The following is a 72,089-nucleotide window of genomic DNA, read 5'->3' on the forward strand; positions in this document are numbered from 1 at the left end:
CCTGTCAGCACGGTTATCAGCAACAAGACAAGACTTAACAAGTGTGGAACAAAATGGAGAAACTGCTATGTTTGCAATCACAGCTATGCCAATTACGAACAGCTCCTCTATTTTGACCACTGATGTATTTTTTATTGCAAACCAGTAAGAATAGATCTCTTGACTTAATGCAGTGACAATTAATTGTCCAAAAATGAGAAGTCAACTCCAGATACATTAAAGATATGTGGTTTTTAAAAATGTTTTTGCAATAATATGGTGATTAACAGAATAAAAGCAAGCATAGGGGAAAATATAAGGTAATGTGAGGGTTGGGGGGTGAGGGGCCAGTGATGAAGGCGACTTCACTTGTGGTGAATGGACTACATACTACACAGATGCTGGATTATAGAATTGTACACTTGGAAGCTACAATTTTATTAACCAATGTCACCCCAACAAACTTACAAAACAATAAAAAAATTAAACAATAGAATAAAATACAGGGTTTCTGATCAGAATGGAATTCTTAAGGAAAATGGAAACAGCAGAAAATACACTGATGAAATTTACATGGGATATAACCATGGTTATGTATGAAAATAAACACTATAACAAAGTTAAAAGAAAAGCAATAGTCTTGGATATGATATTCATATAACCTAGGAAATATAAGGACTCAAAATGTTATGAAAAATGCCTATAAATCACAAAGAAAAAGACAATCAACCCAATAGGCAAATGAGTCAAGGATGTGGGTATGCAATCCACACAACTCACAGATGTGGAAATGACAATTAAACAACTGTGAGATACTAGTTCACACATTCTATGTCACTTGGTCTCTGATAAATTCAAGGGTCCAAAGGCATTTTTTTCAAGGATGTAAAGAAATGACAAATCTCATACAGTGCTGGTAGGTTTTGTTCTTCATAGAAGAATACTTAAAACAATGCAAAACTGAGGAAATCTGGAAAGATTATTATGTCAGTTGCACTATTTGGTTTGTTATTATGCTACTTTAATTAAGTAAAAATGTTGAGAAAGGAACTGAAATGAAATGTAAGAAAGAGTAGCTCTTGATTTTGCCATAATGGAGTAATAGGAACCAGCCTTGATTTACTTTCTCATTCAACTCTCTCATTTAAACAACTAAAATACAAGACAAAATGGGTATATCTGTGTAAGTTTGTATAAAATGCACAGTATACTTTGTAGTGATAGATAGGAAATGACTGATTGCCTAGGGATGGAAAACAGCTGTAGCACAGCATAAAGTCTCGAGAAAACTCACAAGAATGAAAATATTGGTTATCTTGATGGTGGCGATAGTTGCACAGCATCAATGTGTATACTATAAATTATTACAATTCTGTTCATTATAGCTCAGTTATGTTATTTTTAAAAACCAACAGGTAAGCTGTTTGACTTTACCCTTTCTATATATCCAATCCTTAATGCTGCAAAACAAGGAAATACAAATACTATGTACCTTTTAGGTACATTATGAGTTAAAATTTAGGCAGTATACATTACTCACTTAGAAACATATCTGAGATATAGTAAGTGCTCAAATTTTTCTTCTACTATTACTTCATGCAAGGTATTGGTATAAATATTATCTCATGTAATCTCAATTTATCTACTGATACGCTCATTGACAGAAGATCAAAACATGAAAGTACAGACCCATGTGACTATAAACTGATGTCCTATTGTGTACTAAGTTTAAATTTAATGTAATTATTTTAAATTTATGAAAAAATTTTATTTTTGAGGGAGCCAGGAAGACAGGAAGAAAGACAGGGGGGAAAAACATCTATGTGTGAAAAAAAACTGCAACCCAAGGAAGGTACCTTGACCAGGAATGGAACTGGCTACCCTTTGCTTTGCAGAATGATACCCAACCCACTGAGCCACACCAGGAAGATTCTTTTGTTAAATTTAATAACAAAAGAGATATTTGCCCCTGGCTGGTGTGGCTCAGTAAATTCAGTGCCAGCCTGTGAATGAAAGGGTCCCAGGTTTGATTCCCAGTCTAAGGAACATGTCTGGGTTATGAGCCAGGTCCCCCACTAGGGGGCACTCGAGAGGCAACAACACACTGATGTTTCCTTCCTTCTTTCTCCCTCCCCTTCTCTAAAAAATAAAGTCCTTTTCAAAACTTTTTAAAAATAGATTTGATTCTTTATGCTATGTTAATGGTACTTTATTTTAAAAAATTGTTTGGCTCTCATATACACATAAATCTTACTCTTGACTCCTGTATCCAGCAACTTAGCAAAACTTCCGCCTTATATCTAATTGTTTGTCGATTCATTTGACTTTTCAATTACGTAATAAAGATGACTTGCAAAAATGACAGCTTTATTTCTTCTATCCTTTTCTCATTCCTGATCTCAGGATGGAACACTATAATTTCTTCTGACTACCACACTGGCACTCTCCTGCTGTGCGGAACATCCTTAATTGCCAAAATCTGCAAGCCCCACATTTCCAGTTTCCACACGCAGCCCCTGGTCACAAAACACACTGGACAGATATTCTTACCTCGAAACCCAGCGAAGTCCTGACACTGCAGGGCTGGGAATTGAAAGCGCTCCCCTCTATCTCAAGCCCTCCAAGTCTGTTTAGGGTGTTTTCCTCTCTAAAATGATTTCCTAAATCCAAATAGTCCTTGTCACCAAATGCCTGCTTACTGGTGAAATTAGGTTTTACGCACATGTATTTACTCCCGCACATCACTAACATACAATATCTCACATGACATAATATTTGGATTTCAAAAGAAGTTTTAAGTCAAGTCCTGTGACAATTTACCTAATCCCCAATTACTGTTTTACAAGTCAATATTCACAAACAAGGTAATCTACCACCAAATATTTTCCTTCTTTTTTTTACAATAAATTTCTTACTGTCTTATCATACTCACTGGCAATTCCTTTCTATCTGAACTTAGTGAAAAGGTACTTCCTCTCTTCTAACAAAGAAAAGATGTAACCTTTATCTGCCCATGTCCAGTACAGTACATGTACAGTACAGGTTTCAAGAGTTCAGGTTCTGCAATTATTGAGATCTCAGTTTGGAATACAGTTATACCAGCTATTACTTGACAAACCTACTTCATCTTTCAGTGACTCGGTTTCCTTACTGCAAAAGGAATTACTGAGAAGCTTGAACAAATTAATAAAAATTAAGTGATGACCATAAAGTACCCCAAAGAGCCTCAGCAATTTTGAGCAAGAACAAAGGAGGATCACAATACCTGATATCAAACTATACTACAGGGCCACTGTAATCAAAACAGCCTGGTACTGGTATAAGTAACATAGATCAGTGGAACAGAATAGAGAGCCCAGAAGTAAACCCAAGTCTCTAGGGTCAATTAGCATTTAACAAAGGGGACAGGAGCATAAAATAGAGTGAAAAGACCTTCCTCAAGAAAAGGTGTTGGGAGATCTGGACAGCTACATACAAAACACACACACACACACACACACACACACACACACACACACACACAAAACAAAACCACACAAAAACCAGAAAACGAAACTCAACCACCCACTTACCACATACACAAAAATAAAGATGAATGAAAAACTTAATTATAAGTTATGATACCATAAAAATACTAAAGGAGAACATAGGCAAGAAAATTTCTGATATTCTGTGCAGCAATATTTTCACAGATTATGTCCCGTAAAGCAAGGGACATAAAGGAAAGAATAAACAAGTGGGACTTCATCAAGTTAAAAAGCGTTGCACAGGTAAGGAAAACATCAGCAAAATGAAAAGGGAACCAACCATATTGGAAAATACATTCCCCAATGATACCTCGAACAAAGGTTTGATCTCCAAAATATATAAAGAACTCACATGACTCCACTCCAGAAAGACAAACAACCCAATTAAAAAATGGGGAAAAGCCCTGGCTGGCGTAGCTCAGTGGATTGAGTGCGGGCTGCGAACCAAAGCATCGCAGGTTCGATTCCCAGCCAGGGCACATGCCTGGGTTGCAGGCCACAGCCCCCAGCAACCGCACATTGATGTCTCTCTCTCTCTTTCTACTTCCCTTCCCTCTCTAAAAATAAATAAATAAATCCTAAAAAAAAGATTATTTAAAAAAATGGGGAAAGGACCTAAACAGATACTTCTCCATGGAGGAAATACAGAGTGCCCAAAGAAATATGAAAGGATGGTCAGCATCACTAGCCATCAGAGAGATGCAAATTAAAACCACAATGAGATACCACTTCACACCACTCAGAATGGCAATAAATGAACAAGTGCTGGTGAAATTGTGGAGAAAACAGGAACCCTAGTAGACTATTAGTGGGATTGCAGACTGGTACAGCCACTGTGGAAAACAGGATGGAATTTCCTCAGAAAACTAAAAATCGAACTGCCTTTTGACCTAGCAGTTCCACTGCTGGGATCATACCCTAAGAACCCCGAAACACCAATCCAAAAGTACCTATGCACCCCAATGTTCACAGCAGCACCATTTACAATAGCCAAGTGCTGGAAGCAACCTAAATGCCCATCAGTAAATGAGTGGATCAAAAAACTCTGGTACACTTACACAATGGAATACTATGCAGCAGAAAGAAAGAAAGAACTCCTAGCCTTTTGTGACAGCATGGATGCAACTGGAGAGTACAATGTTAACTAAAATAAGCAAGGTGGTGAAAGACAAAAATACTACCCTATTATCTCATGTATAAGTAGAACCTAATCTATGGGAGGGAACAAGCAAAATAGAACCAGAGACATGGAAATACAGAACAAACTGACAATAGGGTTGTGGGGAGAGGAACACAGGGAAAGAAATATAAGGGTCAAATGATGGTACGTGTATGAAGGACCCATGAACAAAGACAATGGGGGGGGTGTAAGACAGCATTAAATAATGGGGACAACTATAATTGAACAAAATTTTTAAAAAGAAAAAAAATATATAATAAATTATTACCTGAGCATTTAAAAACAATTTTATTGTTTTAATTAAGTGATCAGCCCTGGATGGTATAGCTCACTAGACTGAGTGCAGGCTGTGAACCAAAGGGTCACCGGTTCAATTCCCAGTCAGGACATATGTGTGGGTTGTGGGCCAGGCTCTGGTCAGGGCCACATGAAAGGCAACCACACACTGATGTTTCTCTCCCTCCCTTCCACTCTCTCTAAAAACAAATGAATAAATAAAATCTTTAAAAAAAATAAAAAGTGATCAAAACAGTGTGTGGTACATGGTAAGTACTTAAATATTCTTCATTATTATCACTAAAATTAAAATTGCATAAAGATGTAGACATGGACAACACGGTGTGATTGCTGGGGAAGCAGGGTTTATGTGGACTAAATGGTATTGGCAAAAATGTAATAAAAGTATGTATTTGTAAGAAATTTCATAAAGTGATCTCTTAGAACATTTTTGGATAGGACATACAAGTAGAAAGACTAACTAGAAGGTAGGCAGTTTAGAACAAATGTCATTATTCATATTCTTTCAGTGTGTTTTAAGATTTTATTTATTTATTTTTAGAGAGGGAAGGGAGGGAGGGGGAGAGAGAGAGAGAGAGAGAGAGAGAGAGAGAGAGAAACATCAATGTGCAGTTGCTGGGGGTCATGGGCTGCAACCCAGGCATGTACCCTGACTGGGAATCGAACCTGCGACACTTTGGTTCGCAGCCCGCACTCAATCCACTGAGCTATGCCAGCCAGGGCTCTTTCAGTGGTTTCAAATCAGGGCAACCCAAGACTGAATTCTGACTTATGAAACAATGACCTGTATGCCCTTGAGCAAGTTACTGCAAAAACCTAAAGCCTAAGGTTTCTCAAATACCAGGAACAATGCTACTAAACTGTATTCTAGTCATGTTGTGATGCTTAAAAATAATTAACATGATTTCCACAAAACCTTGAATAGTAGACACTCAAATATCAGATCACATTGTTAGGTCTAATATTTTACAATACATATTCAATACTTGTTTTATGTTTTTTGAAAAATAGGGAACTGTAAAGAACACATAATGAATGTTTGATAAATACTCTGCTTCAGAACGAAGCTCTTAGACTGGTGGTTTTCATACACATATTTATTTGTATTGCTGCATTTTAATAAATACCAACCCTGGCTTGCCTATTCCAAAAATAAGTTTTTAACAAGTGAAACTAGACAAATGTAAACTTGAGTCCTCATTACTTAAAATAAATGGAGAAATATTCACATGTGCAACATGTCTTTTTTCTTATTCTTTTCCTTTTGGTAACATTGATATGTAAGACCTATTCTAAAAGGACAACCCAAAAAAGTGTTTTCTCTGGAAACTACTAATCCTTTCACAACAGTGGATATTACAATAATCATGTTGCACTGAACTATCATCTAAATTTTTTAGCAATACTACCGAGATAATGAGAACTTAACTGGAAATTATCAATTTTTAAAATGTGCATTTTGAAAAATTTGTCTACAACCCACAGTGGATGAATGATATCATTAACACACCCTCATTACTTCACAGTGACCTCTAATACTACTTAGTTTGAATTTGCCTTTCGGGATTGTAATTGTCCTTAAAAAGTTGTGGTTTCCCATTATTTGCATATCATAACACACTGCATTATACACATTCAAAATGTCATTAAGAGAAGGATTTCAAGAGTGACATTAGAATGAGACTTGACCTTCACATGTTATACCATGTGTGTGTTTTCATTGGAATGGTACACTGTTCCCAGGAAAGGATGTGTCTGTGTTGGCCATGTATGAATGTATGTGTGTGTCCCCAGTAACATACTGTATGGAAAAAGATTTTATCTTTCAATGCTGACAAAACAAAATTCTATCTTTATAACCATACTCGTAATTATCAGATTGGCATGTGAAACTCTACTGCTTATCCATTCTAACCAATATATCAGCTCAGAGTTGTTTGCCCAAGGATGGGGATGAGGTTGCATAGACAAATCCAGAGGTTATGGCATGAACCGTGTCATGGAAAATATGTCGGTAAAATATTCAGTTCCTGGTCCCATACTGATGTTTCACCCACTGCAAGGTTAAATGCAACGCATAAATTTTTAACTAACAAAGATGTGTAAACAGAAGATTAGGTTTTCACTGATCCTAATTCTAACATGCATAAGTATTCAGAAATGTCATTATATGTTTTAGGATTTTTGTATGAGTATGTCTTTCCTATACTTTCATTTCCAGTATGGGTATTATACAATTATAGTCGTTAACGATCAGCTATCCCAAAGTGACATTACTTCAGTGATTATGTATATATTTTAAGCTCTGATACCAATACCAGGTTTACACAGTGGAGTAAGATGTGCACATTATTTAAAGAGTGTCACTGTTTTTGTGCCCTTTTACCCAACAATATACATCCTTTTCAGCAAATGCAAGTAGCGTGGCAAGTCCTTGTCACATCTGTTTCTATTTAAGATACGGGAGATGCTCATGAATATTTCATGGGATCAGTCTTAGGAATTTCTAATTGCCAACATAATTTCTTAAAAGGTAGAATATAGAACTAATACATTATATAGCAGGCATTTTTTAGAGGTTGCTATAGCACATATCTTCCATTTCCATTTTATAACCTTAAGCTATTGATTGAAATAAACATGGTTGCCATTCATCAAAACAATGCTTGGCCCTGGCTGGCGTAGCTCAGTGGATTGAGTGCAGGCTGCGAACCAAAGTGTCACAGGTTCGATTCCCAGTCAGGGTACATGCCTGGGTTGCAGGCCATGACCCCCAGCAACCCCACACTGATGTTTCTCTCTCTCTTTTTCTCCCTCCCTTCCCTCTCTAAAAATAAATAAAATCTTAAAAAAAAAAACAGTGTTTGAATATCCACTATGTACCAGGTATTTTTCTAAGAGGTGAGGATTGAAACAAGAAATGGATACAGTCACAGGTTTTGGAGTTTTAACTATCAGAGTTGAAATTTCATTGCTTTAAAATATTTTATATATAATCAAACATTTCTAAGTCATGAGATGTTATGTCAATTATACTTTGTCTCCACTGGGAATGGAATACCCCCTAAATGAGGTTAGGACAAATTATCTACAAGGAAATGAAATTATAGATGTGTAACATTTCTTTCCATTCTTAAGGTTTTGAAATGTTGGATAGATTTAAAACTGTTTCTTCATCTGACTCCTGCTCTGTGCCAGTGCCTATCTTGATCTTATCCCTCACCCTCACTAGTACTGCTACAAGCTTCGGCGTGTTTCACTCATTCTTGAGACTTACAATTTGGCCAGATGTTTCCTGGCTTGTCTTGAAGACTCTGGGCTAGAGTTCAATCCAGACTTCAAACTTAGTAATGTCCTCCAGGGAATACACTAACAACCCAATATAAAAAGGTTCTACAGTTCAACCTTAAAAAGCAAAAAAGAGCAAGCAAGGACACAGAATGATGCCAATAAGTACCATAGTTTTGGACTGTAAGACGCAATCCCCTCCTCCACCCAAATTTGGGAGGAATAATGGTTGTTAAAGCTGCTGTTGAGTTCTGTTTACATTTACACTGGTGAAATATTATGTTATTTATGTTATTTTTTATTAAATACTTAACCACATTTTTTTACTTCAAAATTTGTTTTCGTATTTTTCTCCTTTAAAACCTTGGGGTGTCTTATGATCCGAAAAATATGGTGCCTACCCTTTGTTGTAAAATTTACTTTACTGTTTAATTCTGGCTTTTGTGCAATAAGAAAAATCTTGCATTTGCATTAGTGTTTTGTTAGTGAAATTTCAATTAAAGTTATTAAGATCCTTTAAGTACCTAATGCATTTACATTATTGGGTCAGGTAGATCTTTAAATGTTAGAAACAATTATACAGTCCAATGGCGAATAAATATCAAGTGGAAACAAAAGCTGTAATAAAGATAAAATTTGAAGTTCTTATTAAACAATCATATATATTTATATGTATAAATCTATTTACACCTCTGGGAATAAATGTAATAACACCACAGAATTTATTATAACTGTCAAAAATCTTGATCACAACAATTTTCTCCCTTTAAAGAAAATAGCATTCATTTCAGGTTTCATATAATAGGAATAAGTAAGTGCAATGATACATTGCCCTTAAAAGTGGGAGTCTAAACTGTCCACAGGGAACAGAAGCCGTCCTGAATACTACAACATCCCGCATAGTAGCCATGCCCATTCCTCAAACTGAGGTAGGCTTTTTTAAGAGCAGGAATAGTTTTGCAATGACTCTGTAGTCTGCCGCAGAAAAGAAGGGATTTTTTTTATTATTATTCCACCAGTTAGACAGAGACAACAGAAACCGACAAACACAAGATATCTATGTTGGTGGGGATGAAACTGGTATGACCATTGTTACAAGGCAATTTTCAGTGTTCAAATCATTTAAAATTTGCATGCAGTTTGACCTTACAAACTCAATGTCCAGGATTATAGCTACAGAAATTTTATAAAAAATAGTATATTGATGGAGAAAATGAACAGAAGATAACAAAAAGAATGCAATCAAGAGAAAATGAAACAGAATCTAAAAAAGGAATCATAACAATTACCAAAGTTACAATATTTAAGTCCTGACCTCTCAATAATTACTTTCAATGGATTCAATTCTCAAAAGATATATAAAAGCTATTGTTATCCAAACAATATAGCACTGTCATATCTTACAGAACTCCAAGGTTATAAGGAACTAGACAAAAGAGACCCTATTATCTTGTTTGCAAGAAGAACATCATGCTTGACCCCTATAAACCCTAAGCCTCCACATCTAGATCACAGCCAATGTATGTTTTCATGGGCATTTTCTTTTCCCCGGCATGACCTACTATGACCTATATGACCTATTAATGCCTCTCCTACCTAACAGCACTGTTTAAGATACAAAGATTTTTTTCACTGTAAGCAATTCCGGAACTTTCCATTGCAATGCCATGAACAATCAGATGTTTAGTAAGCATTTCCTGATGCTGTTGAGAAAAGTTAACTTGGAATATTGTATTCTAAAGCAGATAGGTACTCGAAGAGACAAACATATAATGATCAAATTGCCTGTGGCAGGAAAATAACTGAGGTCACCGAATCTTCGCCAGACCTTGGTAGAGTCCCAAGGAACAGGCTTCCTACAGGAGAAGTGTGGCCTTGGCCTAGATTTCTGTGGAGCACACGATGGTTAAGCAAGTGATACTGATAACCATGCTGCTTGCTGCTAATAATCCACCTAAAACTATTATGTGTTTGTATTATTTCAAGATACAGTCATTAGTCCCCAACTAATAAAGACACTTAAAGTAATCATTTCTAAGTTCCAAATGTTCCTCTGTATGTGGAAAATCGATGATATGTTTCCAAAATAGCATCGGTTGAGAAAAATACATCATTGTTGAATTTCCTCATACTTACAGAAGGAGTGTAGAATGTCCTTTTCCCTTATACCCTTCCATCCTCTATTGCTGGTAACAAGTTCTAAGAGGAAGCCTGTCTCGTGATGCTATAAACCTCTCGTTACAGGCAAGGTCTATAAGCTGCTATGTTTATCAGCCTAATGTAAACTATGTGAAATCCAAGAATACGTGGTTTTTCCATTTAATCTCTTTAAAGTACACCATTTCATTAATACAAAAAATAAACCAAATTTGTAGACATGGTATAAATTATTTAGGTATTTATACTGTTCCATAAATTACACTGTTCCACTAATTACACTGTTCCACTAATTACATTTCCAGTGACATGCAACCTGCTTAAAGCAAACACATTGCACAAGCACTGGACTCAATTGTGTATCATTTGACACTTCGGAAATAAATTCCTTCTTAAGTTGAAAGTGATAAATTTGGTTAACAGTAATTATACCTACACCATATAATGAAAATGGTGTAACAGTTAGACTCTTAAAAATGAGTTCTATTTGAAATTTAGCATTATACCAACTTGGAGAGAGCATAAAGTATAAACGTATTTTTAATCACTTTCTAAAATTCTAGTTAAACAGAGAACACGGTTATGAAGCTAAAATATACCAATAATGTGATGGCAAGCTCAGATGACTAAATAAGGTATACAGAATAGAGATAAAAGTCCTCTTAAAACTATGAAAATACCTCATTCTGACCCCAATCACCAGGATATTGCGTAGAGAAGAAAAACTGTGTAATGCATGGTCCTTTCAAATAGCAGGTAATTCCAAAATAATTCACACTTATATTCTGGCAAGTCACCACTTTTTAAGTAAAATAGTGAACAATACAAAGAAACTTTAGGATGAATGTCAATTTAATTCAATTTACAAAACATTTATTATTTCTCTTAGCAGGAGCTAAGAAGGTTTCTGCCCTTGAAAATAGCCTTCATAAAGCAAAGTCAGGTGTGTAAACACATCTTTTGACAAAAGGCACAGCCTGCTACACTCCTCACATGAACAGGGATCAGGAATGAATTAACATGGGGATCGACAGAGAGAAAACTCCTCAGCTCAGACTTCAAGAATGACTTTGCCACATAGAGAAGCATGAAAATGACATTTTATGAGGATGACAACATGATCAGAGACACAGAAGAATAAATCCCAGCAAAATTTCCTATGGACTGAAACCTGGCTGGTGTGGGTCAGTGGACTGAGTGCTGGCCTGTGAACCCAAGGGTTGCCGGTTCGATTCCCAATCAGAACACATGCCTGGGTTGCAGGTCAGGTCCCAGAAGGGGGTGCATGAGAGGCAACCACACACTAATGTTTCTCTCCCTCTCTCTCTCCCTCCCTTCTCCTAACAATAAAATCTAAAAGAAAATCAAGGTTGTAAACAGAGGGCACATAGTTTGAAGCAGAGAAAGACCAGGCAGATCAACTGAACTACAGAAACAGTAATTGGTACCTACTCTGTTTATACTTTTCTGAAGCCAGGGGACTTGCTGACAACTGCAGAGCAAGTATTTGTGTGAGAAGGACAAGTAGGGAGACTTACATACAGAGTTTTCATGGCTTTTATGGAAAGCAAGAAGGTACTAGTTTTAAAATAGGGGCACAAGGGTTACTTCAGGGGAAGAGCTGTCATGCTAGCAAGTTGGGCCTTAAGCTGACTGATGGAGCATGTAACCAGAGAGAGGTACAATGTGTGTGCAGTGAGGACCAAGGCTCCACAGAGACACAGCTGCCCTTCCAACAAGTCTCTGCACAAGGGCCTGAGCAAGGAGGAATGCTGCCACAGAAAAGCACATGAACCGCAATGTACATGGAGACCACAAAAATCGCCATCATCAGGCCTCAGTGGTTCAACAGAATGGGTGCATGGCCTCCGCAGACAAACACTCAACAGTGGTTGCCCCCGAGTCCAGTCAAGGGCAGAACAGTGACGATTGCAATGGGAGAAAGAACAAATGGAGTGAGTATGGGAGAATAGCTGCCCTCCACACACACAGCCAAAAAAATCCAGTCTCATTATACATACTGTTTCTGAATGGTCTTTCCTACTACGTGGCATGAACACATGTCAGTGGCGATACATATACAACCACCAAGTCATTTTTGATAGCTGCATAAAATGAAAGGGATTGCCAGTATCATTATGTAAACAAACCCTATTTGGAGAAAATTTTGCTTCATTACACATATTTTTAACCAGCTGTGTCCTACACCATATATAGAGAACTGTATACACTAGATTTTTTACAATACATATTTAGCAGCAACATTCTTGGGTCACAGGGTAGTAGACAACTGAGAGATTCTTAACCTGTATGTACTGCTAAATTGCAGTACAGCTTTACACTCCTGTCAAAGGAGTAAGACAGTGTCAACTTCCTGGAACCTTCGCCATGACTACATGTATCAGTTGTACACCGCTACCACAAAAATTACCACAAACATAATGGCTTAAAACAGTACACATGTATTATCACAGTCCCTGTTTTTCAGGAGTCTCAGCAGTGGCAGGGCCTTGTTCCATGCTTTAGAGGCTCACTACCTGCAATCATGTCAGCTGGGCTCCAGTCTCATCAGGGACCGCAAATGGGGTCAATTCCATCTGAAAGCTCGGTATTTGCAGCAGAATTCATTTCCACATGGCTAGACAGAGAGCTTCCCTTTTTGTCAGCTAGAAGCCTCCCTCAACTCACACAGGCCCCAACACTTTCCTTCCAAGTCTCCCTCTGCATAACCAGTTCAAAAACTGGCACTGCCCTTTGTCCAAGTCAATACTACTAGTGGTAAGATGCGGCCAGCTCACAAGGGAGTCTTAGGTAACATTATGTGACATTTGAGCGACATCCCATCGCTGTTACCAGATTCCATTGGTTAGAAGCAAGTAACAAGGACCACTCAAACCTCAATGGAGGGTTTTCTACAATGGGATGGAGGTAGGAGGCATTGGAGGTCACCTTCACATTTGTACACTACACTATATAGTCTCACTTGTTTCACTTTATAATTTTTCACATATTAATCATAGCTTTAATTTGCATTTAATTTGTACTCACTGTGTGTTCATAATGAAAATAATTAAAATAATTTGAACAAAGAAGTGGTCAACAATATTAAATGCTATCCCCCCCCAAAAAGGAACTGTTCTGCAGGAAATTACTTATAAATTACCTAGAGTTCTTTCTGTACTGAATAAAAAATGACCAGGCTTCAAAATAATATCCAGAAAAGTACTAGTACATGACAATGGTCTCTGCAGCGAAAATGCCTGAGTGTAAATACTGGCTTTACTGTTTACAACCTGAAAAACTTTTGGTCAACATGTTAACCTTTTACCTCTTACTAATACAAAATTTCAATGTGATTAAGTGCTTAAACTTACTGAGCACTTTCTATTCAGGGCACTTTCACATAAATTAACTCATTGAGTTCTCCCAGTAACTGTATTAAACAGATGCTTTGAAATAGAGAATCCTAGAATACCGTGCAGATTGAATGAGTTCATTTTAAGGCCATAGAACAGTGCCTGGTACATAATAAGCACTCAATAAATGTTAGTTATCATTACAATACACAGTGCTGTGTTCATGTTCAGTACTCTGGGTAATACACAGATTATAATGTAATATTTAAAGCATAGCAAAATTAGGATGACAGATAACTCATTAGGTAATATATGGTTTAAGTGACTTGCATTATACCTATTTCCAGAAAATCTGGGAACTTCTAGAAGAGGCAAGCCACAAATCAAATTTTTTAAAGATTTTATTTATTTGTTTTTAGAGGGGGAAGGGAAGGAGGGAGGGGGAGGAAGGGAGAGACAGACAGACAGACAGGCAGGCAGGCAGGCAGGCAGGCACACATCACTGTGTAGTTGCTGGTTGCCGTGGCCTGCAACCTAGGCAGGTGTCCTGACTGGGAATTGAACCTGTGATGGTTTGGTTCACAGCCCGAGCTCAATCCACTGACCTATGCCAGCCAGGGCTCACGAATCAATTTTAATGGATAGATAGGTATAGGTTTCTCAAGGGCAGTACTGCAGCCTTTCTTTTATGTTAGATAGAAAGCCAGATGGGAAGAGAGGGAGGGAGGGAGGGAAGGAAGGAAGGAGAGTAGAGAAAAGAAAATAGGAAATGAAAGAAAAGACAAGGAATGGGTAGAATTTAGTATATTTCCCCATGTATAATGTGCACCCATGTTTTTGACCCAAATTTGCAAGGAAAAAATCTTGTTTTACCTTTAATGTAATTGTTTATTTATTTATATCAACATAGTTTTATGGTATTACAAAGGAACTTCAGCATTTTTTTAAACATTTTATGGTACAAAAAATTTTATGTAATAAATTATTACGAAACACAAAACCAGCTACAAGTTATTTCAGGTAGCACCCATGTATAATGAGCCCCCTTATTTTTCCCTGAAACATTTTGGCAAGAAAGTGCACATTATGCATGGCAAAATACAGTAGTTCTAAACAAAAACGTGAATGGGAAATTACAAGTGAATGAAACAATTTTTTCTAAGGCTAAAGGGGAAAAAATAGCCAAGAGAATTAACTATAATAACTGCTAAGTGTTCAGGATAGGACTGAGAGGAGGCTGGACAGGAAAGTTGAAACAAGAATATGGCTGGCTTTGAGGCACTGCATTAACCTGTGAGTATCTATTCGTCTAGAAATATTTCTTAGTCTTATTTACTCAGTGAATACAATGATGATTTCTCATAATGAAGACTTTTTTATTTCAAGATCAAATTCAATGCTACAATTTCCTTCCACATTAGGAAGAAAACAACTGAATGCCCTCAAGCCTTCACTGCCTCTTATTCACCACTAATCTATTCCTCAAGACTCACCACATACAAGATGCCTCCCCAGCCCTGACCAGGTTCAGTCGGTTGGGGTCAGGGCTCATGAAAGGCAACCAATGGATGTGTGTCTGCCCGTCTTTCTCACTCCCTTCCCCTGTCTAAAAATAAAGAAAATATTAAAAAAGAAGAAAAAAATTCCTCCCCTAACATTTACAAAGCTGTAGAATATATAACATCATTTACAACATGAACACATAATATTTTGCATTGTTTAAGAAATTACTTGTGCACACATTGTGATTTCCAATATGAAGACAGGCTCCTGGGTGAGTCAGGATCATGATTTAGAGCAGAAAATGAAGTATTGTTTATTGAGCATCTAATGCATTCTTAGTATTATGCTAAATGTGTTCTATTATTGGTTTATTTAATCCTCACTGCTACCATACACTTTGTCAGCCTAACTCTGTAATTCAGGTTTATAGCTACGCTGAATATATACTGTTTTTGTTAATTTATGTAATATGATCAGCACAAAAATTGGAGCATACAAACCTGTAGCCCTTTCAACTGCACCAACACAAATAGCAACACTCCAAAGTCAGTCAAGTTCAGTGAGCTGAAGTGAGATACGTGTTGACAGGCCGGAGGTTGGGATGTGAGGAAGGACACTAACCTGCAAATCAGCAGGCATGAAGCTCCAGTGCTTGTTCTAAGCCTTATCGTGATAGACATATATGCTACACAACGGCAATAATAATTACTATATTTAATTAATATTTCCAACTGAATTTGAACCATTATTATAAACTTACTTTTTTCAAGATTTTATTTATTTTCAGAGAGCAGCACAGAGGGACAAACAGAGGGAGAGAAACATCAGTGTGTGCTTGCCTTTCGTGCGACCCCTACTGGGGCCCTGGCCAGCAACTCAGGCATGTGCCCTGACTGGGAATCAAACTAGCAGCCTTTTGGCGCTCAAACCACTGAGTATCACCAGCCAAGCCTAAACTTAATTTTTATACACCATGAAACTTGTCCTCTGTTAAGCTAAAAAGCTTTGCTGAGGCTGTCTTTTCCCTTACTTGTGAATTTTGTCTCCTCTCCAACCCTCTTGCAAGGGGACTCAAATTATAGAAAGAAGTGTTTTATCAGTACTTTTTATGTGTAATAAGTGTACTCATCCTCTGCTTATCAAAGGTACTCAAATAATATGAACAGTAACTAGTTTCAAAGACTCAAGAGTGTCTTCTAACTCTCTGCGCCCCAGCCTATAAATATCAACACAATTCTATCTCCTATCTACAGAGAGATTGCCAGCTGAAAGTTAGATTGTGACTATAAAAGTGTTTGAAGAAATTGAGAATTCTCCACATGTGTGAGGATTACCCAACTGGAATACCTGCTAAATGGAAGAAGACCTTATTCCTTGTGGGAGCCCTTACTTTGTTTTCCTTAAGATGTATGTTTACCTAAAAAAATGTTACCTTCCCTGCTCGTTGTACTGCCGCTATCAGAGGAAATTTTCTCTACTCTCCTTTATCAGAGTTTTTCTGCTTCTCTTATCCTTGATAATAATTAGCTGTAGTGAAGCAAGATTACTTTTGGTGTTATTCATATTCATTCAAATGGGTAGCCACAGAAAGTATGGAAAAGCAAAGGGAGTGTGGGAGCTGAAAAAATACAAAGTACTGTTTACATGGCAGCCTAGCAGGGAGCAGAAACTCAAGCAGTCAAGGGAAAACCTTGAAGAATAATTCTACCACAACAGACCCTCTTGGCACTGAGTACCCCTGAGGATTCTCAGCAGCAACCAAAGCTGGTTCAACACGACAGTAAAACATGCAGGAAACTCAAGTTTATTTAGCAACAGGGAGCATTAATTCCAGAAGTAAATGTACAGTGGTGCTGCCATAACTTTGGAAAGTTGTTTGAACAGCTTTCTAAATTCAAAAGCTATAATTAGGTATACACGCACCATGTACTTGCCTGGAATTTTAAAAAATAATGATTCATCATGTTTCTTCATACACAAATATTCCTGTATATTTTGATGGATTCTCTATATGAAAGCACCAAGTTGTCAGAATGCCAACTATCTTTCTTAGTAGCTAATCAATGTTATCAGAGACATTGCTAAAAATAGCAATGAAGTAAACATAAGCCTGTGGATTGGAAATAAAACTGGGCATCCATCATTTGTATTCCTTCCTCAGAAATAGCAGTGCATTTCACTTAGAGAGTATTATGATGAGAGATGAACTCTTTGTATTGCTTCTCAAATAAATGGCAGAGTTTCATTCCACAGATTAAATGCTTTGAGTGCACTGAAAAATGTTTACGATTCAAAGTTCAATATGATGACGCCCATTTTAAAGATACCAAACCTGAGATTCAGGCAAACAACCTTCTGTTATGCAACTACTGTCAAGATCAGACCTTTCACTGAAGGCTGTCTTCAATTCCAATGCTCATGACCCTTTTTTCAATACATTCTGTATCCCAAAGACAATAATAAAAGTAACTGAAAGCACAGATAATGGGTTTCATGGGAATCCTTAAAGAATTTGACAGGTTCTTTGACAATAAAAAGCTCAGAGAATAATGTATATGTCTATATATTCCCAGTAACTAAAATGGAGGAAAGTTTTAAAGTAGTAGGAGAAAAAATAAAACACATATGATACAATAATAACATACCACCCTGGCAGGTGAGGCTCATTGGATTGCATGATAATCAGCCTGCATGCAACCTTAGGGTTACAGGTTTGATTCCCCGGTCAGGGCACATGCCTGGGTTGCAGGCCAGGTCCCCAGCTGGGAGCATGGGAGAGGCAACTTATCAATGTTTCTTTTGCACATGGATGTTTCTTTCCCTCACTTTCTCCCTCCCTTCCCCCTCTCTAAAACAGAAAGGAAACCTTAAAAACAAATAGACAAACAAACCATATCTACTGTCTGAGTGCATAAGCCCCCAAGAGACGGACCACTTGAAGTATCTCTTCCTGGAGCTCTCCAAACAAAATATGGACACATTCCCCTTGATCCTGCCCAAAGAGGCATAGCTGGGACAGATCTCTCTATTGTCCTTTCAGCTTTATGAGCCCATGAGTCTATTACTTAATATTTTATAAATTAACAGTCCATAGTGGTTTCAGATTTCTCCATCTGTGCCTGACAGTAGGGTAAGGAGAATGCAGCAGAAAAATCACTTGCCTCTTACATGCAGTTACTATTAATATAGTATAATGAAATAGATATGTTGATCCTATTTTGATTTGGGAGCTCTAGAAATGAAATAAGGTATGCTCAAGCAGTGTTCACCAAACTATTTTTCTCCTAAATGCCAGTTAGTTAAAAGAGAGCCCATTTAGACACACTAATTCATATAAACCTTCTTCTCCCATGCGTCACATCCAAAGTCATCAAGGATGAATAGTGTAATAGTTTAATGAACCAAAATTTCCCTCAAGTCATAGGTCACAAGTAATAAAAGATATAAAACTATTTTATTACCTATAAATTTTTCTTCAATAATACAATTTTAATAGTATTTTCCCTTAGTCAACTGTATCAAATTGTATTAGTGTGTAGCTGACGCATTTCACTCCTTATTCAGTTGTGTTTTGTCTTTCAAAGTTCAGACCTCAATCTTCAAACTAGGCTGCTCACCTGCTCTAATATTTCTCTTTCCTAAAGCCCGTAAAACTAATGAACTCTCAGATGACATCGGAATTGAAACTCAGTGAATGGGAGGGGTAAATGCATCATCTATACAAGAATGAAATAGAAAGCACATAAAAACCTCAAAACTAAACTAATGGCAAATCTTAAATATCATTTATGGTTCATAATATAAATGTATTTGGAAAGACCATCAGAAGGAGGTGGAAAAAAACATTGTCTAAGGACGTTGAGGAAGTAAGGTGACTTGAGCTAATGTATGTGAGGCTGCCTCCGTGCCCATGACAGTAGCTAGTGTCCGGGGAAAGAACTATAGGATTCAGGGAAACCTAACCCATCGGTAGAAAAAAGAAAAGGTGCCGGACTACCTGCCATGAACTGACTTGATTCCCACTAAGCGACATTCAAATAGGATCACTGTAAATGAAAGACTGACAAAATTTAAATAATCACAGAATACATAAACACAAACCCTAAGAATGAGCAGATAGGCGATACACTGAGACCTAAGCATGGCTGGGATTGCTTGGGAAGAGAATGAAGTCAGAAGAGAAAGGATTTATGCTTTTAAGAAATTCACTATTAGCCCTGGCTGGCATAGCTCAGTGGGTTGAGCCCGGGCTGCAAACCAAAGTGTCACAGGTTCGATTCCCAGTCAGGCCACATACCTGGGTTGCAGGCCACGGCCCCCAGCAACCACATATCACATATTGTATTGATGTGCCTGCCTGCCCCCCCCTCTGTCTCTGTCTGTCTCTCTCCCCTCTAAAAATAAATAAATAAATAAATTGGGTTTTTAAAAAAATGTTTTAATAAAAAAAAAAAGAAAGAAATTCACTATTACTCAGCTGGTATGGCTCAGTGGATTGAGTACATGCTTGGGAACCAAAGGGTCACAGGTTCGATTCCCAGTCAGAGCACATGCCTGGGTTGCAGGCCAGGTCCCCAGTAGGGGGCATGCGAGATGTAACCACTCATGGATGTTTCTCTTCCTCCTCCTCCCTCCCCTCCACTCTGTGTAAAAATAAATGAGTGAAATCTTTTTTAAAAATTCACTATTGAAGGATTACACAAATACTGCTATATAAAATAAACAGATTGCTCTCCACTGAAGAGGATTAAGAGGATATTTCTGAAAAATATTCTAGGAAATGAGATCATATTTTAGTCACCACCTGACAGCTTTCAAATAAAAGCCAACAAAGCCTAGAGGAAAATAAAATGGCTTCTAGTCCCATAAGTAATATTAAAATTAATAAAGAACAATTGCTGCAGGAACTGAACCCACCATCCATCAACCTGCATGAAGCTTCTCAAGGGGTATTCCTGTGGAAGACACCTAACAATCATCACAAAAGTAATTTTGGCTTGGGCATTGGGACATAAACCCAAAGGGCACTGATTCCGTCCCTGGTCAGGACGCGTGCCTCGGTTGCAGGTTCTGTCCCAGGGATGTTCCTCTCTCACATGGATGTTTCTCTCCCTCTGTCTCTCCCTCCCCTTCTCTCTAAAAATAAGTAAATAAATTCTTCTAAAACAAGTGATATGTAGGAAAATAAAATAACATCTGAAATGTACATTAGGAGGCAGTTTTCTCGAATGAAGGAAGACTGCACCTTTATCAAATGGAACGAACAACGTTAGAGAACCTGAAAACCTGCACCTGACATACTGAGAAACACCTACACCTAACCACAGAAAATCCATTTTTGATTTTTACTTTTTAAAATCTTCCAATCCTGTAGTAAGATATAGGCACAAATCAACAAATAATGCCAGCTCCAAATTTATTAACTTACAATCTAATAATGCATTATTTATTTACCTGCATACACATGAACCACTCTCCTCCCATCAATAAAAACATATCAAATATATAATATTAACATCCTTAATATATTACCAAAAACTTGAATGCATCAAATATTAAAGGTATAAAAATTGTTCAGTTCTGTCAGGAGCCAAAGCAACCATGTCAACACTTATCCCCTCCGTACTACATGAGAAAACAGTGTCCTTCCAACAGGATCTCCCTGTACTACCCACCTCCACTGTGATCCACTTCCTTAAAGATCCCTCTGTATCCTTCCAGATGCAAGTCCTTCCTCTTATCTTACCTCAGTTAAGGAACTTTGAATTGCATCTTATTGCTTGGGGGCTCCCCTCTCCACTATTGTTTACAATGGTGCTCTGTAGTAGTTCCTTCCTAACATTTACAGATATAAATTCTTTCACTTTAAAAATGTATCAATCAAAAAAAGGAAAAAAACTTTCCAGCCCAATTTTCTTCTCGTAGCCATCTCACTCAATTTCCAAATTTCTTGAAATTGTTGTCTGCATTGGCTGCCTCTATTTCCCTACTTGTAATCCACTTTCTTCCCTACCTTACCACTGACACCTCTTACCAAGATTAGTGACTTTCTTTTTTATTTAATCTTCAGGGTATTTTTTTCCCATTACCATGTAGTCCCCTTATACTCCCACAATCACCACACTGTTGTCCATATCCATGAATCTGTTTTTCCTTTCACTCAATCCCTCCCCCCCGCAATGGCCCCCCCAACTACCACCAGTCATCCTGCTCTCCTTGAGTCTGTCCCCATCTTTCTTGTTTAGTTATTAGTAAAACCCATTGAGCACTTCTCAGCCTTGTCTTACTTGACCACTAAGCTGCATTCAGTCTGACTGTGGCTTCCCTGGACAACAGGAGTGTCAAACTTACTTACACCAGGGTCCACATCAGCCTTATGGATGCCTTCAAAGAGCCAAATGTAATTTTAGGGACTGTATAAATGTAACTACTCCTTAACTCTTAAGGGCTAGCTTGTTGCTCCCGCCGGGTGGATGGAAATGTGTTGGGTAGAAACAACGGGGTGCAGGACCAGATTCGGGCCTCAGGCCTTGTGTTTGCCACCTTTGTTCTACAACTACTTTTCCCCCTTGTTATCCACAGTAACACACACGCTCCTGATGTTCATCCAATTTCTCTGCTTTCGAAACTGTTGATGACTTCTAAATTAACCCCTCTAACCCAGCTAATAGACACCTTTATATGCATATCCTGTAGGAATTTCAAAAACTATCAGTAGTTTATATGCACTAGCCCTTTGCGCATTATTCTGTACATATAAGTTTCTTCATCTACTATTTATCCAAATGCAACTCAGTGTATACATTAATAAGTACCCTGAAATATCACAATTAGACAGAACAATGTCATTTATATGACATGCTTTTAAAAGTAACTACTAAATATATATGCAGGCATATATAACATGTATGTAGAGTTTAAAGAATAGTGAGGAAAGAAAAAAACTGGGAAAACACACATGTGCCCTAAAGACAAATACATTATAGTACAATCCCAAAATAGAATGGTATAGGGCAGTCAAAACTGAAGTATAACTACATCTAGCAAGATGGAGAACCTTGGCAAAACTATGTCAAATTTTAGCAACACAGTACTGAAGCAGAAAACTGTGAATCCCAGAGTAAAAATTACTCGTTTATGAAGTAGAAATAACCATACCTGTATAATACACTAATGAACAACCCATGTGCAGAATCCAGGTCAGATTGCGTTGTGGGGTTGTAAGGCAAAGGCCACTTACCACACAATTCCCTAAGGTTTACTGCCACCACCTCCCCCTCACTGGAGGCCCACAAAGTCCCATCCTCCTGACTCCCAGTGGGCCCTCCCTGCTGACATCAGGCCAGGGACAGGATGTGGCCCAGACTGAGAGTTGTGGGGCTGCAGGAGGAACATCCTCCCTTCACCTAATCAAATCTTGGCCTTTGGGCCTGACAAACTGTGCCAGAGTCCCAGAGACCCAGCCCACAATTAAGGTGTGATAGCACCCAGCAGGTATCAGCTACATATAGTTTACACTCTGGGACATGTGCTAAGTGACCTCAGAACCAATTACTGGCACTGAGTTTGAACCTGTGTCAATCCTGTGAGCACCCCTACCTGGTGACTCACTGAGACCCTACCTCATGCAGCTTGAGTACTGCCAGAGGCTCTTTCAGTGACTGAGCCTAACATGGAAGCAGAGGTGGGTCACTGGGTGTCTTGGGACTGTTCCTAAACTGCATGAGGGCCAGGTGCCCCTAATCAGCCTTGGTGCTCGAAGCTTAGTCCTTCCTGCACACACCCTGGCCTAGGGGGGCAGCCACAAACTGTGGAGCACCCTGTTGCTCCAAACAGGTCACCTAGCACCAGTCACATGCACAGACTGAAATTTGACTGCACCATAGTCTCACCCAAGACGGTGCAGAACCAACACTGTCAGTGGCCAGTTTCAGACGATATGAGAGAGGGATTCACTTAGTGGCATATCCAGGGAGAGATCTGAGCAGGCATCAGAAACTGCTGAGCAGAATTTCGCGTCCTGTGGTGTGGTCAGCAGCTGCACAGCAGCGCATACACTGCAGTTGTGATCAATCCTTACAGCCAGCCACCCTGAGAGTTCACCCCACACACGAACAGGCCAAGAGCAATCAAAACTCACATCACATACACAAGGGACATTCCTAATGCACCCAAGGATACTGCCCCACTAGGTCCCATAGGGCACCTAGTACAAAAGGCCACTGTACTAAGAATGGGGGGTTCATACCAAATACATAAAAACGAACAGGGGCAGCCAAACTGTGGAGACCAAGACCCATGCCCCAAATGAAACAGGTGAAATGTACAGCACAAGAGCTAAAACAAATGGAGATGCAGAGTTCAAAAAAATGGTTATAAGGATGCTTAAGGAAGTAGTGAGAATTACATCAGCATGAAAAAGGACTTAGAAACCATAACAAAGAACCAGTTACAAATGAAGAGTAAAGTATCTCCAAAGAAAAACAGCCAGTATACAGAAATGCAAATTAACACTATGAAATATCACCTCACACCTGTAAGAATGGCTATCATCAATAAATCTACAAATAAGTGTTGGTGAGGACGTGGAGAAAAGGGAGCCCTAGTACACTGTTGGTGGGAATGCAGACTGGTGCAGCCCCACTTCGGAAACCAGTGTAGAGTTGCCTCAAAAAATTAACGGCAAAACTGCCTTATGACTCAGCAATTGTACTTATGAGAATATCTGAAAAGATGAAACACTAATTGAAAGAATATATGCACCCCTATGTTCACTGCAATGTTATTTACAATCGCCAACATTCCCCAATCTTGTCTGATCTCGTAAGCTAAGCAGGCTTGGGCCTGGTTAGTGCATGGATAGGAGACAGCTACCAACATTCCAAATCAGCCCAAGTGTCCATCAGTATGGATGAACGGGATTAAAAGCTGTGGTAATTTCCACAATGGAATATTACTCAACTGTAAAAAAGGAAATCTTAACAGTTGGGACAACATAAATGGGCATGTGGACTTTTAAGGTTAACTGAATAAGCCATTCAAAGAAAGACAAGGACCATGCAATGTCTCCTATATGTGAAATCTAATGAATGAAATAAACAAAAAAGTATAGAAACAGACTCATAGCTACAGAGAACAGACATGCCTATCACAGGGGAGGAGATTGGGAGGTTATATGAAAAAAGTGCAGGGATTAACACCGGGAAAAAAGGTATGGTGATTATCAGAGGGAAAAGGGGTAGGAGGAGGTAGAAATGGGTGATGGGGGGAGGAGGTGATGGAAGGAGACTTCATTTAGGGTGATGATCACTCAATACAGTGTACAGATGCATAGATATGCATGAGATGCATACAGAGACAGACAGATGGACACACTGATTTAAAAGCAAGTAAGTGAATGACTAATAGAAGGTTCAGAATAGTTATTCTCTCAGGTAGGCCCGGGCATGGGGATAGTATGGGGTAGGGGTACATATGCACATGTCAACATTCTTCTCCTTGCATTAAGTAATGAGTTCACAAGCATTTATTATGCCACTAGTAAATGGATAGGCATATACAGAGATATATGGGCCAATTAGAGCTTTTCATGGACCACTTAATACAATTTATTCGACGCTGCATACCTGAGATGTAAAAATGGTAAGATGAATACATGAAGAATACTTTTAGATTTTATTTATTTCTAGAGAGAAGGAAGGAAGGGAGAATGAGAGGGAGACAAATATCACCATGTCGTTGCCTCTTGCGCAACCCCTGCTGGGGACCTGGCCTGCAACCCAGGCATGTGTCCTGGCTGGGAATCCAAAAGGAGACCCTTTGGTTCACAGGTCAGCACTCAACCCAGTGAGCCACAACAGCCAGGGCTATCACTTTCCTTTATGGTGGTTGTTGTCACACATTCTTACACATTCTTATTTAAATGTAACCAAATTTACATTTGAGTTTCACCTCTTGCTTTTTAAGAATTTTTCCATGGCCCTGGCTGGTGTGGCTCAGTTGGCTGCAGTGAAGACAGGCAACAGAAATGTTGCTGGCTAGATTCCAGGTGAGGGCACATACCTAGGTTTGAGCTCCATTTCGGGTCTGGCTGTGTCCGGGAGGCAACTGATGGATGCTTCTCTCTCACATCAATAGTTCTCAATTTCTCTCCCTTTTCTCTCTAAAATCAGTAAACTTTTTTTATTTTTAAAGAGTTTTTCCATGACCAGAGAGCAAGAGTAAGAAAACTGTACCCCATTGAGCAAATCTGGGATGTTGTATTTTTATGGCCTGCTGAGAACACTTTTTGTAGTTTTAACAGGTTACAAAAATAAACAAAGACTTAACATGCAACAGAGATAGCATGTGACATGCAAAGCCTAAAGTGTTTAGTCGTTACTATATTTTGTCACATATAATGTGCTCCCTTGTAGAATGCACACCCACGTTTTTGTCCCAAACTCTCAGGGGAAAAAAAAAATCATTTTAATTCAATTCAATTTTTATTTATTTATATGTAGATACACATTGCTTCAATGAAACCAATGATCATATTCCAGGGTACTATTTTGTATATGGATATCATTATTGCTTTCTAGGCTTACACTTTTAATGCATAAGCATAAATAAAAGAATTAAGCCTGGCTGGCATAGCTCAGTGGATTGAGTGCAGGCTGTGAACCAAAGTGTCACAGGTTTGATTCCCAGTTAGGGCACATGCCTGGGTTGCAGGTCACAGCCCCCAGCAACCGCACATCGATGTTTCTCTCTCTCCCCCCCCTCTCTAAAAATAATAAAATCTTTAAAAAAAAAGAATTAAAAACATTTATATAGATAGAATTAGTACTAAACATCTATAATGTGCATCCTTACTTTTCCCTCTGAAGTTTGGGCAAAAAGTGTGCATTATATGTGACAAAATGCAGTAAAAGAATGGTGATGCTCTGCCAGAGGATCATAAAGACAATCTGTCATACCTGCACTGGCCTGTAGAACTTTGTGTGATTGATATCTGTAAGCTATGCTTTCCAATATGATAGCCACTGGCCATATATGTCTACTCAATGCTTGAAATGTGCTTAATGGATTCAGGGACTAAATTTTTAGTTTTATGTAATCAATTTAAATTTCAATTGTTAGAGTTATTTTTATAATTAACTTCAATTTTAACATTAACTTGTATTTTTTTATCTTAAAGTTTAATCAGTTAGCCTTTCAAAACTGTCTTTAATCCAACTACAACAGATTTTTGTACATGTCACAGATAAAATATAATCAGCAAAACAGAATGCTTCCTTACCACTTCCCCAATCTGAATAATATAGTATATATTATATTTGTAATATATTATTATAGTTTATATTATTCCAGTTGGGGAAGTATAATATATATATATTCCTATAGAAATATGTATTTACATATTTACATATAAACTAGTGTATATTTATATATTTAAATATATTTGTAATATATGTATGTTTATTAATAGAGTCATCTTTACTATTTATAAGTTTTATGTATATATACTTAAAATTTATACTAAAAATTTGTGTGTAATTTTTATATAAATATTAAGTATAGCTTAATACATAACTATATAAATAATATACATAAAATACACTGGGGTAGATGTATGTGAATGCTTTAGATCAGAGACAACCTCAGAAAATCACTTGTAATTTTTTAATTTATCATTGTCATGACATGTGTATACTAGCCTTATTTATGAGCACTTTACAAATATTTACTAATTTCATCTGCATACTACTATTATTAGTCATATTTGGTACATGGGGAAATAGAGCACAGAATACATCTAAGGACAAGAAAGACATTAGGTTTCCCAACCAAGACTTGGATCAGGCAGCTTAGCACCAAAGTTCATGTTGTTACACCAAATAATGGCTTTGCTTCTTCTATTGAAATTATATACATTTATTTAAATTTGTCTTTATTGTCTTAATGCACTGACTCTCGCTTCAAATAACAGCACTGTTAAAACTGTAATCTTATATTGTCTTACCCAAGGTTTTTAAGAAAATATTTTAGTATGACATTTCCTTCATTTTTGCCAATATCCTTCCAGTAAACTTTGCTAAAATTTTTCATCATGAGTTATGAAAGTCATGAGATTGAAATTGTAATCAGAAGCATGTTCTGCATATACAGTAATCCTCCCCTATCAATGGGGCTACATTCCAGGACCCCAGTGACTGAATGACTGAAACTACAGATAGTGCTGAACCATATCTGTAATACATTTTTTCCTATAAATATGTTCCTATGATAGTTTAATTTCTAAATTAGGCACATTAAAAGATATCTAACAATGGAACAATTATAATAATATACCATAATAGTGACTTTTATTAATGTTATTCACCGTAATTTATTTGCAAAGTACTTTTTTTTATAAGGCAGGTTTTATGCTCTAGATTGACTCAGTTAAAGGAATGAACAATGGAGTCAAAGTATATTTCATTCATATTTCAAAAGAAGGCACTGTTAGGATTCCCGCCAAGGTTCAGTAGTAGTCTTCACCATTCTCATTATAATTTCAGAGCAAAAGTCTGGTGAAGACTGCACTCGAATTTCTAATAGTTGCAAGACAACTTGTTTAAAAAGTATTCATGCAGCAAAACCTCCCTTTCCACTAACCTCTACACAAATCTCTTTCTGCAAAGTTCTCTGGGCCAACTGTAAGCCTTATATTGTCTTAACCTTGGGTAAGACAATATAAGATTACAGTTTTAACAGTGCTGTTATTTGAAGCGAGAGTCAGTGCATTAAGACAATAAAGACAAATTTCCAGATATGATTCTCAACCCCACCCAGGCTGCAGCTTCGCCATCCATAACTAGTTGCTTCAGGTAAGCAGTACACTCCACCTGTAATTTTACAGACCTTCAGAGATGAGAAAACAAACGTTATTCCAGCCTACACAGACCAACTGGTTACATAATACAAGTTATCAAAACACTACGTGCTGTTAAAAGGTTAGTTTGGACCAAACTTACTTCTTAAATAGCTGTTATAATGCTTGCATGAGAATATTCAAAGTCTTATTCAATATTTTTTAAAGAGGTAGAACCTCTGAAGTGTATCCCCAGATGGTTTTGGGCAATCAGTGCGAAGCATGAGCCCAACTATTTGTGCCTCTCCAGTGTGGAATCTGGTTGGTTTCCTACAGCCCTCTATACATAGCACTTTCAATTAGGGAGCCTGACCTATTCTATAAATGCCCCCACGGGACATGATCTAATTTTAAACTCCAATCTTCATTAGTGCAGCATATTCTCAACCTTAATTTCCTGCCTAATTTAACTGTTTGTCTCCTCTTCTCCTCTAACCTGTATAACACTAAGTGTAAAGGTTTTTGCAGTTTTGTATGTAAATAAGTCTCGTGGCTAAATATCATCGAGGATTTCAATCAGCAAGGTAGAAGACAAGATGGATGAATTCTGGGCTATTTCCACAACAAATAACCGAATTCCAAGCCTCTGGCCCTTCGGGTCACTATTTCTCGGACTGGATCAGCCTTCTTTCCCTCTTCCACTGGGAAACTTTCTGTTTACCTTTCCACCCAAAGCCATCTGACTCTTTCCCACAGCAATTGTCTTTGTAGGTAGTTTTCTGTTATCACTCACTAGTCCTAAAATAATAATTAACAAAAGCCTTCAAGGACACAGGCCTACATTTCTTTTTATTCTCCTGCACTTCTCAAAGGAGGAACAGAGTGAGCTGCTGTGCTACATAAGGATTAGCTTAAAATAGAATATATTGTTAATCTTTAAGCAGAGTTGACAAATATATACACCTCACTGGGATTCCAATGCCTAATATGCCTTGCACGTTCATGTGCATCCACTTCAACACAGAGTATTAAGCATTGTAGTGATGCTTCCACCATTTGTCCTTTAATTCTGGGTTCTAAGCTCCCCAAGTCTTCTTCATAGTTCTCTCTCCTTTACCCGTGGTATTCACTCCTTTCCCTTGGTAATGTCATTAATTCTGATGATTTTTCAGTCAGATCTCAGTTCAAAGCCCTGCTCTGCTGTTTACTAGTCATGTGCCCATAGACAACCCACTGAGAGCTTTTTCTCTTGAGTTACAATCAAAATGTTTCTTTTGTGGCCCTGGCTGGTATGGTTCAGTGGACTGAGCAGCGTGGCCTGCAAACTGAAGGGTTGCAGGTTCAATTCCCAGTCAGGGCACAAGCCTGGCTTGTGAGCCAGGTGCCCAGTAGGGGGCATGTGAGAGGCAGGCACACATTGATGTTTCTCTTTTTTTCTAGCACCCTTCTCCTCTCTCTACAAATAAATAAAATAACCAAAAAAAAAAAAGATTTTGATGTTTGGTGTTAAGAGTTCAAAACAGGAAGAAAAACATGGATGATTTTTTTTAAATTCATGGATAAAATTTCTTAAAATGTTTCTTTGCACATTTACCTAATACCACAGATGTAACTTCCTCATTAACATGGATACAGTGAAGTCTTCCAGACCTAGCATAATATGGGATATGAAAAACACAGTCACTGCCAGGACAGATTAGCCATTCATTGAATCCCCCCTTCACTCAGTCTCTGTGGTTGCAAATACCTTGCTTCTACTTCTGTTACACAGCGTTTGAGATGAGGCAGTCCTGCATTCAGACTTTGTCACTACCTGTGCCTTTTCATATTGAGATTTTTACATGTCCAACCTCCCACTTGGTTATAAACTCCTTCAGGTTACAGGGTATATATTACTTGTCTTTAAGCTACTCCCCTTTAAAGGTTATCATGGCAGCTTACAAATCTGAGTTCCATGAAAAACTAGTTTAAAAGCAGTGAACAAGTGCTGTCTGTACATAAGCAACATATTTTTAGGATTACTGCGTTGGTGTCCCCCTCACATTAAAATCCTTCCGTAGTTACAAAACGTCCATGGGCTGCGGTACAACTTTGAGAATGACCAAGATCTGGCCATCAGTTCCTGCTCTTCTACGTGTCTTACCTTCTACCAGTCACTGACAGATGTCGCTGTAGGGTAGCCATTACGGTAGTTACCAGACTGAAAGCCTCAAAATCAGCACATGCTCAATTAACGTCTTTCTCCTCCCTTCTGGCTCAAAGGGTGTTACAAAATGATCTGCCCTTACCAAAATCTACTTGAGTGAACTTATTCTCCAGATGTCTATTTCCAATATTATAACTCTTTAAGAATAGTCAGTGGTCATTCTACACTGAATTTCTCTAAGGAAAATGTGGTGAAAAGGTAAGAGAAGAAAAAAATAAGCAGCCGATGTACTGACGACTGTAAAGAACACTGTGTCTAAACAAGTATCTACCAAGTAGTTGATAAGAGTAATAAGCACTGAAACTTTGAGTGTCTACTGTGTTCAAGGCACTGGGCCGGATACTGTGCACATGTCACCTTGTCGAATCTTCACAACACTGTGCAGGGGATACTATTTGTCTGTATTATCTCATAGATTAGTAACACCGGGAGGTTAAGAAACTTACCAAAAACTATCTGTTCTATCATCAGAACATGGGATGAGTGTTGAGCCCAATAAAGATTTCAATTCAACAATAAGATATCTGCATTTTTGTTACTGCCTTCGAAAGGTAGTGGGCTAAATGGCAGTAGTTCATAAAAGCAAGTCTGCATCATGATCACTTGAAACACTTCATCCAAACAACAACAACAACAACAAAAACAGATTCCTGCCCTGGCTGCTGTGGCTTCAGTGGACTGACCACAGGCCTGGGAACCAAAGGTTTGCTAGTTCAATTCCCAGTCAGGGCACATGCCTGGGTCGTGGACCAGGTCCCCAGTAGGGAGCGAAAGAGGCAACCAATCAATGTTTCTCTAGTGCATCAATACGTATGTCCCTCTCTAAAAATCAATTTAAGAAATCTGTTTAAAAATTTAAAAATGAAAAAAGATTCCTGAGCCCTACTCCAAACCCAATAAATCAAAATCCATGTTGCTGGGGTTCAGTAATTGTTGTTTGGAGGGATTGTTTGGGGACTCTTTTTTATGAAAACCTCAGTATATGCTAAGGACAATTCAGTTACGAATGAATGGTATGTGATAGAAAGAACTCAGTGTTTGGAATCAAACAGAGGGGGAAAATCCCAGCTCTGCCTATAACTACCTCGGTGAGTTTAAACTATTTTCAGCTTCAGATTCCAAATAAGTAAAAAGTAGCATTGATCAACTCAGTCCTCTTTGCCAATGAATTCCCTGATTCAGCAGTAACAGTTTCAAGAAAACACAGATGGTTGGTCCCCCTAATGCAACAAGCAGGACATAAGGATGTAATTGTGCATATATTATATCCTTATTGCAGATCATTTGTTTGAGCTCCAAATACACGTATTTAATTGCACCATTGACCCCTCAACTCCTAGATACCTGTATCTAGTATCCACCTTTCAGTACCTGCTCCTCAAATTCAACGTTGGCTACCAAAGTATAGTATTCTTCCCTCTGTCTATTGAAGCCCCAGCAGTTAGAGATGGACTTTTAGAAAGAGATGAATAGAAATTCTATTCTTATTATATTCAGAGTTAAGTAAACCAAGGAGGGATCTGGAGCACCTAGGAACATTAACAGTGAGATATTGTCAGTCTTAGGTCTCAAGGAAAAAGGAGAAAAGGCCAAGGCTGTGGTCTTAGGTCAGGAGTAAAGTCACTAACAATCTGCGGCCAAAATATAAGTCCTTGGAGAAGAATGACCCAACCTCTCTCTCCTGCGTAGTGGACCACTGCCAGATCTCTCACTGACCAAACAGAAGCTGAAGACACACAGCAAGTGAGATGAACTGATGGGGTCTGTAAAAGGTCAGGCTCCCAGGGGAGAGAGCAGGATGAAGATGCAAAAGCGTGAATCAGGAAAGTTAAATGGAAAACATCTAGCACATGTACCAAATGCAGGCCTCTTCCAGAGTGCCCTATCTTAGACATATGAATATGACCAACCCTCTAGTTCCCTAAGTCATGATTCCAGCACTTATCTTCAACACCTGTTTGTCATAGTATTCAAGGGACCCTCCCAGTAATTTTACTTTCAAAAGCACTCTTCAATCGGCCCACTTCTCTCCACTGGTTCCTGTGCCTAACCTACCCTACTGTGTTGCCTTGGCGACTCTGTGAACCTAACTCATCTGCCTGCTCAAGCTGCAGTCTCTTTCTAACTCAACTGATGAGTTGTAAGACTGAAGAGGTGAATATTGAGGTGCCTTGTATTATTTACCAAGGGATGCTGCAGTAATCCTGGAGCAATGATAAACACCCATTTTTAAGTAGTGGCAGTAAAAGAACTTATCTGTACAACCCATTCACATGAACAAGGAGGGGATGCTGGAGGGAGGGAGGGTACAGGACGAAAGGGGAGAAAAAAGTGGGACAATGGTAATAGCATAATCAATAAAGTATACTAAAAAGAAAGTACAAATTGGTAGCTACATAATAGTCATGGGGATGTAAAGTACAGCTTAGAGAGTATAGTCAATAATGTTGCCATAACAATGTACGGTGTCAAATGGGCACTAGACTTATCAGGGTAATTACTTTTTAACATATAAATGTGTAATCAGTATATTGCATACCTAAAAATTAGTATAGTGTTATATGTCAACTGTAATGGAAAAATTAAAAATTCTTTAAAAACAGAAAAGAAAGTAATAGCTGTTGAGATGGAGGGACTGGAAACAGTGGACAAACCTCAGGGCTTGGTCACTGATCACTGAATAGGTGTTCAGGGTGAGCAAGGAGACATCCTGTTTCTGATATAAGCAAGTGGATAAATGGAGACTGTCACTGAGACAGAGAGCTGAGAAGTTTAAGTTTGGGCAGATACTTGCAAATGGCACTGATACTATGAGAAGATCCCAGGCTGCTCTTTATCTGATTGGGTGCATTTTCTGTGACCTTACACTAATTCCTACAGATTAGCCACATTGGCCTAGAATTAGCTAAAGAGAACCCTTTCTAGTAATAGTTCATGCTTTTCCAGTAATTCTTACATACATGACGATTGTTAACCTCCACAAGGATTGGAAATAAATTGCAGCAAAAAACTGCAGATATGTGCATTGTCTCTCACCACCACTACCACCCACAACTCTCTGGCTATATACAATCTGAATTCAGGTCATCAATAAATCTTACTCTTTTACCTCTGGGCCCTGCATAAGCTTTTTATTTTCCCTGGCACACCACTGTTCTTGGCTTGATTCTGTCTTCATCCTCTCATACCCAGCCTATATATTGTCTCCCAGCAGGAAGTCTTCCCAGGCCCACAAGTACTTAAGTTAGCTGTCCACCCCTATCCACCCTTGTCCACCCCTTTGTCCCATGGCACTTTATGCTTACGACTCATTACCCATCCCAGCACCAATCACACTGTTTTGTAATGGACTCTGTCCTTTTTTTTAAAGATCTTTATTTATTTATTTTTAGAGAGAGGGGAGAGAGGGGATCGGAGGGAGAAAGACAGGAAGAGAAACATCAATGTGCGGTTGCCTCTCACACACTCCCTACTGGGGACCTGACCTGCAACCCAAGCATGTGCTCTGACTGGGAATTGAACCAGTGACCCTTTGCTTCGCAGGTGGGCACTCAATCCACTGAGTCACACCAGCCTGGGCTGGCTCTCTGCACTTTGTTGTTTCTCAGTATGATATAAGGCTCTTGAAAGAATAAGCATATCTTGTTCATGAACACATTTAGAGCAACTATCCTGGTACCTGATTTATGATAGTAGTGCAATAATTGTTTATTAAATGTAGGCAAATTGTTAGCTTAAAATGTTACTCATTTAAACACCACAACAAGGAGGTATTTTAGATTCCAGAAAGGGCTTTTCCCTATCCTTTTTTCATTGGTCCTTTGTAACAACTGTGCTCACCCTCTCTGGGGGCTCAACTTGCCAGATGAAGTCTAAACCTTAGTGCTAAAGCTATCATGTTGCAGGATCCAGAAAATAGAGGAAATGTATCATGTGGCAGCTAGTCTCATTTTCTAGGTACCATACGTGCATGGACTGTGTGTCTGTGTACTTGCACGTGGGAAGGAGGGAGAACAAGGTCAAATATGTAATGAGCATTTATGACGTGCCTAGCTCCATTGAAGCAATTTCAATACATGACCTCATGTAATCCTCATAACCACCCTACAAAGTAGGTACCTATGCTATACGTATAGTACATGAGGAAAGTAAGGCTCAGAGACTTTAAGTACCATATTTTGCCATGTACAATGTGTACCCAATTTATGTCCGCATTATAATGGGGTTACTATTCCCATAGTTAGACCCATTATACCCCATAGATAATCATTACAATCATCATACCCATGGACAATGTGTACCTTCATTTTTCCTCAAAAATTTTGGTCGAGAAAAGTGCACATTGTATACAGCAAAATATGGTAACTCATACCATATTACACAGTGCATAAGGAGAATCAAAATTTCAATCCAGTTCAATCTCACTTCAGATCCTGTATCCTTCCCTATGACAGGGGCTATCAAATTCATTCCAAAACAGGCCAGATAGTAAGTCTTTCTTGTTGTATGGTTTATATGGTCCCTCTGTCACAACTACTTCGCCCTACCCTTGTAGCACAAAAGCAGCCACATACCATACATAAATGAATGGACATGGCTTTATTTCAATAGAACTTTATCTACAAAAACAGGTGGTTAACCAGCTCTGACCCTTGGACAATAATGTGCTGACACCTCCTTTATGATCATCTTCTCAACCCTGGCTACACAAAAAAGATCTCCAGAGGAGCTTTAATGCTGCAGAGGTAAAGAGCAGAACCCAGAGCAGTTGATTTGGTAAATGCTTGAGACAAACAGATGTGAATTTCATCTTGGAACTTCCTTCCCTGTTTTCACCTACATAGGGAAAATGAGATCCAAAAATCTTAAGTAAACTGTTCAAGGGTACAGCTATCAAGTGAAGGGCGAAATGGGCACTTACACCTTCTGCCCATGTATGCTGTTCTCACGGTGCCTTGCCAGCACGTCATCTGTAAAAGGTTTTTTGTTTTACATTGGGGAGACTGATCACTAGTAAGCCTCCAACCAGCCCAAAATGACTCCCTTCCATATTATGTCCTCCATATGTTTGTAGAGGGAAGAATTGTTTTTAAGTGGAAGAACACTACTGCTACTGAGGAAAAATCATTTCAATAACACATTTTATGTGACATGTCAAATATGGCATTATTCTATGAGACAAACATACTGAATTAACATTGTATTTTAAAATGGTGCTATCAAATTTTAAGGTAGGAATCTTGCTCTGAAAACTCAAAACCAGAGTAATAACAGATTTTTCAAGAGTTAAATATATCCTGACCTCTCAAACAGAAAAGCATTTCTTTTCACACAAAACCAGTGGCAGTGGATGATATAAAGATGATTGTTTGACATGAGATTATACTGAAGAACTGTGGGTCAGTAAATCTATAAAAACACCACAAGTCATGGAATATTAGGATAAATAGTTATGGATGCAAAACTGCTATGAAAATAAAACATTTTGGGCTCTATTTAAAAGTTGGAGGGTAGTCATCAGATTTTATTTAGTAGTGAGGAGAATCTGACAGTTTGAGACATCCTTAAAGCTGCAGTAGTCACACGTATGTCTAGGGGGACAAAATTTATCTTAAAAAAAAAACTTTGTAAGTTCTTTCCAATATTCTTATGTACCTCAGATTTTACTGAAATTAAATATAGAAAAGCTCAAAATTGTTCTTGTATAACACCTCAGCTTACGTAAAAAATAGAAAAGTATTATGACTGATAGTTTTACAAAAATCAGTGTAATCCAAAATTTCACCAAGACTGTTATGTTAACACCCAGATATGTTCATTGTTTTTTACCACTTTCTATGATTGTTAACCATTTCCTATCTTTAAGAGCTGAAGTGTTTTTCCTACATGGAAAAGGTCTGCAGTACTTTGCAAAATGTCAACATAAATATTTGTTAGATGTGTCATTTTGAGGTACTGAACAATGAGCACACAAAACTAACCACTTATTTTAACAAGCAGAAAAAAAACAACCTGAAATTAGGACTTTAGTAATCACAGAAATAACATCAGACCCTTGTCTAGTCCCCAAAATTGTAAGGAACAAGCAGAGGGAGTTACACATCCATTACCAGCTGAAATCCCCCTACCTGCGGCAGCTCCTAGCCAACAGAGGTTATTTGCTTGGTCCTTCTGAGTATCCAGTGCTTTCAAACAGATAATCAAACACAGCAGGAGAATCAGCACACTTGCAGGATGAATCACACCTACGGGCAGTCCCGAAGCCTTGTAGACTCTTGCTCTTATAATTGGTCAAATCTGTCTGGTGTCGAGGGAAGCAGGAGTGAAACTACCAAGTATTCAGGCTACTGAAATGTTTCCTTCACCTATTCATTTACAATTTTCACCACCACCCTCCATTTTTAAGTGCCATCCATCAGTGGCACCTGCTAAATCCTATTTTAATTGTCCAAGACAAGTTTACTTTTTAAAGGAAATCTAGGGAAACCTTCTCTAAGAAGAAAATTGTCTGCCAATGAAAGAACTATATACATCCTCTGACTTGGTGACTCTTACCCTTTCTGGTACATTGGACCACTTCGAGAATTGTAGATAAAGTTATGGAACTTTTTTAAAGGAAGAAAAAAACAGGACCGATAAGACACCTTTGCATAGAATGTTAGCAAGTGTAAAAGACCCCCAAAGTCTTCTATTTCAGAAAGAATTTTGGTTTAAGTCATCACTTCTGAGATGTTTTAAACATGGATACAGAGAGCAACATACCACATACCATTTACATCTACTATCAGATTGAAAGTACCCTTGCACCTGTTGCTTTGGCTATAAGTGATTGAATGATTCTTTCATTCATTTACTCAACAAAAGTTTCTTAATTTTTTAAAAGATTGTATTTATTTAACCCTGGCTGGCGTGGCTCAGTGTATTGAGTGCCAGCCTGCAAACCAAGGGGTCACCTGTTCGATTCTCAGTGAGGACACATGCTTGGGTGGCAGGCCTGGTCCACAGTACAGGGCATGCTACAGGCAACCACTCATTGATTATTTCTCTCCCTCTCTTTAAAAAAAAAAGAAAGACAGAAAACAATTTTATTTATTTTGAGAGAGGGGAAGAGAGAGAAAGAGACAGAAACATTGATCGGTTGCGTCTCACAGGTGCCCCAACTAATGACCTAGCCCCCAAACCAGGCATGTAATCGGCACCCTTTAACTTTGTGGGACTGGACTATAAAGCCTAGCCAATTGAGCCACACTGGCCAGGCCAATTTAGTCAACAAAAACTTTTTGGCACCTACCATGAGACACAGTGTGCTTTATATGCTGGGGAGCAATGAACAATGCAGAGACTCAGCTCTCATGAAGTTTACATACTGAAACGCATTTCAACCTGCCTGCAGTGCATATGCCAAAGTAAAAAAAATAAAAAATTAAGAGGCAATACCAGACTTACATTTAAACAGTAATTCTCAACCTTGGCGATATCAAAATCACTGGATCCCTTTAAAAAAATCTGCATGAGTCAGCCACACTGCTCCAAGTTTCTCTCCCTTCTCCTTTCTCTTACAGTTGTACAATCAGAAATACACTGTGAATACTGTCTGCATGGTACATACACGTGTGATCGAATGGACATGTGTGTGGGGAAGTATAAGTGCACTGAGGAGAGTGTCTGAAAGGCACACTGGAATACAGACTGACTGCAGAGGTGGACAAGCACATAAAATGTCTGGGACTGTTCTACGAACAGGACAAGTCAATGAAAAAGAGTTTCAGAGCCAGAGGCAACAGAGAGAATGTAAGGCCACTGCAGGAAAATGTAGAAAACTTCCAGAGGCCATTGAATTCTCAGAGCATGTATCTTAAAGGTTAGACAGACTCCAACATGCACCTGCCTCACAACTGCATGCTGTGCTATCAGTAAGAAGTGAAATTACACAACACTTCCACCTGCACTGAATATAACTGAAATCAAAGAAATATGTGGCTGCATGTTTGAGGCAACACCCCTGGAATTTTAACACTCATTTGAAGGACAAGTTTTGCTATATTGATTCTTTTCCTTTTTTCTTTCCCTTTCTCCCTCCCCCCTTGGTGGCCCACCAGCCAGCATTTCCTGCCCTTCCTTTCCTGTCTCTCCCCACTTCCTTCCTTTTTCTTCCTTTTAATCACTAATCCTAACCCTTATCCAACCAGGGGTGGTAAACAATAAAACCTTGCAACTAGGCAACAGTGATTTCTGGCTCTGAATGGAAACTGTGCTGGGAGGTTGTTTTCGTCTGATTACCAGTATGACTCCAAAGGAAACAACTAATTCATGGACCTTCCTGGATAGAAACTAATTACTGGCATACCTTGGAGATACTGTAGATTCAGGTCCAAGGCACCTCAATAAAGTGAGTCATAATCTTTTTTCCTGGTGGAGGACCTTGCCTTCAATTTGTAAAAAACACACTGTGAAGAACAATAAAGCAAAGTTCAATAAAACAAGTAGTTTTCTATGGTTTTTGTAGCTCTAATTTTTGTTTGAAGGATTACTCACAAGATTTGAGAATACATCCCCAAATGATTTGCAGGCTGAAAAGAATATAATAACCTTTGATGGACACTATTTCAGTGATACCCAAGGTCACCAAGTACCCATAAATTTCATAATTTATATTTGCTTATTAAAGTGTTTATAATCTAGCCCGGGCTGGTGTGGCTCAGTGGATTGAGCACCAGTCTGTGAGCCAAGGGGTTTCTGGTTCGATTCCCAGTCGGAGCACATGCCTGGCTTGCGGATCTGGTCCCCATCGGAGGGGTGCGTATGAGGCAACCACACACTGATATTTCTCTCCTTCTCTTTCTTCTTCCCCCTCTCTCTCTAAAATAAATAAAATCTCTAAGAAAGGTATTTATATAGTACATGAGAGGTCTCAGCCTCAGCACTATTGCTTTTTTGTTTTGTTTTGTTTTTATGGAAAAGTCCTTTAAAATTCCTTTTCGTGAGGGTGCTGTCCTGTTACAGGGTCTTTCACACCACATCTGGTCTCTATTCCCACTAGATGCCAGTACCATCCCTCCTATGTCTCCAGACATTGCCAATTGTCCCCGGGGTCAAAATTGCCTCCAGTTGAGAATCACAGATATATGCTATTTCATAAAAATTCAAAATAGTCTGACCAGTGTGGCTCCCTGGGTTGGGCGTCATCTGGCAAGAGAAAAGCTTCATGCCTGGGTCACGGGTTCGGTCCCCAGAGGCAACAGATGCACGTTTCACTCTCACATTGCTTTGTTTTCTCCCTCTTCCTCCCTTTCTAAAAATGAACAAAATCTTTTTTAATAAAAACATTCAAAATAGCTTGCAAAAACACATACAGTGAAATAAAAATACAACAAACAAGAATTAAGCATAACTACCCTGAATATGTATATCCTATACAGGTGGAAGACAAGAGGAAATAGGGACTAAAATGTCTGATATTATAGAGTCTCAAATATTTCCTTTGAGCATCCCGGTAGCTAAAGAACAGAGGGAGAGGGAAGAGAGACAGAAAAGGAGTCTGATACATAGAGACAGACTTAACATACATGAACTGAACTTTTCAAATATCCTGCAAAGTGCCGTGGCTGGTATGGCTCAGTGGATTGAACACCAGCCTGTGAGCTAAGGGGTCACCAGTTTGATTCCCAGTCGGGGAACATACGTGGGTTATGGGACAAGTCCCCATTGGGGGTTGTGCAAGAGACGGTCACACACTGATATTTCTCTCCCTTTCTTTCTCCCTCCCTTCCCCCTCTGTCTAAAAATAAAATAAATAAAATCTTTTTAAAAATATCTTGCAAACTTACTTCCTCATAAATATACAAAACACACATATAGGCACACACATACTTTCTGCAGCTTAGTAAGAACCCCATCATCTATGCCCATGCAATTATTCAAAGTTCTAAAATGTAAGGAGTACCCTGGTTCCTTTGTTGTCTTCCCCAGCCATCCCACATTGAATCTATTGTTAGAAAATCTTGTCAATTATAAAACAAAAATATCTGAAAGCCATCCTTCTGATCCTACTCCGTTTCCATCTCTCCTAGTCCAAAATTCCATCATTTCCTTCCCAGTCTACACAAACAGCCTCCTAATTTTTTTCCATTTTGTAGCCCCCTTTGACCACTTCTCAGAGGAATCTTCTTTATTGTAAATCAAATCACATGACTCTGCTACTGAAATATCTGAGTAACATGGAATTGCTCTGAGACTGAAACCTAAACTCCAAAGTCTAGCTCCTCCCTGTTTCTCCAAACTCTTTCCCACTATGACCCAATCAGACTGACCTTCTTTCGGCTCCTACAAGACATTAGACTCTTCCAAAATATCAGCACTACAATTATTATTTCTAATGTACTGATGAGAGCATACTTTCATGATTTTCAGATACAAAAACAACATATGTAAATATACATATAATACATATTCATATACATACAGATATACATACAGGTAGATTGCTACCTTGTTACAAGGATTTTATATGAGACAAATATAGGAGCTATGTAAGTAGTATTTATAATGCTGTTGTCTTCATTTCTGATGTTTGAACATGACATTTACAGGCAAGGCAATAAGGAAGTGAAACAGATGTATGGAGGAGGCGGGGGGCAGAGCAAGAACAAGCTGGAACCTAGGAACACAAACTGCAACCCATGAGCTTGGGTAGAAGCCCACAAAGATGCACTGTAATTGTGTTCGTTTTCATTGTCTCTAACCTTGATGTAAGGTGCCTGCCCAGCAGGAAAAGGCAGTGGTGCCTTTGTTCTTGAAACTTAACACTCAACCTAAAAGGGAATTTATAACAATACAGGCCTACACCAAGAAACAAACAAACAAACAAAAAATCTCAAATAAACAATCTCACTTTACATTTAAAGGAAGTAAACAAAAAACAAGAAATGATGCCCAAAGTGAGTAAAAGGAAGGAAAACATGAAGATCAGAGTGGAAATAAGAGTCTTTAAAAAACAATGCAAAAGATCAATGAAACCCAGAACTGATTCTCTGAAAACAGACAAGACTGATAAATTTTTTCACCATATTCATCAAGAAAAGAGGACTCAAATAAATAAAAGCAAAAATGAATGGAAGTGAAAACTGACACCACAGAAATACAAATTGGAAACTGATAGAAATGGATAAATTCCTATGAGCATAGGATCTTCCAACACTTAAGAAAAAAAAACAGACCAATTACAACTAAAACAAAACTGAATCAGTAATTTTAGAAAAAGAAAGAAATCCCCCAAAAAAGGCCAGGACTACATGGCTCACAGTTGAATTTTACCAAACATTCAAAGAATTAACACTTATCCTTCTCAAAATATCCCCCCCCAAAAAAAAAAGAAAAAAAAAAAACAAGCATTATCCTGAATCTAAATCCTGGAAAAAATACCACAAGGAGATAAAATTATAGGCCAATATCCCTGATGAACATAAATGCAAAATCCTCAAAATATTAGCAAATCAAATTCAGCAAAATATTAAAAAGATCACATACCATAAGCAAGTGGGATGCAAGGCTGGTTCAATATCCACAAATCAATTAATGTGACATACCACATAAAAAATTTCAATATAAAAATCATATGCTCATAAGGCATTTGACAAATTTCAGCACCCATGTATGGTAAACATTGTCACCAAAGTGGGAATAGAGGGAACATACCACAACGTAAATGAGGATCCTGCACCTAACACCTTACTCAGCAGACAAAAGCTAAAAAGCATTCTCCTTAAGATCAGTGGATTTCCACTTTTGCCACTCTTAAATCAAAATAATACTGAAAGCCCCCACCACAGCAATCAGGAAAGAAATAAAAGGCATCCAAACTTAGAAGTAAATCTGCCATTATTTACAGATAGCATGATACTTCATACGAAGAAACCTAACCCTGCCTGGTGTAGTTCAGTGGGTTGAGCACCGGACTGCTAAGCAAAGGGTCGCTGGTTAGATTCCCTGCCAGGGCCCATGCCTGGGTTGCAGGCCAGGTCCCCAGTAGGGGGCGCACAAGAAGCAAACATGCAATGATGTTTCTTTCCCTCTTCCTCAGTACCCTCCCTTCTCTCTAAAAATAGATAAATAAAATCTTTCTTTTTTTTTTTTTTTAAAGAGAAAAGCCTAAAGATTCCACCAGAAAACACTGGAACTCAAATTTCATAAAGTGCAGGGGAGAAAATTATTCAGAAATTTGGTTTCATTTTTATGTACCAATAATGAACTGCAAGAAAGAGAAACTAAGAAAACAATCCCAATTACTACTGCATCCAAAAAATACCTAGACATAAATTTAACCAAGGAGATAAAAGACCTTTACTTTGAAAAATGTAAGACATTGAAAAGAGAAATTAAAGAAGATACAAATAAATGGAGGAGGAATATACTGTGTCCATGGATGGGAAGAGTTAACACTCTTAAAGTGTGTGTATAACCCAAAGCAATTTACAGATTCAATGCAGTCCCTATAAAGACACCAATGGTATTTCATACAGAATTCGAATTAATAACCAAAAACTTTATATGGAACCATAGAAGACCCGAAACAGCCACAGCAATCTTGAGAAAGAACAGTTGGAGGTATCATGCTACTGGGTATGGTGATCAAAACATGTTCCTGGAATAAAAACAAGGATCCAGATCAATAGAACAGAATAGACAGCCCAGAAAGAAACCTACACCTTTATGGGCAACTAAGATTTGATACAGAAGGCAAGAGCATACAATGCAGTAAAGGCAGTCCATTCAATAAATGCTGTTGGGAAATTAAGATACATGCAAACAATTAAATTAGTCCACCTTCTTATACCACACACAAGAATAAACTCAAAATGGATTAAAGACTTTTAAATGTAAGACTCGAAAGCCTTTAAGTCCCAGAAGAAACAAACGCAGTAAAATCTCGGACACTACTCTTAGCAGTATTCTCTCAGATATAAGTGGCTACCCAAATAAAAGTGGAATTATGAAAAACTGTGTATTTATTCCAATGTTTAAATTACAGTCACATCCGAAGTATGCTCCATTTGACACAGAACACCTATCGAGGTGTTTTTTTTCTTTTCCACTATTAACAGTTTTTGAACTTGTTGATTTTGATGCCTTTCAGTGCCTCCTGCCATTTTTGTGTCACCTTTTCCACATCGGCAACACATTTCCTTTTGAGGACTTTTTCCCACTGGGGAAATCAAACAAAAAAATTTGCTCCAGGAGTAGAGGACAAGATCAGGTGGAAGAGAAGGTAGGGGCACTGGAATGGAGCTGAACACTCAGTGCAGTGTGGGCAGGGGCACTCGTAAATCACCCATCATGAAATGGCCAAACAGGTTGAAAAGAGTCTTCCAAAAATTCACTGAAGCCAACCAAATGTAACCTTTCACAACAATTCACAAATGAATAACATACAATATCCATCAAATAGATGGAAAAGTATTCACTCTACTGCATTAGTCGAATAAGCAAATTAAAAGCCTCAGGATTTTTCCACCATAAAATAAGAACTGCTTTAAAAAAAGAGGATAGGGGATGGTGGTAAGCATGTGGTGAAACCTGTTTTCCCACACACTGCTTGTAGTCACGTGCATTAGCACTACTCTTTTCCTAACAGTTATCAAGAAGCCTAAAAACCATTCAAGTCTTTTAGCTGTGCAACTCTATTTCTAATAATCCACCCGGTAGTAGTCAGAATGGCTCCCCAAAGATGTCCATGCCCTAATCTCTGTAACTTCCTAATACATTACCTTCCAGGGCAAAAGAGAGGTTTACAGATATAATTAAGGATATGGATGACAACATAAGTGCATTAGCCTAGTTTACCCACATGGACCCACTGTTAATCATATGAACAAAACCAGAGAACTTTTTCTCCCACTGTTGGCACAAGAGCTAGAGCAGAAGAAAAGTCAAAGGGCTTCTAAGTATGAGGGCTTGATCTACATTTGAAGATATGAGAAGGGACACCACAAGCCAAGGAATGTGGTTGGCCTGTAGAAGGAAAGAATGCCAAGGGGCCAACAGCCAGCTTCGAATGGGGGATCTCAGTTCTACAAGCACAATGGAAGGAACTGTATTCTTCCAACAGCCTCCATGAGCTTGAAAGCAGGTTTTCTTCCCCACAGCCCACAGGTAAGAAACACACATCTGCTGACATCTTGATTTTAGCTTATGGCCACCTGAGTCAAGCTTCTGACATACAAAACTATGAGGTAATAAATAGATGGGAGTTTGAAACTGCTACTAAATTAGTATTAAATTTTTATGGCAGCAAGGAAAACTCATAACTACTACAAATACTTTTCACTTGACCATGTCCCTTATGTGACCTTAAACAAAACAGTTTTTCTTTCTGACCTCAATTTCCTCACCTATGTTAACAACTACACTGGTTTGTTTAGGCCCATGCCAAATACTAGTGTGGCCAGGACCAAAGATGCCATGGGGGCTACATGTTGTATGTCTAAATATTTAAAATGTCTAAGTTAGCATGGAAAAATATTCTCTATTTCTACTTTGATATGTATATTCACAAAATATCAGAATTGAAATATGGTGTAGTATCCCTTTTTTATGAGGGAAAGTCAGCCAAAGAGCACAGACAACTGGTTTATTATAGTACTTACCTATGTGTTCACTTAAAGTATTTTGCAATTTTTAAATGAATACTTAAATATTCATAAGAATGATTTATTAGCTTCATGAAATTTTCCTTGCATTATTTTCAAAAAATAAAATTTTGTAACATAATTTGTACTCTTCTGAGAGTCTCTTTGGGTTAGTGATTTTCATTCTTTTTCTTTTTTACTTATATTTCATTGATTATAGTATAGTTGCCCCAATTTTTCTCCCTTTGAACTCTTCCACTCAGCAACCCCCACTCCCGCAGACAATCCCACACTATTGTTCATTTCTGTTGGTCACACATATAATACCTTTGGCTTCACCATTTCCTATAGTGTACATCTGCATAACTATTCTGTAACTACCTTTTCACCTACTCCACCAATCCCTCTCCTCCAGTCTGTGCACCATCAAACCTTTCTCCACATCTATGATTGTTTTTCTGCTTTTTTGCTTAGTTTGGCTTTTAAATGAACTATTGATAGATGTGTTTATTGTCACTTCATTGTTCATAGTTTTGATCTTCTTTAACTCTATTAAAATACCAATGACATATTTCACAGATATAGGACAAACATTTCAAAAATGTATATGTAACCATAAATGACCCCAAATAGCTAAAGCCATTTTAAGAAAAACAAAGTAGGAGGGACACATAATACCTGACATCAAAGTATATTATTACAAATGACTAATCAAAGCAGCCTGGAAATGGCATAAGAACAGACACATAGATCAATGGAACAGACAACCAAAAATAAACAAACCCCAGTGTCTATGGTCAATTAATATTTGACAAAGGGGGCAGAAGCATAATATGGAGTAAAAATAGCCTCTTCAACAAATGATGTTGGGAAATCTGGACAGCTACATGCAAAAAAAAAAAAAAGAAAGAAAGAAAGAAAGAAAGAAAGAAAGAAAGAAAGAAAGAAAGAAAGAAAGAAAGAAAGAAAGAAACTCAACTACCAACTTACACCAAACACACAAAAAATTGAAAATGGATACAAAAATTTTAAGTCACACCACCATAAAAGTCCTAGACGAAAATATAGGCATGAAAATGTCAGATATTCCAGGCATCAATATTTTCACTGATATGTCCCCCTACAGCAAGGGACATAGAAGAATAAACAAATGGGACTTCATCAAAATAAAAAGCTGCCCGGCTTAAGAAATCATTAGCAAAATGAAAAGGCAGCCATCCATGTGGGAAAATACATTTGCCAATGACACCTCAGACAAGGGGACTCATCTTCCTGGCACTGGAATCTCTGGCTGGGACTCCTCGCTCATGAGACATCCCTCCTGATTTTTATCTACTACATGTAGGAGTCGCAGCAGCCAGCTCTGTATCTACTGTCTCTGCTCCTTCTACCAATCTGGATGGATGTGGTTTCTTCTTTAATTCCATGGTTCTAGGACTTACATTCAACTCACTTTCTGTTGGTTCTGAGTGAAGGTTGTTCTATAGTTTAGTTGTAATTCTGATGTGGTTGTCCAAGTTGTGTTTACCTAGGCCACCATCTTGGAGATCTAGCTCTTATATATCATTCCTTATTAATCTCAATTTGGAAAAATTTCAAACTATGGCAGTACAACCTGAAATTATCAATAATATTATGTAGTACACTTAGGTTTGAAAGCGAACAATGATTTTTACCTATTATATCTAAATATTTTAACAGTGTTGCAAGTCATAAATCACTGTTGTCACAGAAAAACTTATCTTCTAATTTCATCATATAAACTACTATTACATGTGATTTGGTGACTTTTTAAGTAATATCTTCCAATTACTATTTCTGAAGTCTTTTCAAATTCTACAGTGCTAATATATATTAAAGAAAGCAAAAAACAACATGTATTTCAATTGATTCACTTCTCTCATACGGTGAAATTTCTCTCTGATGTATATGATGGACAGAAAATATGTCTAGAAATTATTTTGGGGATTAGTATCTGATGCTTTTTCATGGAATTGCAATTGTGTTCATTTCTTGCTCGAATTTCCTTCTACTATTTGTATATTACACATGCAGTTTCCTTCAGTTAATTTTGTGTAAAATGTTTATTTTCAATCCTTTAAAAAATGTTTGTAAGCTTTTGTTAAACATTAATAGTAAGCAATTATTCACACAAATTATGTGAATACCATGTCCAAAACAGTCATTTTCCACAAAAGATACATTTTGCTCCTTATTTAAGAATTATTCCATGCTCTAATGTATCTCATACCAGGCCAAAATTAAATTACATTTCTTTGTCAACATCATACCCATTGTGTATATAAATAGTTTTAAAGGCAAATCTGATAGGTATTTCAACAAGATACTACATTTGGGGGTCAGATCCATAAATATGATATACAGTTTAAATGGATGTCATCACTACCAAAAGTTAAAGCCATCATTCCAAGGACATGATTAAAATATGATTTGTATGTGGTACAAATAATGCTCCTAGATTTTGACCAATAATCTCGCTTCCACAAACATTTCTTTTGGCAGATTCACATAGGCTTGCCCTCAAGAACATCTTAAATTATTCAAACAATGCTGATAAATATTTTTTATAACATTACATGTAATATATTCTTATAAAAATAAAAATTTTTGCCCTGGCTGGCATAGCTCAGTGGGTTGAGTGTGGGCTGCGAACCAAAGCATCATAGGTTCGATTCCCAGTCAGGGCACATGCCTGGGTTGCAGGCCATGGCCCCCAGCAACCACACATTAATGTTTCTCTCTCCCTTCCCTCTTTAATAATAAATCAATAAAATATCTTTTTAAATTTTAAAAATAAAAATTTTAATTGTGGCAATCAGTCTGTATCTATTTTCTTGCCAACAACAACAAAAAAAATCAGTATTACAGGAGCACTAAAGATCTTACTCCCAGGCATATGTCCTCATTGTAGCTCAGATAAACTCATTACAATTCTTTAAAACTCAGTATCACATTTTATACACTTTATATACAGTCATATATAAATACGAATTAAAGAAATAGGGATTTATACATTTTGAAAAAAAGTGTTCCTCAGCTGCTGTGTTGCAAACATCATGCCATTTTGGAAAAACTTGGAGTTCAAGAAAAAGCAATAGAACGCATGCTTGCAAGCACTGGAAAATGATACTTCATCATGAAAGAATTCTTGCAATTGTGCTACTTGAGAGGAATTTTTAAGTTAATTAATTTGCCCTTTTTTCTCACCTAAATTACTCTTACAGCTCACACCCTCCTCCTCCGTGCATTATGAGGCAGGGTTTTTCTCTAATGTTGTCAGCAGCATAATGAGCAACTTTCCTGACATTGAAACACAGTCATTTTTGGTTTTAAGAACAAGACATATGAACAAACATTCCTCTGAAGGCTGCACAGTGCTGGTAATAAGTATGGAGCCCAGGAGCTAATGACTAAGGCACTGGGTCACAGCACTAATGGCTCCCAACCCAGATTATTATTTACTGTAATACTTTGGGACCTTCCTGATTAACATGCTAACAGTTATTTAAACTGTGTTGAAAGAATGCTTTAGGGAATCAACTTTTATAACAAAATATATGAAACAATGAAGTTGTACCTACAATGATATAAATCAAATTTAAAACCTGATAGAACATGAGAAATCACCTAGTCAGTCCTATTCAGTTTTACTATTAGAAAACTATAGCTCAGAGAAGGGAAGTGACTTGAGAAGCCCTCAGACTTCAAAAGCAACAAAAACAGGACTATATTTTAGTCGCCTTGCTCTAAGGCTCATGAGCAATGCATTTTTGTAAAAACTTTTATTTCTTTATTCTTAGAGAGAGGGAGAAGGAAGGACAAAGAGAGGGAGAGAAACATCAATGTGTGGTTGCCTTGTCTCTCCCCCACCCTACCCAGGACCTGTCCGGCAACCCAGGCTTGCAACCCAGGCTTGTGCCCCGACTGGAAATCCAGCTGGAGACCCTTTGGTTCACAGGCCAGCACTCAATCCACTGAGCCACACCAGCCAGGGCTCATTGGCAATGTGTTTTCATCACTGCTATGAGGTTGGTAAAAGGAAGTGTAACCTTTATGAAAATTCAGACATTTTTATCAAATTATAAGAAATAGTATTTCAAAGAAAAGAGTTTTCTAAAACCTAAGTGTCCTATTTTCTCAGTTTCTTAGTCTAAATGTGTTCTTAATTTAACCTGAAGGATGGATTTAGTAAAAAATTTAATGAATGACAGTAGACTCCACAAAATAGAAAATAAATTATCTAACTTCAAATGCTGAAACGTACTTTAGTAAAAGAAATTTAGAGCTTAAATTTTTATAGAATTTCAATTAAGTTTGACAGCTGTTTCATTATCAGATTTGATTTACTGTAATAATACATTGTGAAATGATAATCCTTTGTCAGTAAAAAAAAAAAAAGCTTCTATAATGTAGGTAATAAGATCCTCACATAAAATCTGAAAAATTTTTAACATCATCATTTCCTCATTTTTGCAGTGACTTTCATAGAAAATGTTAAGAAAAATACATAATTAAAATAGGGCAATAAGATAATTTAGTGATGAATAACCAAATTATATAACTGCGTGGGAGAAGTCTAACTTCTTTGTAATCATTCTAATTTAATCTCAGGTGTTGGATCACAAAGGTTTTCCAAAGGAAAAGACAATCACTCTGAATCGTAAAAATCAAATGTAACACAAGCTCACGTGAATGCTTAAAGAAACAATACTGGCAGCACAGATTTAGGGTTGGATGAAAATTATTGGCATAAATGCATAAACTTGAAGGGATTAAGTGAAGAAAAACAACAGCTCAGCTACAGACTGCAGCATTGTGATTACCAGAGGGAAAGGGTGGCTGGGGGAGGGAGAAGAGGGTCAAGCAGCGATAAATGGTGAGGGAAGACTTGAGTTTGGGTGGTAAACATGTAATACAACATACAGATGGTATACTATAGAAGTGTGCCCCTGAAACCTATGATTTTATGAACCAATGCCACCACAATAAATTCAGTAAAGATTTAAAAATAAATGAAACAAGAAATCATTGCACCAGAATCACAGCAGTTTATATGTAGGAAAACTCTTAGAGAGCATTATTTTATAGAACTGAAATGGGAAAGACAATTTACCAAAGGGAAAGCATCACAACAGTGACAAACTAGGAACGAGAAACATTCATTAGACGAAAAGGGTAGCAGGAGGCTTAAATCAATCCACACATCATAACATAACTGAAACACAGCACAATCAATCAATTCCCTAATTTTGGTATTTTGATTTGCCAACCAAAAATGAGGGGGAAAATGGATCAAAAAGATATCTGGAGGTGGCTTTTAAGACTCAGTTATTGTTTTGAGATTCATTTTTGAAAAATCATTATTTTCTATTAAAATCATTCTTCTAATACTTTGTTCAAACTGCTCCTTATTCAAGTAAATATACTTAGGTCTCACACAACTTGACACATTTTCAGTTTGCACAGCGACGTGGTCCACTTAATAATGACCCATGATTGTTCTAGTTCTTTCCCCCAAGCTACTCTGGGTCCCAAAAAGTTCATAGAAGGCCCTTTCCTCTATTCCCCCATAGTGGCCGAAAGAATAACCACCATGGCTGTGTTCCTCAACACTGGAAAACGCTGCTAGATGTTGTACCATTAAAAAAAATAATAATGTCCCTTTTGCAGTCCACATTTTCATATTTCAGCTAATGAATTAACATTTCAAGCCATGGCATCGTGAGGTCAACATCCAGCCACTTCTTGGTCAGTGTCACCATCTTTGTTCTTCATTTAACTACTAGCTAGTAACTGTAGGACCTAATAAAAAGAAACAAGTTCACTGTCAGTGCTCCTTTTAAACATAGTACTGTAGTTCCTAGCCACCACAGTATGATAAATAAAATGTGATGTTTATCATTTTTTGAAGATTTTATTTATTTTCAGAAAGGGAGAAAGAGAAGGAGGGAAACATCAATCTGTAGTTGCCTCTCGCACGCCCACTACTGGGGACCTGGCCCGTAACTCAGGCATGTACGCTCAGACATCGAACCCGCAACTGTTTGGTTCACAGGCCAGCACTCAATCCACTGAGCCACCCCAGCCAGGCGAGGTGTTTATTATTTTAAGTGAAGTTACACGCAACTGTCATAATTTGTGAGGAGGGTAGGGTAATCCACATAGAAGTCCACTTAGTAAATTCATGATTTATTAAGACTAATAGAGCCCTGGCTGCTGTGGCTCAGTGGAAAAAGCACCAGCCAGTTAAACTGAAAGGTCCAAAGGCCACGGGTTCCATTCCAGGACAGGGCACGTGCCTGGGCTGCAGGCCAGGTCCCAGGTTGGAGGGGTGGGGGAGCTAATGGAAGAATGTTTCTCCTGCACATGGATGTTTCTCTCCCTCCCTTCCCCTCTCTCTAAAAATAAATAAATAAAATCTTTTCTAAAAAGACTAAGAGAATTCAGCAGGGTTACAAGATGCAATTATCAGCTTAATGAAATGAATCATTTTCTTTGATACCAGCAACAAATTCTTAGAAGAAATTAAGGCATCCTTCGTTAACAGTAACAAAAGTTATAATGGATTTAAGAATTAACCCAACAACTTCATAAGACTCATTTTCAGAAAGTTGTAAAATGCTAAGGATACCTTAAAAATTATATGTACAAATGAAGACATGTTCAATGTCCATGAATTTGATGACTTAACATTGTAACCATGACGATTCTCCCCCACAGAGAATCTATTAATTCAATACACTTTTAATAAAAATTTCGGCAGAGCCCTGGCAGGGGTGGTTCAGTGGATTGAACACAAGTTGGATTCCCAATCTAGGTCACAAGCCTGGATTGTAGGCCAGGCCCCTAGTAGGGGGCGCACAAGAGGCACCCACACATTGACGTTTATCCCCCTTCCTTTTCCCAGCTCTCTAAAAATAAACAAATAAAATCTTTTTTAAAATGTGCAATTACTTTAAAAAAAAAGAATTTCAGCAGAATTTACAGAGGAATCAATAAGCTCTTACTTATCACACACTGTGTTAACCTTATTAAATGGGCTCCAGGACCCAATTCTAAGTTCTGTGAGTGGAGGCTTTCCCACACCAACAAGCAATTTTCAGACACCAACAGGCTGTCCAAACTTTCAACTCAATTACAATACTATCCACCTACCCCGAGATAGCATTAGATTCCACAGGTATAGGGTGCAGTCCCCCAAGACTGCCCCTTGCATTGAGATGCCAACTGCAAGCCGAGGTTGTCACCTATGCTTCTGACTGACTATAAATCACAGGCTCCCACTATACCTTCCTTGAGTTTGACTTATTTGCTAGAGCTGCTCACAAAACTCAGGAAACCTGTGTACCCCCTAAATTATGGTTTGATTACAAAGGATAATAAAGAATACAAAATCAATAGCCAGAGTAAGAAATATACAGGATGAAGTCCTGTACAAAGAAGCTCCTGTCCTCATGTAGTTTGGGGCCCAGCACAGCATGGGGGCACATGGGAGCTCTCCAAATCCCTGCCCCTCCCCACACCTTTTGGGTTTTTACAGAGGCTGCATTACGTAGGCATGACTGAATGAATCATTGGCCACTGGTGACTGATTCCACCTCCATTCCCTCTCCCAGCTCCATAAATTAGGGGGTGGGACTAAAAGTGACAGCCACTCAATTCAAAATTGGTTCCCCTGGCAAAGGGCCCCCATTCTTAGATAGTCACCTTGTTAACATAAACCCAATGGTGATGAAAAGGGACCAAATACTATGTCAAAACATGCTTCCTCTGCTCTTATAGTTCACTAAATTCCAAAGGTTTTGGGAGCTATGAACCAGGCACTACATAAAAGACCAAATATACAGGGTCCAGCAGAAGTAAGGCCTGCTTGAGTGTAGCTGGTAGGGTAATAATGTGGGTGTAATAATTTAGTTTTAATTTGAACATTTCACCTAAAGTGTCCTATGGTGTGCTTGAGTGTGTTATTGTTATGTTACACAATAACATGCTTATGATTTTGTACTAAAAGATTTTGTAATACAAAAGGGGTGTTATTTGTACCAAACTGTGTTTATGAAGCTGTAGGAGGGGAAGGGGGAGCAGGGACTGGTTGTCAGAAGGTGAAGGGATTAGACAGAGAACAGAAATGCATGAGCCAGAGACAGAAACAATGGTGGGGACTGGCTGTGGGTTTGGGGGCAGTCTGAGAGGAGGGGGGCAAAGGGAGGAAAATTGGGACAACTGTAATAGCATGAACAATAGAAAAACATTTAAATACTACACAGCAGAAAGAGGGAACTCCTACATTTTGTGACAGCTTGGGTGGAACTGGAGAGCACTGTGGTAAGTGAAATAAGCCAGGAGGTGAAAGACAAGTACCTCACCTACAAGAGGAACCTAATGAACAAAAATAAAGTAACAAGCTAAATAAAACCAGAGGCATGGAAACATGAAACAGACTCACAGTGACCAGAGAGGACAAGGGAGATAATGGTGGAAAGAAGGGGAAGAGACTAGTCAAATGGCACAAGAGTGTGGGAAGTGACTGTGGGAGTGGGGGAGGGGGAGGGGAGGGAAGGTTGGAAGGAGTAGTGGAAAGGGGGGAAATGTAATAATTAACAATAAGGAAATTTCAAGAAGTAAAAAAAAAAACCTTTTAAACATTAAAAAAGTGTGCATACATTCTTACAAAAATGTTTTTAAAAAGACCAAATATATATATAATAGGTCATCTAAATGTCGAAAATATATTTCGCATAAATCACAGTATCATGCTTACTTACTAGATAATAATAATACTATACAATGCTAATACCCACTAGTATTAGGATGCACTGGAGAAGCAGATTGCCATAAATAGTTGGGAAGAGTACTGGCTCTTAAACCAGACTACCTGGGTTCAAACCTGTGTTCTGTCAATACCTAGGAGTGTGACTCGGTGTAAGTTACCTAACCTCTCTGGCTCCCGTTTTCCATCTCATGTTATGGAAATAATAACTATACACAGCTTACAGACTGTTGTAAGAATTAAATGAGTTTGTATAGATAAAGTACTTGGAATGTTGCCTGGCACATATTATCAACTAATACTACTACCCACGACTGAAACTACCACTGTGTGGCACACTCACAAGCATGGTGCAGTCCTGGCACAGAGACACAGAATAATCAATAAAGCAAAGAGAAAGAGCAGATTTATGATAAAGGTAGCACCTTAAATCAATGGTGAAAGGATACTTAGTACCTGCTATTGAAAAACATTACCCATAATATGGATTAATGATGTAAATATCAAGGGGAACTTGACAGAAATAAACAAATGAAAGATGTCTTTCTCCACCTTAACATTAGAGAAACTCTTCAACAATTCCCCCCAAACACTAACCATAATGTTTACAGATAAAAATCTTTAACTACATTGAAATGGTGGATGTGTGCTCAACGAAAAGATAAATTAATAGATAGGGACTGAAATAAGATGTCTGCAGCATATAAAACTGACAGGAGATTAATTTTTAAAGTATGCAAGGAACCTGTGAAAATTAACAAGAAAAAGCTATCACATCTAATGGAAAAGTGGCCCAAGAAATAGGAGGACAATTCACAGATGGAAATGACAGATACATGGGGAAGCACTCAACCTCAGGGAAAAGCACCAGAACAATGAGATACCACTTGACGGACACCTGTTAGAACTGCGACAATGGATAGCGGGATAACATCGTGTCTTAGAGAGGGTGTGTGAAAATGCGAGCCATTGTGCACTGCTCAGAGAAAGTAAGACTGAGCAGCCGTGCCCTGCAGAGCAAGCAGGCAGGGTTTAGCGACATTAACCGCGCACATGCCAAATGCCTCAACAATCTCACTTCCTGGTTTTGTATCCTAGAGACTCTTTCATGCCTTTCATATATGCTCATTATGGAACATGTGTGAGCATGTTTATCACTGCATTGGTTGTGATGGGCGGAGTATTGATGAATCTAAGTATCCATTCACCTGGGGAAGAGATCAAGGAAATGAGGATGCAGGAAATGAACTATTATGCAGGCCTTTGAAGCAATGAACTTAGATCTATATTTAGTATGGATGGATCTCAAAAATAGTATGGAACGAAGGAAATAAAAGCCATACAAGATTCATAGCACAGTACCTTTTTTTTTTTTTTTTTTTTTTTTTTTTTACACAGAAGGGAAGGGAGTGAAAAAGAGGAGAGAAACAGGGGAGTCAGTTGCCTCACCCACGCCCTCTACTGGGGACCTGACCTGCAACTAGGCATGTGCCTTGACTGGGAATCGAACCGGCAATGTTTGGGTTCACAGGCCAGCACTCAATCCACTGAGCCACACCAGCCAGGGCAGCACAGTACCATTTGTTATTAGTCCAGGTTCTCCAGAGAACCAGAACTAATATAATATATGAGATTTATTACAGGAATTGACTCAGATGATCATGGGGGCTGAAAAGTCCCCCGATCTGCCACCTGCAAACTAGAGAACCATAAAAGACCTATTTCAGAGACAGAGAAGATGGATGTCACAACTACAGCAAAGAACAGTAAGTTTCCCTTTTTCTGCCACTTTGTTCTATTCAAACCCTCAGCGGTTGGATGATGCCCACTCACACTGGTCAGACTGATGATCTCCTTTCCTGTCTACTGATTCAAACATTCGTCTCTTCTGGGGACACCCTCACAGACACACCAAGAAATAATGTTAATATTTTACCAGCTATCTGGGTATCCCTTATCCCAGTAAATGAACACATAAAATTAACCATCACACCGTTTATATGAAATTTTAAAAATATAAAGACCTATGAAATCATTAAAAATGAGTACTTATGTGTGAGAAGGGGAAGGGTGGGGGGATCAGAGACAAAATGAAAACAATACAGTAATTAGAGTAAGGAAGGATCTAAATCATCCTATGCCCTGAAGTGAGGAGGACTGAATCGACAACCTCAAGAAAGGTATAACTAGCAGATAGACTGATAAGATTTATTAACTGATTTAACTTCCTGACAATACTCACCCATCTACCCATGTAACATTTACTGTTGTTTATTATCTCACACACTCAAAGTTTTCGATTATGGCTTATGCTTACAGGCAGAAGCCTGATACCAGGTCATTTAACACAGGCATTCCTGTACTCTTTTGAAAGCTAAGAAACCTGAGACTCAGAAAGGTTAAGAAGTCCCTGTTGCTGGGTGGGTTGGGAGTTGTCTAGCCAAGGGAAAGGTCAAAAGGTCACCAGTCCAGGACTGGATTCAGGCCCTGGTTGGGTAGAGAGGAGCCACCAATCCCTGGTTCTTTCTCACACTGAAGTTTCTTTCTCCCTCTCTCTCCTTCCCTTTCCCGCTCTCTAAAAATAGATAAATAAAGGTTAAGTAATCTCCCTAAGGTCTCTCAGAGAAAGTGGCAGAACTGAGGCATTAACCCAGAGCTCACTTCCAGGAGGTGGGAGCAAAAAGTTTAAATACCATTAAACTATTTGCCCCCGTCTCATACAAGAACTGATATTATTAGCTTATTTATTGGTTTTATAATGTTGGGAATTTGTTTTTCTAAGTGTCAAATGATAAACTGTCTTCTCACTTTATGAACTGAATTCTTTCTCAAACTTTTGCTTTCATAACTACTTGGAGACATGAGCCAAGTCAATCTGTTCTAGTCCTGTTTCATTGTCAAGGAAGGAGAGACTGAGGGGGTTGGAGGAAGGAGGCAGAAGCCTTGATTCTGAGTCTTTTGATAAAGAAAGTCAGTGAATGTAGTGCTTTCAAAACATGAAACATATTTCTTGAGTCTGGCAGTTGATATGCATATGGTACAGGAAATGCTCTTGATAATTCATGTGTTGCATAAGTTTATTAAATTTGATAAATATGGTACCACTTATCCAGAGGGAATTTTGGCACCAGAAAGTAATGGACACTGAGCATTTGATCAGCGCTGCTAAATGGACACCTATAATCTGGCTTTTCTTCAGATCACCGGCTTCCAATCAAAATTAATTGGCAAATACAATTCATGTGATCCTTTTGGGTTCATTTCACTACAAATAAATTTCAGTAAGTGTTTTCTGGTGAGACTAATTGTCCTTTACAGAATCACCCTCTTGACAGACACCATTATACATGCAATTTCATCAGTGACTACTAACATTTGGGCAGTTAATGTTTTTCTCTGCTTAAATTTGTACATTTTTCAATATTTTATTACAGTCAACCAAAAGAAAGAGAAATGAACATGTTTGGCTCTTTAAACTTCTGGAGCACATTGTCAACTGCATGTCATTTATTCCCATAAATCCTAGAACAAGATATTAATATCACTCTTCCTGCCTGCAAACTTGAACAATATAAAGACGATAAGGCAAACTGGAAACAAGGCCGATAATAAGACAGCACAAGTTACACAAAATAAAAGACAGTCTGAGTATTGTAAAGAAAATCCTATTACCAATTAGGTCCTCATTCCACACATCATTTCTGCTGATGAAATCTGCACTGATTTACAATTTTAAAGACTGTCACTTATTTTTTATGAACTTATTCCTCACTATGTTCCCAACAGAATTAAGAACATTTAAGGATATGCACATAATATATAGCAATGTCAAATACATGTAAAAATAATTTGAGACAAAATTTACTGTGTAGGAAAACAACTAAAGGCAAGCCTAAGGTGAGGGTAACACAAAATAATCTGAAATCCATTAACTAGGTGTTTCTAAGATTCCCAGCAGCCTATGTAAGATATGATAGGAATGCGTACAATATTCTCAGTGTCCTCCAAATAAAAACCCCTTTCTCATGAGAAAATGCAACCAAGGGTCCTCCAATAGAAGTCACTGTGTTCTGAACAATTATGATGCTCCATATATAACTCTTGCTACTTTTTGAAAGGTGGTATTTGTCCATTTAATTCAATTTTGCCAATCTATCCATATCTGTATTTCTAGGAATTAACCTGAAAAATATAATTCTAAATTCCACTCAACATGCAAGCAGAGAGATATTAATCACGTAGCCAAAAAACTTGATCCAATATAGCTATACCATGTTTTGCCCTGTATAATACATTCCCATATATAATGTGTGCCCATGTTTTTGGCCCAAACTTTCAGGAAGACTACTCTTTCATTTTAATTTTTTATTTATAGATACTTCTTTTGTATTATAAAGGAATCTTAGCATTTTTTATTTTTTTCTAGCCCTTTAATGTAGGTACCCAATTTTTGCCTCAACCTTTAAATCACACAGACTCTCATTCTTGTACATGAACACACTGTCACCATATGGCTTTCCCTGGTCTTTGCAGTAGCCTGTGGTCCATAGCCATGGAGGACAGGAGATGCCAAAGCTGGAACCTCAGCCATGTGCTTTTTATCTGGGGGCTGGGGCTGGAGGCTGGGGCTGGGGCTGGCCCAGAGCCTGCACCAGCATTTCCACAACAGCAGCCCAACTCACTGTATCTGTTGGAATTCCTGATATTGTCATAGTTCTTCCCACATGCGGGTATCAGTATTGCTTTCTAAAACTACACTTTTAACACATAAGCATAAATACAAGAATTAAAAACATATAGGTATGGAATTAGCACTACCCATGTGAAATGCACATCCTTATTTTTCCCTCAAAAATTTGGGCAAAACTGGCTGGTGTGGTTCAGTGGGTTGAGCATGGGCTGTGAACCAAAGGGTCTCCTTTTGGATTCCCAGCCAGGGCACATGCCCAGGTAGCGGGCCAGGTCCCCAGTGGCAGACAAACAAGAGACAACCACACACTGATGTTTCCCTCCCTCTCTTTCTCTCTTCCTTCCCCTCTCTCTAAAAAAGTAAATATAGAAAACCTTTAAAAAATTGGGGCAAAAAAGTGTGCATTATACACAGCAAAATATAGTATCACAAGATGCTAATCAACTGTATCTATGTAGCTGATGATTTTCAGTCAATTAAAAGTGTTCCAGTAAAGGTATTTATCATATTTGAAAATGTTCATAAAGTGAAGTCTAATATAAATAGCATGTAGATTATAACTCCAATTTTGTCTTTAGGTTATATATATGCATATATAAGAATAAGCAAAAAATAAAAGGCCAAAACAAAAACTGTACAGTAGTTATTTCTTTCTAGCCTATGCAAAAACAGGTAATTTTTATTCATCTTAGGAATTTTCTCTCTTCATGAAATACATTGAGACCAGCATGTATTATTTCTGTAATAAAAAGTAACTTTAACATAGTCTGAGAGATGTATCATGTTTTATAGACTTTCTTACATGTTCAGAGTGGTACCTATCCTCTGCATCAAAATAATCCTGTATAGTTTTACATTTAACATGTAGGTTTGTGATCTTTTTTTAAAGATTTAATTTATTAATGTATTTTTTTAAACAGAGGGGAAGGGAAAAAGAGAGGGGCAGAAACAATGTGTGCTTCTCACACACCCAACTACTGGGGACGTGGCCCACAACCCAGGTATGTGCGCTGACCAGGAATGGAACCAGGGACCCTTTGGTTCACAGGTCAGTGCTCGATCCACTGAGCCACACCAGCCAGGGAAATTTTGAATTAATTTTTTCAAAAGGTTTAATGTCAGTCTCTAGAATCAATTTTTTTTCCCATGTAGGTGTCTCTTTATTGCAACACCATCTGTTGAAATAGCTATTCTTTCTATAGAGAGCCATTATACATATAATATATACAATAATATACGTATATATATTGTGTGTATAATATATACTATATACACATATATAGTATATATGTGTGTATATATATACTATATATGCATACATATGTATTTAATATTTTGATTAAAAAGTACTTAAAGTCCAACTTAAATAAGTACTGCTCATGTTCTTAACCCTAAAATCATGCTAGTGAAATTGTGTATTTCTTATCTGTCTGTCTCCCATATTGAACTCTCAGCTTCTTAAGTAGTGATCCAATCTTGTTCAATGGGACATCCTTAGCACCTAGTCGTGTCTGGTACTTAGGAGGAGTTCAATATACACTTAAGGAATGCATGAATGCCATTCAGTGCTATACAAATCTAGTAACAGCTTAAAAGTACTGAAGTGATTTGATCAAAATGACCTCACATTTAGGTGTTCCTAAAATTTTTTGAGGGATTGAGCTGTGATGTAACCATCTACTATACCTAATTTACCTTCTTCACCCATCCTACGGCTATAAATATCAAATTCAAAATAACACATACACAGCTGCAAAGTCCAAATAGCTCTGTAAACTAAAGGTATCAGTAGCCCTGACTGGCATAGCTCAGTGGATTGAGCGCGGGCTGGGAACCAAAGTGTCACAGGTTCGATTCCCAGCCAGGGTACATTCCTGGGTTGCAGGCCATAACCCCCAGCAACCGCACATTGATGTTTCTCTCTCTCTCTCTCTCTCTCTCTCTCTCTCTCTCTCGCCCTCCCTCCCTTCCTTCTCTCTCTAAAACTAAATAAAATATTTAAAAATAAAATAAAATAGCATTAACATGACAATAGATACAAAGTTATACTGTACAAGAAAAGACTGAGAGGAAACATATGACAACATTAACAGGTTATTTTTGTATGACTAAAAAAAAAAAGATATCAGTAAATAATGTGAATCTCCAAAAAAAAATTACCCTTAGAACCGATAGTCCACACTGAAACAATGTAATTAAAAGCCAATTCATGCCTACCCACCTCTGAAACCAAACCACAAAGAGAGGGAGCCTTACTTAGTTCAGGCTTCCAACTCACCATCAGAGTTGGAAGCCTGAACTAAGGACCAAGGGCAAGCAATCTTGCTTTCCTTGTTCTTAGCAGTTGCTTCCTGAGCCAAAGTCTTTCCTTTTCACCCCACCCCTGCTCCCAATGAGGTGCAGACAAACTGAAAATAAGAAGCTGGCAAAGACTTGTCCGGGCAACATAAACAACATATAGGAGAAATGTTACTATTTATAAGACAAAGAGTATTAAATGTGGCAAAGAGGGTCATTTTATAAGGCCAGCCATGACTGTGTGACAAATATGTAAAATTAATATCTGTTTAAAAATGAGAAGGTACTGACAAAAATATAATTACTCGAGTTTTGAACACCTCTACTCTGAAAAATAATCAGACCAAAGGGAACAATAAAGGTTCAGAACAATGGTCGGCAATCTTTTCCTGCAAAGGGTCATCAGTAAATATTGTCGGCTTTGCGAGCACTATGCAACTCCGCAGTTGCAGTCATAAGATAATGCATAAATGAATGGACAGGGCTGAGTTCCCATAAAATGTTATTTACAGCATGGGTGACTACCAGATTAGCCTCGTGAGCCATCGTTTCTTGACCTGTGACACAGAACATCTAAATAATATAATTAGTATCTATGTGATCAAACAGTGCAGTGTCAACCTATTCTGTAAAATATAAATATGCTTTTTATAAAAAGCATCTCTGATACAATTAGATGGGAAATCACTAGGTGCCACCCCCCAAAAACCCAGTAAATGTCAAAAGTGAAAAAAACAGGCCTAATTCTTTGAACATAATGCAGGAAAAATAAAAACAGGACATTTAAATCAGAACCTATCTGTATGTTTGGGGAAAATACTACTCCCTCATGAGTAAGTACATAAAGAGGTAAAACCAAAATTAAACTTTTAGAATAAAGCCAAGTATGAATATGTTTTTCCGTAACTATGCCTGCAATTGGGTGTATCAATTTTTTTCTTTGCTAAATGATAGGTGTAAAACTGTATTTGGTATTGTTTTCATTTCCATGACTTTATTCATGAGGTTAAACATCTTTTGTATGTTCATTCTGCATGTTTATTGAAGAACAAGATATAAAAGAATACTTTCTCACTGGATGTGAACATTATAGTTAATGGTGAAAAACTGAATCAGAATACAATGACTTGAACATACAATCAAGACAACACATGAAATACTGAAGATAACTATTATAAAAGATAAATTGTTTATTTATGGATTTCATGATCACTTAGAAAATCAGTTGACAAACTATTAAATACGAGTTACTATTGTTTTCACACTTCTTACTTATGTATTTGTAAAAACAACTAAGGACTTACCCAAAGAGACAAAGCACCGCAGTATATGACCAAAAACTGAATGAGTGATTCAAAAGAAAAGATGACCCTTACAGACCAAATTACTTATTCCATCCTTCCATTCTCTCATTCACCCTCTCACGCATTCTCTCATTCATATGCTATCCTTCAGTCATACTGGCCTTCTTTCCTTTTCTGCTCAAGACTTTACAATGTTTTACTTTCCCATCTGTCTCTCAAAGTTTCTTCTTCCTCTTTGTTATTCATCTGGATTTTTCCTTTTTATGTCCCAAGTCATCTCTTCAGAACCTTTTCTGAACCATTCTGTCTAAAATAGCCACCCTATCCACCACTTCTCCCTACCTCCTAATGACTCTCAAAATGTGTCCATACATCAGAAGCATGAGTGTGTCATCTGGCAACTTGTTAGAAATGTAAATTCTCAGAACCACCCCAAAAAACTACTGAATCCGAGACTGAGGGTGGTCCCAGCAATCTGCTTTAACAAACGCTTCAGGTGCTTCTGACACTTCCTCCGTTTTGAGAGCACCTGTAATAATCTGAATGTCTTAAATGTCTTATCTCTTTTTTGTGTGTCTCCTATTAATCTTTGCTTTGCTCAGGGCTCTCCTTCTGTGCCTAAAACAGTATCAGCCCGATATATGGCAGGTACTAAAAAATATTTGTTGAAAAGTACAGCAAATTATCACAACGGTTGCCTTTGGGTGATGAGATTCTAGGGGAACTTTATTTTCTTTACAATTTGTATGCATTTCCTCAATGTTAAACTACAAGCATACAGAGTAGGGAAAGGTAGATTTACAGTTGTTCGTAGGGAAAACAATACAATAATACAAGAATAAACTGCTTCATATACTCCCAACAGTAAACCTACTTCTGCTCCATTCTGTATTATCATTGTATAATTACGCAAACCAATTTACATCATAAAATCATATGTATGTGTATTTCTCTTACTGATAAAACAGAACAGTCTACTTTGGCCTCTGTTGGAGTCTCATGGTCTCCATGGCAACAAAAGCTGCAATATTATCTTAATATTGAATTTTGCACTATTATGAGAAGCTTCTGAATAGCATTTTCTGGTGTGAATAATTTCAAGTCCAAGGCCTTCTTCAGTAGCACTTGACTGTTTTACGAGCAAATGACCTTTCAGGGAACATGCATGTTCTTCCTCTTCAATCTAGAATTTTCCTAAATGTCTTTTACACATTAGTGCTATTTAGGTATGTCACTCACCCCAATCTAATAATCCTCAGACCCATTGTAGCAACAATAACAAAAACAACTTTATAACTCACAGTAATTACAATGTTTGATATAGACACAATACTTCCATTTTGAACCACCAACCAAAAAAGTTGTTTAATGGCCGTGAAATTTGAACACTTCTCCTAAGAGGGCGGTTCTAGCAAAATGGAATGTCCTGCTTCATTTTAAATTAGTCACTTTGTGGATGTGAAATTTATTTTGCATATCTTTTTTCCTCCTTTGAATAAATGATAGGCCATATCTAGTCCTAATTCCACCATTAATTTCTTGTGTGACTTTGGGTCAATTACTTGACTCCTCTGGACTTTGTTTTCCCCAATGGTAAAAAGAGATTTTACTAAATGAGCTCTTAAGCCCTTTCGAGCTCTAAAGTTTAACACCCATGTCAATTTTCACACTGGGACTTCACTGTGGTGGGTGTCACTTCCTCATGTTTTAGTCAATAGCCATTTAAGGGAAATTAAGATTTTTTTAAAACTAATTAAGGCATTATTAATGACCCTTGGCAAATCTGACTTCGTTATATACATTTGGTATATACAACTGTTCCTGAGATTAGAAATAGAATAAAATTGAGCTCAGTGACAAAAAGCAAATGCGTGCTCAGTGACTGCCCTGTGCCAGGCACTGTTCTGTGTTTTAAATCTATCTACCAATTTAACCTTTGCAATTATAATTCCATGAACTATGTTTTGGTATTATCCCCCCAACCTACTGGTAAGGAAACTGAGGGAATAAGTGAAAATGACAAGGTCGCATAACTGTAAAGTTATCGAGCTAGGATTCAAACTGAGACAGGCTAAGTCCAGAGTCCTCGTTGCTATTTACCACACTTTGTTACCTCTGACCAGGCCAGCTTGCAAGGGTTCCTCCTTTCAAGGACCTGCAGAGGACTTGTCAGGAGCTCAAGGGTGATGGTTGGTTGGGGAAGAGCCCTGAGGCAGTCACATGAGCTGTAGCTTGTGCTTAGGAGAAGCAACACCTTGGATTTTCACAACTGGCGCTGGGCACTTTGATGCCATCACTTGAAATCGCTTTTGACCTGTCTCATTCCAAGACAGGAAAAGGAGGGCAAATACATAGACACACTGACATCTTCTATAAAGGTTTGCATACACTTAGTGACAGAGCTCGGATTTCTTTAAAAAAAATTTTTTTCACACATGTGTTTAGTCTCCCCTGAATGGACAGTAGCTTCCTTTGGGCAGAGATATTATACACTACATATCATTTGTAACCCTCAGAGAATCAAAGGTTTACTGAGCATCTAGTTAGTGCCAGGCAGCAAGGTCCTGGGGCTTAACATGGTGAATACAATGTCATCTTTGCTTCTGAGGAACTCACAAACTAGCAGGGGAGACAGATCTATAAACGACCCAAATAGAGGTGGGATAAAAAAACGCAAAGACTACAGGGCTGTAGGGCACAGAGGAGGAAACCATCCGCTGAGAACACAGCAGCCTGTACATGTACGCAGTAGGCATAGTGACTGAGACTGTGAGCTCTGGAGTCGGACAGTTTGACTTCTGACTCCCCTTTCCTTACAAGCTGTTTGAAGTTGGAAAAGAAACTTTTCTGAGCCTCAAGACTCCTGTGGGTAGAATAGATTGTGCACAGTAATGAGATTTAAATGAGAAAAGCACTCAGCAAACACCTGAAGTGGTGTGGGTGGTAAACAACACGTAGGTACTATCAATATCAGGTTAAGTACTCACATACAAGAACACAGTTCAGGTAGCCCTTAAAAAGAAATATGAAAGTATAAAGGGGACAGTGTTTCAGTTAGAGAAAAGTACATGATGAAACATGACATGAAAAGAAAAAAAAGGTGTATTTGTTATAGGAAAGGAAAATAATTTTATGTGAGTGCTGGTATTTATAAAGGTTTGGGGGGGGTCAAATGAAGGCAGGCCATCTACGGTCAGATTCGTAAGGAGCTTGAAATCCTGTTCACAGGAAAAGCAGAACAGGACATTAAATATGGAGTAGAAAGACGTCGTATCATCTCATCCACATTCTCAATGCCTCAGAAAGTGAGTGTGATCATCCTTCAGATTACTTGGTTATCCCTGAGAACATCACTTTCAAAAAGACTTTAATTCAAGGGGGAAAAACTGATGAGACAGCTGCCTACCAGCAACCATTAATTCAGCCTACATTCTCTAATCACAGTTCTCAAAACTGTCCAATAAAACAGTTTCTGAAATCATCTTAGTCCAGCAGGGAAAATATTCTGCTGGTTCAGCAATTCCTACGAAGGAGGGAAGAAACATTTAAGTAGTTAGAACATCTTGAGGTTAGAGATTTTATGGGATTTCTATCACCTTAAAATAAAAAGGCCCACATTTTTCATTAACATTTTCCATGACATTTTTTTCTGAAAGATTCCCAGAGGCTGTACAACCACGTCACAGACCCTGGGGGTATACTATGTTGGACAATTACCTTGGACTCTAGAATCCCAACAGCTAGTGGAGCTCACTTCAATGCCTGTTGACACTGCTTCTGCTCCCAGAATCCATCAGCCACAGTTTAAGAATATTCATCACCCTTTGCGAAAATGTATTTTCTTCTTTTAAGGTGAAGTTTAGATTTGAATTCTGGCTGTCCGTTGGCAGCACTGTGAAATATGACCACACTTACAGATGACTCTCATCTCAACACAACTAACTCCCAGAGTGACCTGTATTCGGTCTCTCTCCATCCTCAGCCTCCATTTTCACTTCTGTAAAAGAGGGTGCTCGGCTGCAGAATCTGAGGAGATATTAGGTGCTGACATTCTCAACTTCAGTTTTTAACACTTTGGGCTTCCTGTTATTTTAAAAAGAAAGTGTTTAATGCCTTGGGAAGAAATCATAGCAGAGAAGGATTATACTACTTAGGCTGCATCACAGACAGCTAACAGCCAACATTTCCTGTGCATTCACTGTGTGTCTGACTCTTATGGATGTTTTTAATATGCCCAGATGAATCCTGGGGCACCCTACCTATAAGGGGGAATGTGGTACACAGAATAACTTCTTTGAGACAAAGTTCCCAAAGAAACTCCTCGGTGGGGAAAATCCTGAGATTTCTCCAGTGGCTAAACTCCTGAGACTGCTGTAAAGCAACAGCCTCCTGAGTCCCCACCGCCTTGAGTATGGCCAGAAATGGCAGCACCTGTGAAGCCCCATCTTCACTAACCCAACTTGTTGGCAGATTAAAAATGCCAAGCAAAGCTAGCCTACATATGTGAAACTCTAACAGAAAAACCTTGCAGAAAACCATTAAACCCAGGCTTTATGTTAATATAACATCATGCATGAGAGTCCTTTAAGGAATTGTAACTGAAGGGACCTCTAACAAAAATACCAGGAAAGGTTGGCTTCTTACTGCTTTCCATAGACATACCCAACCTAGTGGCCTTACTGTTGTGTGAACTGGGAAGATGACTAGTAGAGTAACTAGCCATGTTGAATGTGAACAACACATTTGCAGTGTCTGCGTCTCAGTTTCTTCGTCTATAAATTGAGATGGTTACACTGGAGTCTTAACAATCCTTTTGGCTCTAACATTCTCTGGTTAACAACAAATGTTTTTTCCTCTTCTCCATGTGTCCTACGTACTTCTGTGGCTCTCAGGAACTGTCTCTTTCGATCTATAAACAGCTTTTAATACTCATTTAGAATATCAGACTTTTTAATTAATCGAAATAGTCAATGTACTATTTTGACATTTACAAAGATGAGCATAATTTTAAACTCGTTTGTTTTGTGTTTGACTATTCTAAACTGCATTCCAAAGCTCACAGCCATGTGGGAAATAAAAGATATGAGCATGAATTAATGAGCAACACACCAAGGAGTCTGGAGAGTCTTCAATTAATCTGTTTTCCAGACTGTTCTCTCAGGTTTCATCCTATTAAAAACCTGCCATCTTTTTTCCAACAAGACAACTCTCACACTTCTCTAATAAATCACCACAGCATTCCACTTGGCTAAAAGAGAGTAATTCACATAACTTAAATAAACCTTCCACATCGGTGTATACTGAGTTATAGAGCTTGCCCAAAACTCATGATGGAGCCAAGTAAGTGAAGAATGACTTTTTGTGCCTACATATCAAGTAGGTTAGCAAAACACAGGCGCATTTTTACACAACTCCACAGAGAGCTTCCCAAACACAATACTGAGACAAGATTAGATTTTGTAGCCAGGTGTCTACTAAAGTATCCTTACAAAAATAAGACAAGTCACAGCCCAGATTTTGTATCAACTCAATTTCAAAACCTTTCCCCATGATAGCCATTAATTGCCCAAATATCTTGAATATTCCAACATTCCAGTACTCAAACTACTTCTACCAGCATGCGTCTTATTGTTAAAAGTAACACACAGATCTTTTTATGTCACAGCTGTTAGGTCTCACCACATCTGGAAGCATATTCAGATGCGATGTGTTTCTAGGAAGAACACTTTTACTATTAACAGATCATAACCATCCCAATTGTCCAAAGGATGTGCGAAGGTTTTCTTTCCCATCTAATGAGCTTGGACTCAAAATAGCGAGACCTTCAGGGGCCATCCGAAATTTTCCATGCCCCCTCATTTCCCCCTGGCTTCTCTTCTCTACCAACTTTCTTCCCTGGATGGTACCACAGTGAGGTCAAAGGCAAGGGAATTTCTTTCCAGCTTCCTCATGAAAGATTTGGCTCCTTACCACTCTTACCCTTATTTTGCCCACTCCAGGGTCAGCTTAAGACTAAGGAAAACAATGACTTTCAGCTAACATTCACTACACGCTGGACACTGTCTGAAAGGACCAAGCCTGCCCCATTTGCTATATTGTGGCACCGTTTGCTAAGCAGGCCTGTGACCTTGGTAAACATGACTGCCATTTTACTCTTCTGAGTTTCTGTCCCCAGGACTGGAAACCACTGTTCGGCAACAACACAACTAACTGCTCCCAAAGTCATAGGTGGAAAACAGAACAAACTGCAGCCTCCTGTTATAACGCCCCAACTACCCGGGAGCCACACAACAGCAACCCCACCTTTTTAATCCAATTATAATCCAATAAAAGGCCAAAGCCCCCACCCCTCAAAGCTGGTGTATCCCTCCGCACAAAGCCCCTCTCCTTTCTTACAGTGTGAATAAAAAATTTACTCTCTAGACTTTCTTCTCTATGAATTCCTTCACAGCCAGTGTCCCAAACCACTTTAACACCATACAATTACTCACACATATACATTTGCTCCTCACAACCCTAAATGCAATGATTACCTCCTTCATCTTACAAATTAAAACAGTACTGATGCAAAGACATTAAATGACTCACCCAAGCTTCTACAGGTAGTAGACTGTGGCGCTAAGATTCAAACCCGTGTCTGCTGTCTGTTTCCACGCTCCAGGCAGTGAGGAATGAGCAGAGGAAAGACAGTGGGCCAGGTACAGAAGGTGAGCAGGGAGGAAGGCTCCAGGTGCCTAGCAATGGACAAAACTAGGGAAAGGAGGACCTCGCCCCCAGGGCAACCTTTCCTTCCCCAGCACATCATTGGTCACCCAATTCAGACCCTCCTCTGGATACATTAGAAGAGATCCGGGAAAAGAAAGTTACTTTGGAAAAAGGCCCAAATTATCATCTCAAATGCCATTTTCAGCTTAAGACAAAAGCATTTGGAGGAGAGGAAATCAGTTTTAGAAGGTTACCAGCCAAACTCAGTTGGGTTTGGTTGTTATGCAGATTTAAGTCCTTGCCTTTTGCATTGATAAGTGTCTCTAGAGATTTAGTCACCTTCTCTTCCCCGACACTGACCGGGGAGACATCTTTATAAATGGAGCTTTCCCTTATAAATGTAAATGTCTCTCACAAAAAGGTAATTTTGACTCAGTTTTCCTGAGCTCTTCCTATGTCTGCTGTTTCTTCAAAATAATCAGCCCAAAATAAAACTTATGTAAAAAAAGACATATTTGGGGGTGGCAAATTCTGTTTCCTTTCATAATCAAACCTGGAAGAAAATTAATGCAGGAAAACAATAATTGGTTTCAATTGAGCTGAAGGTTTCAAAATCATAAATTAACAACGGATAAAGCATTGAATAATATCTGAGTATAGATTATATTCTATCACTGAATCTCCCTTCATTTTTAAGCATATGTACCTCACAATGGAATAATACAGAAAATAAGAAGGTTTTGAATATATAAAACTGTAAGCATCTGAATTTCTACCTCTTTCCTCTCAAAATCTGCACAAACAGAATATTGTTTCTGTCAGTTCCCAGTATTAGGCAGGAAAAGATTTAATAATGCAGTAGCAAGGTTTTCCCATCTCTAAATGACATTTTAAATCGGGTTTTACTGGAAGCTTAATTTCTTTCGCCAGAATCCCTTAACACACAGAATAAGAAAAAGACAAAATTAGTAAAACCAGCACCATATCCTTTGTTAAGGAAAAAGAAAAAAATACTTTGGGGATAAAAAAATTTGTATGTCAAAGAATGCATAACCTGTGCTTATTTAATGCATGCATGAGTCCCATTGGATTCTTTGTACGAAAAATTATTTCTCTTTAAAAAAAAACAGCCTGATATGAAGGGGAAAAAATCCCTTTGAAGACCAAAACCCCTAAGCATGTGATCAATCGCTAGGTATATGCATCTAGCTGGTCTGCATCAGATACACACCAGCAAAAACCATTCTAATTATAACCACCATTTCCAGTATTTACGTATACTAGAAGTCCTATCTGCTAACCTTGCCCACCACAACTACCTTGTGTTTGTTGATTTTAAATAAAGGCCCTGGCATCCCTTGTAAGACGAATCTTAAGAGGCCAGCCGCCATTTACTTGATGGCTTTGAAAGATTTCTTAACATAGACTTCTGCAATGCATGCCAGGACACGCTACTCTGAGTCTTCAGAGCCAGAACATGGGCACAAAATTGGCCTCAGCATTTCCTTAGTCCCAAGAGTGTCTCTGAACTGTGAGGAAGAAATGTTTTTCTATAAAATCTATGCCATCTTCTGGAATCAGGTCACAGCTCTGCTGCAGGGTTTATTATAACAGCAGCCACATGGTGGCGCCTTCTTCGATCGAGTTCCCAAGAGTCCACCTTGGAACTTCATGCCCCAAAGTGAACTGTGGTCAGTCTACTGCAGCCATATCTCAATTTCACGTGCCCTGTCCACCACCCACTCTGTTCCCCCTCTTCCCCTCCCCTATTATGAACACACATATGCCACGCAGGATTACCTGCTCATTAGGAAAAGGTAAAATATAATAAAACAAAGTGCTCCGACCTGGGACCTAACCCACAACCTATGCAGCTGCCCCGACCTGAAACTAAACCAGCGGACCTCTCGCTTTGTGAATGACGCTTAACTACCTGAGGCACACCAGTCAGGGAAATATTCCTGGATTCATTTTTTAAAGATTTTATTTATTTATTTTTAGTGAGAGGGGAAGGGAGGGAAAAGAGAGGAAGAGAAACATCATGTGCAAGAGATACATCGATCAGTTGCCTCTCACACACCCCCCACTGGGGACCTGGCCTGCAACCCAGGCAAGTGCCCTGACTGGGAATCAAACTGACAACCCTTTGGTTTGCAGGCCGGCACTCAATCCACTGAGCAACACCAGCCAGGGCCATTCCTGGATTCTTCACCTAATACTATTGGTACTCTCAAATCTCATCACTCTTTGTAACAGATTTTATTTTGTAATCAAGGCCTATAGTATTTGACTTAAACTATTTTCCAAATTTTCCTTTTTAGATACTTGATCTAGTTCCCCTGCACTGCTACTTTTGATAGGGGACTTAAGAGTTGGAAAATTTTAGTTTAAGGTAAATAGTTATAAGTTTAGTAAGTAATGTATAAGTTAAAGCTTTTTTTCCCTATCCTACAGACAAGGCCCATCCTGGCTCCTGGGAAAGCAGCTGACCTCCTGGGGCACTTCTAGAGATTACTGCCTAGGGACAAGTGGAGGCATCCGGGCCTTTGTGTTCCAGGGAGAGACAGAGAACCACCTGTCCCTGGGAACAGCTAACTGCCCAGCACAGGAATGTTGCAGTTTCTTTCACTTAATTCTCCCTGCATTTCAAAACCCCTTACCGCACCTTGTTTATTCCATTATAAAAACATTGGCCTGGAAAGAAAATATAAGACAGTTCTTTTAGGGTGCGATCCAGCCATCTTCTCAGATTGCCGGCCATCGGCATAAACTGCCCATAAAGATTCAATTGCTTATTGGGTTTGGTAGTAACCGGCAGCCTGAATGCCGGTGTCTTTTCTGGTTTCACCTTGTTTAGACATGGTATCCTGAGTTGCCCTTTTCCCTTTCTTCTTGAAAAACTCTCTCCCTTCCTGGTAACCTTTTCCATCAGCAGATGAGATTGAAAGCTACCATCCTCTAGCTACCTCCTACCATTAGTTACCAACCTCTGCCATCTTCAATTCCAAGTAGCATTTATTTACTCATTTAAGCAAGTAATATTTCCTGAGCAGTACCATATGCTAGGTACTGGTCCTAATGCCACGGACACAACACTAACTCAATCAGGAAACATCTCTGCTCTAATGGAGCTTATTGCACTGAGGGGATATAAAAGATAAACAAATAAACACAATACACCAGGTGGCAATACGTGCTATGCAGGAGAATAAAGCAGGGAGGGGGGATGGAGAGTGATGGAGAGAATATTTGAGGCAACATTTACTGTCAAGTGACATTGATCCTGTACCACACTCCAGCCTTAGCAGTAAAGCTGAGATAGGAAAATGTTCTAAAAAGAGACTCTGGC

Source organism: Phyllostomus discolor, chromosome X (assembly GCF_004126475.2).
Source record: "Phyllostomus discolor isolate MPI-MPIP mPhyDis1 chromosome X, mPhyDis1.pri.v3, whole genome shotgun sequence".
Lineage (NCBI taxonomy): Eukaryota > Metazoa > Chordata > Mammalia > Chiroptera > Phyllostomidae > Phyllostomus > Phyllostomus discolor.